Consider the following 72089-nt stretch of genomic DNA (forward strand, 5'->3'; position numbering starts at 1 on the left):
AAAATCACAATGCGATTTTGGTTTCGTGTTGCAATTATATCGTTGCGATTTTCATTTCGCGTTGCGATTTTCATTTCTCTCGTTGCGATAGTCATTTTCGTGTTGCGATTTTCATTTTCATGTTGCGATTTTAAGTTTATAAACTATTCTTCTTCTGCATTACTTCAACCAAAAGACAAAACAAAGACAAATACTAACTTCACAGGGTTAAAGACTAAACAGTTTAGCAGTATTGGCAGCAATCAAATGAATTTAATAAGAAATCTAAGTGAAATGGTTAATCTATTATTGAAATTACTAGTAAACTTATCATCAATTTCAATATGAAAAACCTAAAATAATGCAAAAATTTCAAAATAAAAATAATTAAAAAAACTAACCCTCGGAGGTTGATTTTTCATTTCTGAATGACTGTGAGGGATTTCTGACCGTGAAGGTTGTGAGGGATTTCGCCGGAGATGGGGACGGAAATCTTCGGAGATATGGACGGATTTTGCCGTAGAGAGTGAGAGATGGAGATGAGACTGAGTTGTGATTTTAGGTTTTAGGTTATGAGTTGCGATTACGGGATATACTGTGGACGGTTCAGTTTCCGATATATTAATATATTCGTGTTTGGAGTTTGAAAAAAAATACGCGTTAATACGAATGGCGCTATGTAAATCGCAATGCGAATTAGGAAAATTGTAATGCGATTACGTAAATCGCAATGCGAATACGTAATCGCATTGCGATTTACGTAATCACATTGCGATTTTCCTAATTCGCATTACGATTTACGTAATCGCATTGCGATTTACGTATTTGCATTGCGAATTAGGAAAATCGCAACGCGAATTTGGGAAATCGCAATGCGATAGTCAGAATCGCGTTGCGAATCTGGAAACTGATTTGCGATACCGGAGATCGCGTTGCGAATTATCGATCGCATTACGATTTAGTTGGTCATTTTTACAAATCCAAAAAAAGTTAGTTAAAATCGTATATTATAAGGCATTTTTGGTCACTGGGGTTATTTTCTCAATATTTAATTCAGGTCATCACCATTTTCTTTTAACTATTTCCTCTGAATTCGCAGGGTATTCAAATCTTTCCAGGTAAAATTATTTTGATTGTTTTCAATAAAATAATTGAAACACCTTTATTTCCAATGCAATTATTATTATTTTAGAAATGGGAGCAGCTCTTGAAAGTTAACGTGGATTTTGATTGGTTTTTTATGCTAATTTATAATTTTATGAGGCTCTAAATAATGATGATTTTGGTTTCTTGAATTACCCTTCTCGCTGTTTTCACAGAAAATCAATTTTAGAATTCTTTTTTCATGTAATATAATCTACTTTTGACGATGGTTTTCATATAAAAAAATTTCCCATTTCATAGATTTCTTGACTTATAAATATGAAAAATTATTAATTTGGGTGGTGGATTTCTGAAATATTTCTACCCTTGGTTAATTAATTTCTTGCACAAAATCATTCACTGACTTTGATTCAAAAGGTTTTTGAAATTGCAATTGTATATGAACATGTCATCTTACTGCAGTTTAATTTTGCTTCATTTTTTGGTACGTTTGTTTCCATTGTTATTGAATTCTTACTAGGATACCTATTTCTAGTTAGGGGTCAGTGATGGATCGGTCGGGGCTGTCCGGGACGGTCAAATTTCAAATTTTCATACATTTTAGATATTTTCTTGGGTTTTTATGTTGATAATATATTTTTGTCCTTCAAAATTTTATAAGTTTTCCCCTAGCATAAAAGATTGCATTGGTCTCTGGTTAGGGTTATTGGAGCATGCAATTTATGGTTGTTTTATGCCTGTTTTTAAAGGAGAAAAATATAAAGGAGATTTTATCTAATTTTCTCAGAATGAGTCACATTGATGATTCTAGGCGAAATCAAATAGCAGCTCTTTTGTGAGTTATAAATTTCACAAAAACTTTCAAAGAAGACACCGTACCAAGTGTAATTGAAGAGGTAATAGACATGGTTTCCTTGTCTTCTCTTTTATTTTGTTTATCCGCCTGATTATTTTCTGAAGATTTGCATTTCTTTTTCCTTTCAATTTATCAGGGTCTCTTTTTGGGTTCTATTGCAGCTGCTAATAATGTGGATGCACTTAAACGTTTTAATATCACTCATATCTTAACTGTGGCTTGTTCCCTAAAGCCTGCGCATACGGATGACTTTGTGTATAAAGTTATACCTGGTAGGAATGTTCTTGTAGAAATCAGAGTAATTCTCTGTAATTGCTTATTCTTTTCAATATGACAGATTACATATTTATATACAAAATATCTCTCTAAAGTAGGAAACTCTAAGAAAGGAAAAATAATAATCCTAGGATATGATCCCTTAAAATAAGGGATTTTAGAAATCTATTTACAAAATCATATCTCTATAGGAATGGTAACAAATCATATCTCTATAGGAATGGAAACAACTCATCTCTATAATTCCTACACTCCCCCTCAAGCTGGAGAATATACATTGTATAATCCCAGCTTGAATAGGAATTTATTGAAAACAGGCTTTGGCAAAGCCTTAGTAAGAATGTCTGCAACTTGTTCTTCTGAAGGAATGTATGAAAGTGTCGCTGTCTTTTTGTTAACTTGATCAGCAATAAAATGCCTATCAATCTCAACATGCTTTGTCCGATCATGTTGAACTGGGTTCTTGGCAATTTGAATAGCAGATTGATTATCACACAAAACTTCAAAGTGATCCTCTTGATTAGTGACAAGTTATTTCAGTAGTTTAAGTAGCCAAATTCCTTCACATATTCCCAATGCTAATGCTCTGAATTCAGCTTCAGCACTACTTCTTGAAACGATAGATTGTTTCTTACTTCTCCAAGTTGTAAGGTTTCCCCAAACAAAGGTGCAGTAGCCACTAGTGGATCTCCTTTCAGTAAGGTCTCCGGCCCAACTAGAATCTGTAAAGATCTTAACATTTCTGTCTTGTGTCTTCTTAAACATTAAACCGTGTCCTGGAGTTTTCTTCAAGTACTTGAGAATTCTATTTGTTGCTGCCATATGCTCTTCAGTATGATTGGTTATGTGTTGACTTATCACATTTACAGGAAATGCTATATCTGGCCTTGTCAAGGATAAATAAATTAGTTTCCCAACTAATCTTTGAAATTTCTCTTTGTCTACTAAGGACCCATATTCTTTGTTGAATTTCAAGCTTGCCTCCATTGGTGTATCATTCGGCTTACAACCAAGAAAACCAGTTTCTTTGAGTAAATCAAGTATATATTTTCTTTGGTTGATCACAAGTCCTTCTTTTAACCTTGCCACCTCCATTCCTAGGAAATACCTTAGCTTTCCCAAGTCCTTGGTTTCGAATTCCTTATTTAACAACTTCTTCAAATTGCAAATCTCTTCTTCGTCATCTCCGGTAAGAATTATGCCGTCCACGTACACAATAAGGATAGCTTTCTTATTTGTAGAAGTTACCTTGATGAAAAGAGTATGATCGGCGAGGGACTGCTAGTAGCCGTTTTTTAGGATGACTTTAGTGAACCTCTCGAACCAAGCTATGGGTGATTGTTTTAACCCGTATAGAGACTTGTTGAGCTTGCAAACCTTATTGCTACCTTCAGCAGACTGTAAGCCAGGTGACATTTTCATATAGACTTCTTCTTCTAGCTGGCCATTAAGAAAAGTGTTTTTTACATCAAGTTGGTGTAATTGCCAATCGCAATTTACAGTCAAACTTAGGAGTACTCGAACAGTATTCAGCTTCGCCACAGGTGCAAAGGTTTATGTGAAATCTATCTCATATGTTTGCGTAAAACCTTTGGCCACTAGTCTCGCTTTGTATCGTTGGATGCTACCATTAGAGTTATACTTTACAGCAAAGATCCATTTACAGCCAACAACCTTATTTCCTTGAGGAAGTTCTGTAACAGTCCAAGTAGCATTTTTCTCTAGTGCAGAAATTTCCTCTTCAACAGCCCTTCTCCATTTAGAATCCTTTAGAGCTTCAGTTATGCTTGTGGGAACCTGTTCTTTATCCAAGGTTGCTGTAAATGCTTGAAAAGAAGGCATCAGAGAATTATAACCAGCAAATTTTTCAATAGGATGCTTGGTGCACTGTCTAACCCCTTTTCTAATAGCAATAGGGAAGTCATCTAGAGTAGTGGAAATAGACTTACTGATTTCTTCTTCTATTTTGGCAGCTGGACCCAAATCCAATTCTCGGCAAGAATCAGATTGCAAAACAGCCTCATGAATGTGTTTTCTTTTCCTTGTATAGAAACGGAGTTGTTTGATTGGTGTTGTTTGTGGAAGATTTTGAATGGGAGTAGGTGTATTTTCAGGAAGGGTATTTAAAGTGGGTATGGGTGAAGTAGTGATAGGAACTACAGGTGGATCAATGGGAGTAGTTACAGGTGACAAATCTATAGGTAAAGACAAGGATGATGGCAATTCTGAAGGCTGAGAATGAAAAGTGGGTGGAGATACCTGATATGGCTGAAAATCGCTCCATGTCTCCCCCTGAATTTTAGCCTGAATGAAATAGGGATCCTGCTCATAAAAAGTGATATCCATAGTGGTGAAAAATCTTTTAGAAGGAGGATGATAGCATTTATAACCCTTCTTGAGTGAAGAATACCCAACCAGTACACACTTTAATGATTTAGGATCTAACTTGGACTTATTAGGAGCAATGTTTTGGATAAAAACAGTACAACCAAATATTTTAAGTGGAAGAATGGAGGAGATAGGTTTAAAATGGGGAAAGTATTGCAAAAATATAGATTGAGGTGTTTGAAATTGTAAAACCTTACTAGGAATTCGATTGATTAAATATGTAGCAGTTAATAAGGCTTCCCCCCACAAATATTTTGGAACATTAGTGGTAAATAGAAGAAAACGAGTAACTTCAAGGAGGTGTCTATTTTTTCTTTCGGCAATACCGTTTTGTTGTGGGGTGTCAACACAAGAACTAATCTGAACTATGCCCTTTTCCCTGAAAAACACACCCAAAGACTTAGCAAAAAATTCACTACCATTATCAGATTTAAAGAGATGAATTTTAGACCCAAATTGAGTGAGAACCATGTTATAAAATTGGGTAAAAACACCAGCAATTTCAGATTTATCTTTTAGCAAATAAGTCCAAGTTATCCTACTGTGATCATCAATGAAAGTGATAAACCACTTACAATTATCAACATTCTTCACCCGAGAAGGACCCCAAATATCATTGTGGATCAAAGCAAAAGGGTGAGAAGGATTATATGTAGAAGGAGAATAAGTTGATTTAGTATGTTTGGCAAGAGAGCACACTTTGCAAGAAAAAGAATTTGGCCTTTTATGAATGAATAGAGCAGGAAAAACTTTCGCAAGATAGTGAAAAATAGGATGACCTAAACGATAGTGCCATAACATAACATTATCAACTTTTTTTAAAGCGGTGAAAGATTTCGAGATTTCGGTTTTAGTAGAGGCAGAAAGAGATCATTCTGCAAGCTGGCCTTACCAATCATCTTCTTCGAGTTCAGTGCCTGCAAAGTACAATCAATATCATTAAAAATTGCAGAGCAGTGCAAGTCGGTGGAAAGTTTACTAACGGAAACGAGATTGCAAGCCAGATTTGGTACGAAGAGGACATTTTTAAGTACAATCTGGTCATTGAGAATAACAGTGTCATGTTCTTCTATTTTGCACAAAGAACCATCAGCCGTTTTGACAGCTTTACCAAAGTTTGGAAAAAATTGCAAAACAAATCCTTATTACCAGTCATATGATCCGTAGCACCAGAATCGAGGATCCAATTAGGGGACGACTGGGAGGAGAAAAAAAACTGTAGCATGAGGTTTACCTTCTGGTTCTTTCATGACCAGATTACCTTCTGATTGAGCAGCAGAACCAGAAAAATTTTCTGGATTTGAAGTGATCTCCGGAGTAGGAGAAGAAGTTGTGGACATCGTCTAGGTTGGAAAGAAACCGTAACCTAAGCTGATACCATATAGAAATCAGAGTAATTCTCTGTAATTTCTTATTCTTTTCAATATGACAGATTACATATTTATATATAAAATATCTCTCTAAAGTAGGAAACTCTAAGAAAGAAAAAATAATAATCCCATGATATGATCCCTTAAAATAAGGGATTGTAGAAATCTATTTACAAAATCATATCTCTATAGGAATGGTAACAAATCATATCTCTATAGGAATGATAACAAATCATCTCTATAATTCCTACAGTTCTCCCTTATCAGGTTGTACGACTGAACTAACATATCATAAAGCTGGAACTTTTCATGCTCCGGATTCCTTGGCATTGTAAATTCGTTTGTCTATCGTTATCTAAACGGTGTGCATTTGTGCAGTGTGCTTGATGACACCCAAGTGAAAATCAAGCTATCTCCTAATGCATACTTTAGCTTTGCCAGAATTTTGTTTAAAAACAGAGTGATGTAGGATAAGTAAGCAGAAGAGATCAACTATAAAAATCTGGTAGTAAAATCGAAAATTGAATGAAAATAGTGAGGGGTTGGAGGAAATTGGGGATAACAAAAGAAATAGAGAGAACATTAGAAAGGAATCAACAGAGGAAGAAAATATCACCATAACTCAAATATTCAACATCCAAGACCCCTATAAGTTACAAGATGCCAAATATAAGCCTAAAATCCTCATACTTGGAAAAGAAGTAAGATGATAGTTAACATAAATATTTTAAATGTCGGTAATATATGATTATATACAAAAGTAGTATTCATTGATGAGTTTCTAGCTAAGTCGAAGATTGTTACACTGGCCAAAAAAGAAAAACTAAGATTTTGACTAGTTATCCTTGAGGTTCAATTGTATGCTAATCACTGCATATTTAACTGTCTGCTCTCTATGCTCCATCATCCTGTTAGTTCCCTTCATGTTTTATTAATTTCTACCCGATTTGTTCCTCTTGTTACATAATGATTTTGTATAGTTTTTTATGTGCTTCCTCTGCTGCATTATGATTTCTTCCTTCCATAGAAAGAATAAGTGTTGGTGCTTTAATCTGATATCTATCCTGCTGCTATGTTTTCTTATGCTTATTAATGTTATAACTTTAACCCTTCCGAGCATACAAATTTGGCATTCAGTGACAACTCTTATAATCTTTTTCCGCCATCTTTGAGACAGTCTTGGACAAAGAAGACACAGACATAAGTCAGTATTTTGATGAATGCTTCAATTTCATTGATGAAGCAAGAAGACAAGGTGGTGGTGTATTAGTTCACTGCTTTGTTGGAAAATCAAGAAGGTAATGTTACTACTGATCTTTTGTTCTTTCTGACTTGATTGGTTCCTACAGATATTTTATGTGTTTAGGTGACTTGCATTCAATATCCACACTTCTGTATTGTGTTGCCAACTTGCCATGCTTATATCCACTGTTTTTAAGGTATGCATTTTAGCACAAGAAAATAAAATAAAAAAATACCTCAAATCCTTTTCGGTGAGTCATTTTTGACCAGGCACATGCTTGAGTGCTTGACGTGTCTAAGTGTGCTTTTTAGTGAGGCGACATCCCAGGTTTACATTGCCTTCAGATCTCTGGTTTAAATCATTAATAAAGGATTTAATTTCACTTGAATTTTGTCTCTATAAGGTGGCAATGTGCTGATTAACCTTTTTAAGTATGGTTACTTTGCTCGTGTTGTTGATGCTAGTATGTAGAAGCGAATTGAGAAGCACTGTAACAATTACATTTGGAAATAGAGTTAAATATTCAGGGTTTGTCATAATTTGCTTCAGTTAGCAGCCTGATTATCAAAACTGTATTTTCCAAATAGTGTCTATTCACCTTGCAAGGATCAACAATTTGTGACATAACTTCTTCTCTGCTTTCCAATGCTTAAATAACACATTCTGAAAAGATATTCTTTCAGGCTACACATTGGTCCTTACAATTGCTAGATGCTTAACTTGAAGATTTCTTTTCTCAGATAAGTCATTCTGTGTACTGAAAATTGTTTTGTCATGCAGTGTGACTGTTGTTCTTGCTTATTTAATGAAAAAGCATGGTATGAGCTTATCAGAGGCCTTGGAACATGTGAGGAGCAAACGACCCTTGGCTGCTCCTAATCCTGGCTTCATCCAGCAATTGAAAGAGTTTGAAAAATCTCTACAAGGTGCGTGTTAATATTATTTTTATAGATAAATACAAACACCTTTATATTAACCCCCTTACGCATGCCGACAACGCCTGTATAGCATGCCTTAATGTAGTTGGTTAGAACAACTATATATATATATAGAAAGGGGGGTTTTAGGATCCACGTACACCTAACCTTTCTAGGATTGTTGGATGAGTGGAAATATACGACTGAGATTATTTCCTTTTTTTTTCCATGAATATCTGCTCATTTCCTATTGTTAATCTCAGCCTTCTATTTTCACTCATCTAATGATCCTAAGAAAGGTGTAAAACTAAAAAGTTTTACACGGTGTGAACGGATCCTGTCTCATATATGAGAAATCTTTAAAGGCTGATAATGTAGCTTGTTGACTTGAGAAATCTCCATGCCATTACTTCATGGAGCTGCATTCATAAATGACAATGTTAATATCACCATTTGTTGTTTTCCCAGCACATCATTGTTTTTGCATTGACTGATCGATTTCCTCTGCACAGCCAACAAAGAACAAATGAAAGCTAATGAATGAAGAAAAGCTGCTTCACCTTGTAGAGAATCACTCAGTCAGGCGAAGGTATTGATATGATAAAAAAATAATATATTGATTTGAAGGCTAGCAGCTTGGATATGTCTGCTGCTCCCATTTGCATCAAGAAAGAGTCTCCTTTATAACCATTTTTGTTTCCTTTTTCAAAGTTGGAAATTGGAAATTGGAAAGGGCCTCATTGGTGCTATGTTGTGTAACTTGAGTTTAAAAATTTGGGTTTGAATTTCCCTTTTTATATAAACTTGAATTCTGAAATTTAAGTTTTCAAGTACATAAAAATATCTTAGTCTGCTAAAGCAAATTCACAGGCCACGAGCACCCCAAATGTTTTGAAGGGAAAAAATAATATATGGATTATGAAAATGATGGTAATTACTAATGTACCATAAACAAACTTTTCTTTTTATAAAAATTAAAGCAAATGAAAATATTAATGGAAAGGGAAAAAAAGGGGGGGGGGGCAAACGTAAACTTTTTAGTTTCTTTAATAGGTATGATTTTTAAGACATTTGAGGCATTTTTTATTCTGTTAATCCTTCAATGACTCTACATGATTTACTGAATAAAAAAATTACCAATGATAAAATTTACTGAATAGAATTTAAAATACAAAACTCCTTGCTTTGCACCCTGGAATCAGAGTTGTCTTTACTCGCAGAGAAACTAATATGGTTGCACATCTCATATTTGATTTGTTTCTAATATTTTAAATTATATCTCGAATCTTTGTTATCATAGACGCAATAAATAATTAACCTCATTTATCCTTAAAAGTGTCTTTTATTGTGGAGTGATTTTCATACTTACAAGTTTTGGATGATAATATGGCACAATCATAAATGAAAGGGATTACAAATCAAAATTTAAGGATCAAAATGTGAAAAAATATTGAACTATAAGACTAATGTGAACCACAAAATTATTTAAAGGCATAATTATATTATTGGCCTTCAAACTTTTCAGCAAATGGTTGTTTATAACTTTTAGTAGATTTTTTCTGTTTCTTTTGGCCTTTAAATATTCATTTTTATTATAGTAAACCAACTAATGAGAAAAATAATATAAACATTTATTTTGTTTTATTTTTGGCCAATTTTTTAAACCTTTTTATACTCTTTAAAAATTTAAATACATTTTATCGTTTTAAATAGTTTTATTACTTCAAAATATTTTTTTGAGTTTCTAACGCAAAATAACTAATTGACGTGAATATTGACACAAAATAAAATAGCTTATATCAACCGTCGGGATTTGTTCAAGTGGTAAACAACTTGATATCGCTTAAGCAGGTCTTGAGTTTGAGTTATTGTGTATGCATAAAATCTCCGCTGAGAAACTCATCTACCAAAGCTATGTGTGCGACCTGAGTCGGTCTGGATTAGTCAGGACGAAGCCTTGGGAATTGGGAGGGCAACAAAAAAAGAAGAAGAAGATGATATCAGCTTAATTCGTTGTTATTTTTTTCTTCTTCATATGCTGGTTAAATTTGATCAGAAATTAAAAATTTGAGGGCTAAAAGGGCAATAACAATTAGGGCTAAAATGATTCTTTCTAAAAAAATTGAAGGCCCAAAGGTCATTGGACCATATTTAAATACCAAAATGAACTAGACTGCAAAGTTCAAGGCCTAAACCTAAATTATCCCTCTCGACCCTTTGGATTTTCTAAACTCAGTGTATAAAATAATTCTCCATAACAATAATAATAGAAGAAACACATTGAACAAAGTACATGGCATGTGATGAATCAAATGATCAATACATGAACTGATTAAGAACTGACTGCCAGCTCCACTAAAAACAAGAAAATCTCCTCTCACCTTCTTCACAACATAGATTCATAGCTTCTCTGCTGGTAAGTGCTCCTCTCTCTTCAATCCCATTGCACAATTTCATTGAAAAGGGTAAAAAGCTTTGCTCAAGCAATGCTTTATGTTTCCATAGTTATTGGGTACTTCTCTCGAACAGATACAGTTCATTGCTTCTACAATTTGGTGTAAATACATAGTTTCCTTTCCCTCTGTGTTGTTGTTGTTGAAGAGGAAAAGGAATGGACCAGAGCCATTACTCCCTCCAAAAAGAAATACAGGAGAGTTGCAGGGTAGATGTACATAGATATTTTCATGGAAACAATGTTCTATGCCAAATTGAAGAGGTACCAATTTTGATGATCTTGCTTTGCATCATCATGATTTGGTTTGTTTTTCTGGACTAATTGCTTACCTATGTTTTTAAGGGAGTTTTCCTTGGTTCCTTGGGTGATGCAAACAACAAGAGTGCACTCAAAAGTTCCAATGTGACACATATCTTAACCGTGGCTAACCTATCTGTTCCTTCGTATCCGAACGAGTTCGTTTATAAGATTATCGAAGGTATCACAGATTCTTGTTTTCGAGCATTTAGATTCATAGCATTTAAAATATGAAGAGTTGCAAAGTTCACTGCAATGGAAGTTCTCAACTTACCACATTCCTGCTACTTTTTGATGAAATTTTGAGGCAGTCACGGACAGGGAAGATACAAATCTAATGCGGTACTTCGACGAATGTTTCGGTTTCATCGACGAAGCTAAAAGACTAGGTGGTGGTGTGTTGGTTCACTGCTTTATGGGAATATCTAGAAGGTGTGATGTTCCCCTTTATCATGATCATATTCTTATACAATTGTGCCTTTAGTAACAATGACCCTAAATCGGAATTTGCTGGGAGTATGTTTCGGTAGATGTGGTATTCGGTAATCGTTTTTCTACTATGCCATCTGCTCATAGATTGTGCAGTTCTTAAATTATATAGTAGTTTTGCTGCTATTTGGACTTGTATCTTGTAGCTGAAGAATTCATAATCACGTTGTCGAAACGATTTTTCCCTCAAAAGGTGAAAAAAGGTGAGATTTTAAAAACCACATTAATTCTTAATTGTCTCTTTTTATTTTAAAAACATATGCGATTTAAAAGACCTCTCGTTTCGAAAAAATTTGAATTTCCTTTACGATCGAAAAATACGGTTCGAAGAGTCGCCACCAATATTTGATTAGGATGTGATTGGGCATCAAAAAATGCTGTCATTTTAAATAAAAATTAATTTTAATTAAAATAACAAATTGAGGTATGCGTTACTAAAATCCTAGTTCGGGAGTCGGTTACGTGTGGAGAAGGATTAGCACCCCCACAACGCCCTAAATCGGTACCTAGTCGATTAATTAACGTCTTTGCAATGAACTTTACAAATTCGAATTTATTTTGATTTTTGATCCCATAAAATAAAAATGTAAATTTAAAACATTCAAAAACACTCAAACAAATTAAATTAAAATTACCAAATCATTTTAGAAAGATAAAAAATGTTCGATTATTTACAAATATCGATACCAGATCTTAAAGATATAACAACCTTTTCTCGATATATTTAAATAAACGAACATTTCTTTTTCTCTCGTTCCCAAATTTTAGGTGACGAATCAATTTTTTTGTTTCACTTTCGGGATACACTTTTATTTTAAAATCATTAAAAGCGGACCTTAAATAAGTTATGACTGCCCACTTAAAACAATTTTAAATTAAAAATATATTACCCTTAATCCAATTATGAATATGTCGAGTTATGCAAGTGAGGCTATCATGCATATTATGCAAAATAATGTCATGTAAAAACTAATTAAATAATATCCTATATTCAAATGAACACCTAGGTTTAAAACAAAGTATGGTGATATGGTATATACATGCATACAACGACATTGGCATACATTAGAATAAGACAATGTATACAATAAAACATACTATTAGTAACTCGATTTCATATTCAAAATTACCATGAAGGACTAGAATAAAATACAATTAAACTAAGCATGCAAAATGATACCTAAATTAAAAAAAATATATATTTTACTTTAGGACTAAAATATAACATGCGTAAAAGTACAAGTCAAAAGCATAAACAAGCAGAAACTAAACACATTACCAGTGAGGATGAAATAAATTAGGGTAAAATATGGAGACAAAATCAGAATTATGAAAACAACGATTCAAGGACTAAAATAAATTCGATTAAAACTAAGAGACAATATTAAAATAATAATAAAGCTCGAAAATGCTTGATTTTGGGGACCGAAATGGAATGCGCGCAGAATACCGGGTTTGAAATAGAAACTAGGAAAGCATCAGTTGAAACGACGACGTTTTAACTAATTCTAAAATAAAATCTAACCTAAAGACGACCCTAATATGCCTTTGCCTAATCAACACACGAGCATGGTGAATCGACTTGGCCATCCCAGACTTGAACACTAGTGTTTGCAAGCGGCGCTCAAGGAAATTCTCAATAGTCAAAGCCAAGATGTAATCAAGCTTGTTTTGGCTCTCATCCAAAAGTCCATACCTGTTCGTCCTCCGAAGAAGAGCTTCACCTTCAATAATACGGTTCTCCACCTCTCTTGGAAACACACAACACTACTCTCAGCAACCCTCTCCATCTCTCGGCCAAAGCTTCTAGATCAAGCCCTATGAAGCCGATAACCAACCACCGGGCCTCGGTGGTTATCTCATCTTCCTCTCAACGCTTAAACAATGGTCCCAATGACCCGTAAGACCTCCCTTCCCTTCCTATTTATTTTAGTTTTGTTAAACTAAATCTTGCCTTTTTTCCTTGACAATAGAACCACACAAAGAACAAATAGAATCAACAAGACCCCATTTATGTTCAAGCAGTCTAAGTAAGTCCCAATCCCTCTTTAATTGTAGTTTTAAATAACAATCGCATACAAAAAAATGAAAAAATACGAACTGGGAAATAAAGAACTGAGAGAATTCCTCGAAAAACATGTACTTCTATTGCCTTCTCTATTTTTGAATTGTGAAATTACACCACTGTTCCTTTTCGTATCCTTTTTACACTGTGAAATTGCAAAAGATAATAAAGTTTTCTATTCCTAGTCTCCTCCTTTTGGTTTTTTGTTTGTTTTTTTTGGTCTCTGGCTCCTCTTTCGTTTTTTTGCTCTGTACTACCGTGATGGTGTTTCCCTCTCTGTATATGGTCGTCTCCTTTGTGTTGATTGTGTTGCTCTCTTTTAGCAATGATGATGGTTAATAAACCCCCCACTTACAAAACAGTTTACTAATGCAGTTTTCCTAATTAATTAAAAAACTGACCCGATAACTCTTTTTAGTCTTCTAGGGAGTATTCACGTGGACTTGAGTTGGGCCTTCAATTGCTCAGCTTTGGGTCTGCTCCGATCTGGCCCCAGACAAAACCGAGCATCTACAACTGCCCCTCTTTGCTCATTGTCGTGTAACGAGAATAGGGCAAAGATCAAAAGATGATCGAATTTGTCTGGTCATGAGAACTTCAAAAAAATTAAACCACTCACTGTTACGTCGGGATAAATGAGACTTGAAAAATCTTCAAATGACGAGCCTGCTCCCTATTCCTTCAGGAAGTATAAGACTCGAAAAATCTTCATAAAATGTGTCTGCTCTCTATTCATTCATAGAGTATAAGACTTGAACAATCTTCAATAAAATGAGTCCTCTCTCTATTCCTTCAGAGAGTATAGAACTCGGAAAATCTTCAATAAACAGGTCCGCTCCCTATTTTTTCAGAGAGTATAGGACTCAATCTTTAACAAACGTGTCCTCTCCCTATTCCTTCAGAGAGTATAGAACTCGAGCAATCTTCATAAAACGGGTCCGCTCTCTATTCCTTCAGAGAGTATAGAACTCGAACAATCTTCAACAAACGTGTCCGCTCTCTATTCCTTCAGAGAGTATAGAACTCGAACAATCTTCATGAAACGGGTCCGCTCTCTATTCCTTCAGAGAGTATAGAACTCGAACAATCTTCAACGAACTTGTCCTCTCCCTATTCCTTCAGAGAGTATATGACTCAATCTTTAATAAACGAGTTTACTTCACTACTCTTCCGTGAATGCTTATAGATGATTGGCTTCACTACTCTTCCGTGAAGGCTTAAGTTTGAATTGTTTCAAAGGTCCAACCTGAAAATCAAACATTACCAATCATTAATGTATGTTTGAAAATATTATACTCAAAAATTTAGAATTTGATAAAATTTCTGAAAATCCATCTCCATCGCGAAAACTTGTCTGAAAACCATTGGATACGTGAATCCGCTTTGGTGCTCAGTTTTCGTATAAACATCATTCTTTTCAAAATCTCAAAACCAGTTATGTTCATCTCGATGCTTCAATATCTTCAATCTTCAACTATCCATATGAAACCTGTAAATATTTAAGCCATCATGCAATTATGAATGCCATGATCCTATTCATGCCTAAAATGTATGCAATTATGCAATTTAATGCATTTTCTTCTTCGAAAGAACACCATCTCCTTTGATCTTGATGGAACTCGGTTTCATCTTGGGCATATAAAATATTTGACCAATTCACCCCAGTTAACAATCTCAATTCCGTATCTCTCAGCTTAACATAACCTTGACTCTTTCCTTTCTTAAAACCCGCCAGTGCCCATGACCAACTTCTTGATCAATGACAATCTCTTTAGGTCATCTTTTAATGGCTAAGATTTTCTATGAACTCCAAGGTTTTAGTTTCCCGTAGCCACACAAGCTTACATGTATAAACCATCGCCAGCTTTAGAATACCTGCATTTTCCAAAACCTTTTGCACAATAATACAAAATGATCTCATGTACTTCAAGTTAAGCTATATGTTTTAACTTTTCAAAATAAGATGCTTGCAAAAGGGAAATTAACAAGAAAATACATCCCTTTTATTTATATATGCAGAGAATCTTTTAGGTAACTACATGGCAAACTTTTAACTGAGAAAAGCAAAAGAACAAAAGAGTAGGCGTCTTCAAATATCAATAATGCAAATGCTTTTGAACTGGCACGCCGTTAGAATGTCTCGAGTGTAGCTTCTGTCAAAAAGATCTCCAAAATTGTGATGCTTAAGAGTATGAAGCTACTTCTAAACTCCCAAATCTCTATCATTGGATGCCCTAAACCAGTATTGAATCACATGTGCATTCAATTTCTCTCGGTTATTTCAATCGAGACTCATTAATCTTTGGTCTCATCCCTGATCACCAACTGTCATTGTTATTATCCATATCAGGAGTTCTTTCCACTTCCAAAATTGATTCAGAACCTCCACCATGCACGAATTCTGAATTTCAAACTCAACTCAAGTCGCCCTTTGCGGGTTTTCAACTTGAGACCTCATTTGGTTTCAAGACGTTCTTTGCGGATTTTCATCTTGAACCCTTCTTTTATTTCTTTTTCTTTTTTCTTCTTTTTCATTTTTCATTTTTTATTTTTTATTTTTTATTTTCTCTTTTCATTTTTCTTCTTTTTTCTTTTTTCTTTCACCATTTTTATTATTTTTTTCTCATTTTTCATTTCTTCTTCAAGCGAAATATCTTTTAACAGCGTCAGAATTCACTGGATAGGGTAATTCTGATCCATCCATTTCAGTTAAGACTAGAGCTCCCCCAGAAAAGGCTTTCTTGACAACATAAGGTCCTTCCCAGTTGGGCATCCATTTTCCTCGGAAATCATTCTGAACAGGCAAAATCCTTTTAAGCACCAAATCTCCCTCAAGGAATTCTCGAAGGCGTATTTTCTTGTCATGTGCCCGTATCATACGTTTTTGGTACATCTGACCATGACAAATAGCTTTCAATCTATTTTCTTCAATTAAATTCAATTGGTCGTACCTAGCCTGGACCCATTCTGCCTCATCGAGCTTTACCTATGACAAAATCCGAAGTGAGGGAATTTCCACCTCAATAGGTAAGACAACTTCCATCCCATAAACCAAAGAAAACGGAGTTTGCCCCAGTTGAAGTCCGTACTGAAGTTCGATAAGCAAACAGAGCAAAGGGCAACTTCTCATGCCAATCCTTATAGGTCTCAGTCATTTTCTCTATGAGCCTTTTGATGTTTTTATTGGCCGCCTCTACTGCCCCATTCATCTTTGGGCGATAAGTGGTGGAATTATGATGTTTTATTTTGAACTGTTTACAGACCGAGTCCATCATCTTATTATTTAAATTCAACGCATTATCGGAGATAATCCTCTCTGGTAAACCATATCTACAAATGATCTCATTCTTTAAGAATTTGCATATTGTAGACTGGGTAACATTTGCGTAAGAAGCTGCTTCTACCCACTTGGTGAAGTAATCTATGGCTACCAAAATGCTTTGGGCGAAATTTGTCCAATAACATCCATGCCCCACAGTGAGAATAGCCACGACGATGTCATTACATGCAATGGATGAGGAGGAGTATGTATCTTATCTCCATAAATCTGACATTTGTGACATTTTCGGGCATAATTAATACAGTTTGTTTCCATAGTTGACCAATAATACCCAAGTCTCATAATCTGCCTAGTCATAGCATGCCCATTAGCATGGGTACCACATATTCCCTCATGCACTTCTTCAAGAATCAATTTGGCTTCTTTCGCGTCCACACACCTTAACAAGACCTGATCCAGACTTTTCTTGTATAGAGTCTCACCATCAAGCACATACGCTGATACCATTCTTCTAATGGTTCTCTTATCATTCTCAGTGGCCTGTTCTGGATAACTCTGATACCTTATATATTGCAAGATATCATAATACCAGGGGTTTCCATCTTCTTCCTCTTCAATATTAAAATAATGGGCTGGATACTCATAAGCCTTCATTTCAATGGGCATCATATTTGAATGCTCGCTCATCTTAAATGCCGCTGCCAGTGTGGCTAAGGCATCTGCCATTTGATTCTCTTCTCTGGGGAGGTAATTGAAAGTTACTTCTTCAAATTCTTCAACAAGTTCCATAACCAACTTACGATATTCTACAAGCTTGGGATCTTTTGTCTCCCATTCTCCTCTGAGTTGGTAAATTACCAAAGCTGAATCCCCATACACCTTAAGCATTTTTACTTTGTGTTCAAAAGCAGCTCTAAGACCCAGAACACAAGCTTCATACTCAGCCATATTGTTTGTACAATCAAAATTAAGCCGACTGGTGAAAGGATAATGCTCTCCCTCTGGTGAGACCAAAATTGCCCCGATTCCATGTCCCATGGCATTTGAAGCACCATCGAAGTTCAACTTCCAATATTTACTAGTGGACATAACTGTTTCTTCCACCGAAATAGCCATTAAATCCTCATCTGGGAAATCAAAGCTCAACGACTCATATTCTTCCGAAGCCCTGCTTGCAATGAATTCTGCTATAGCAATTCCTTTAATTGCCGTCTGGTTTACATACAGGATGTCAAATTTGGACAATAGGATCTGCCACCGAGCTAATCTTCCAGATAATGCAGGCACACCCATTAGATATTTCAAGGGATCAAGCTTGGATATAAGCTAAGTAGTATGATACAACATATATTGTCTAAGCCTTCGGGTAGCCCATACCAAAGCGCAGCACAACTTTTCAATGGATGAGTATCTAGTCTCACATTCAGTGAACTTCTTGCTGAGATAATAGATAACCCTTTCTTTCTTCTCAGTTTGGTCACGTTGCCCCAACACACACCCCATTGAATTTTCATAAACTGACAAATACAAAATCAATAGTTTGCCTGGGATTGGTGGCGTCAAGATTGGAGTACTCGAAAAATATCTTTTCACTGCTTCAAAAGCTCTTTGACAATCCTCACTCCATTCCCCTGAGTTATTCTTGCGAAGAAGGCGAATATGGGATCACACTTTTCAGTCAACTGCGAAATAAACCGAGCTATGTAATTCAATATCCCCAAAAATCCTCTGACTTCTTTTTGTGTTCGTAGGGCTGACAAGTCTTGAATAGACTTTACTTTATCTGGGTCTATTTCAATTCCTTTTTATCTTACTACGAATCCCAATAACTTCCCAGATGTTACCCCAAAAGTACATTTATTTGGGTTGAGTTTTAACTGGCATCTTCTTAGTCTGTTAAAGAGTTTTCTCGAATTCCCAATATGTTCTTCCTCTGTCTTGGCTTTGACAATCATATCATCGACATAAACTTATATCTCTTTATGCATCATGTCGTGAAATAACGTCACAATGGCCCTTTGATACGTTGCCCCGGCGTTCTTCAATCCAAACGGCATTACTTTATAACAAAACGTTCCCCACATGGTAACGAACGTCGTTTTTTCCATATCTTCAAGGTTCATCTTAATTTGATTGTAGCCAGAGAAACCATCCATAAAAGAGAACAAAGAATTTCCAGCAGTATTATCCACTAGAGTGTCTATATGTGGCAAGGGAAAATTATCTTTTGGACTAGCTCGGTTGAGATCCCTGTAGTCAACACACATTCGAACTTTCCCATCCTTCTTCGCTACTGGGACAATATTCGCCACCCACTCAGGATATTTAGCCACTTTAAGAAACCCGGCATCAAATTGTTTTTTCACTTCCTCTTTAATCTTGAGCAGCATCTTGGGTCTCATTCTTCTCAGTTTTTGTTGTACCGGTTTACATTCAGGCTTTATTGGCAGTTTGTGAACAACCAATTCTGTATCTAAACCCGGCATATCTTCATATGACCAAGCAAACACATCCTTGTATTCTTGAAGCAATTCTATCAAATCATGTCGACCTCCAACTGACAGAGTGGTACCAATCTTTACTTCTCTCTTATCCTCATCTGTCCCCAAATTCAAAATCTCAGTAGGCTCTTTATGAGGTAGAATCTGCTTATCTTCATTCTCCACCATTTTCAGCAATTTAGAAGATAGTTCACATCTCTCATCATCATCACAATCCTCGATTTCCCCTTGACATATAGGCTTCTCGAAATCAATCTCCGGGTCAGAGTCATTGGCATTCATATTATTGATATCTGAGCTCCTGAAAAAATAATGAAAGAGAAGATATATATATATATATATATATATATACATATGGGAGGATCTTTTCCCATATAAATAAATAGAAAGAAATAAATACATACATATATACAACAAAAAATGAATGAATGAAATGCATGGGAGAATGTTTGCCATTTGGAACTAACATAATGCATTTTTTTATTGAAAGTAAGAAAAAAACAAACAGCTTAACCCTTTACATAAAATCACCTATTGCCCCAGGGTATGAACAACAGGGAGAAAGTTCCAGTGCATTACTCTGTAAAATATTTGTAAACTACAGGCAGTTCTTCCGCGGTCCAATTGTCCAACACGAAGCCCGGCGGTGCAGGATAAATGCCCATAACTCTCATTTCCTCAAATTCATCATCAGTTATAACGTTAATGCCTAAATCTCCCAAGGCATCCTCAACCATCACCTCAGTGTTCATTGAATTTCCTTGAAACATATGTCCCCCAGATATGAAAATGCTGCTCAACGGCAGGAAGATCATGGGTTCCCAGCTAAGGTCTTCACCAGCCAATCTGGCCTTTCTCATTTCCTGACCCTTTCTTAATTCCCCTCAACTTATCCCTCGAAGTTGGCTGATACCCCAAACCAAATCGATCTCTTTTAGTAACAGGGCATATTAGATTCACCGGTCCTTGCAACTATCGACCTAACCCCTTTCCAACTTTCACTCCTCTTCCAAGAGTCAATTTGAGCCCCATCTTGGTACAGTCTGACAATCTAGGCTTCGGTATCTTCCTGCCTTCAGCCACAAATATAGCATTGACAAACTCCAACGATCTGAAAGAACTCTCGACCGCTTGCTCATCCACTTCAATGTACGGAGCAGTAGTAGAAACAGAAGCAATAATGTCCTCTTCAGCATGAATACATACCAACCTTCCATCAATCACAAATTTCAGTCTCTGGTGCAATGTGGACGGAACTGCACCGGCCTGATGAATCCAAGGCCTTCCCAAAAAACAATTGTACGTAGGCATAATGTCCATTACGAGAAATTCCACTTCATAAGTTGATGGACCAATATTCAGAGGAACATCAATCTTGCCCAACAATTCTCTTTTAGTCCCATCGAAAGCTCGAACCACACTTTGACAGGTTCTCATAAGTGTACTATCTAATAAAAGCTTCTTTAGAGTCACAAAGGGCATCACATTCAAAGCTGAACCAATATCAACCAAGACCCGGGACAACACATGCCCTTTACATTTAATTGTAATGTGCAAAGCCTTCTGACTACCAGTCATCCCAGAAGAGATTTCATCCTCAGAAAAAGATAAAAAAATTAGCAGCTTGTACATTGGAAACTAACCGATCTAACTTTTCAATGGGCAACTCTTTCAGAACAAAAGTCTGGTTCAAAACCTTTAACAGAGCATTCCTATGGGCCTCTGAACTCAAAAGTAATAATAAAACAGAAATATGGGCAGGCAACTTGTGTAACTGTTCAACAACATTGTATTCACTGTGTTTTAGAAACTTCAAAAATTCTATCGCTTCACTCTCGGTTACTGGTTCATTGATAACAGGCTTATCTTCTTCTATCTGTACATCAATCTTTTTCCCCTTATAAACTGCAACCTTCTTCTCATGTGGATTAAGAGAATAACACCTACCGCTTCTAGTAAAGCGTCCCACCTCATCTACTTCCTCATTCTCTTTTGTTACATCTCCCATCTGGCAATCATATCTCCAACGCACTTGTTTATTATCCCGATATGGGAAAGGAGATAGAGGTGTAATAACCACTTTCGGGGCTACCTTCTCAGCAACTCGATTATTGGGAGTAATAATTAGGGGACAACTGGCATTGTACACCCCTTTAGACGATCCTTCTGAAGCGCAAACTTCCGCTTCCTCTTCTTCAGCAATCTCTCTAAAGAACTCAATTTCTTTACTGTCCATCATGTCTTGTACCAAATATAGGAAGTCAGGACATTGCTGAATACTGTGTCGTTCACTGTTATGATACTGACATACCTCTCCACTATTAAACTGTTCACCCATCAAACTGGGCTTCAACAATCCTACCTTGACCATCTGGCACCACACCCAGCTCATGGGTGATACCACTTCACTAACATTCCTTACAATTCTATTTCCTTTCTCTTCAGTAATCGCGTTAACTCCTGCCCCTGCATGGCTTGGCAACGGATTCTGAGCTATATTTGGCTGCTCACTGTCACCAAAGTTGATGACATTCCTCGTTCTCAAAGCTTGGACAACTTTCTTAAAAGCAGTACAATTCTCAATGGAATGCCCAGGGTTCCCTGCATGGTACTCACACTGAGCACTAGCATCATACCATTTGGGAAAAGGAGGTTGCATTGGTGTCACGTGATACGGAGAAACCACATGTCGATCATACAAAATCTGAAACAATTCCTTATAAGTCATCGGAATTGGATCAAATTGAGGCCTCTCTCTCCTCTGGTCCCTTGCTCCTTGTCTATTGTCATTTTGTGTTGATGACCCTACTCCTTGAGAACGGGAAACAGTGATGTTATTAGAATCATACTGCCTCACATTACTGACTTCGTTTTCCTTTTTCCTCGTTGGTGGCCTCTTATTAGACTCTCCTCCCTCGAGCTTCCCACTCTTAACAGCCATTTCAATCATTTCTCCCGCCGTAACTACATCAACAAAACTTCGATAAGGATTACCGATAAGATGCGAGAAAAAAGGAGCCTTTAAGGTGTTGACAAAAAGCATATTTGTTTCCTCCTCTTCCAATGGCGGGTGGACTTGCACTGCTACATCTCACCATCTTTGAGCATATTGTCTAAAACTCTCGTTAGACTTCTTTTCCATTCCTTGCAACATCATCCTGTTGGGCCTAACATCTTTTACATGTTTGTATTGCTCAAGAAAGAACTTAGCCAAGTCTTTCCATGATTTAATATTAGCTCTACTCAGCTGGTTATACCACCGGATTATCGAACCAGCTAAGCTTTCCTGAAAGCAGTGTATCAACAATTGATCGTCCCCTATGTATCCGGTCATCTTCCTACAAAACATTGTGATATGCGCAGAGGGACACCTAGTACCATCAAACTTCTCAAAGTCAGGAACTTTGAACTTTGGAGGTAAAACCAAATCCGGAACTAAACTTAATTCCTTTGCGTCGAATCCATAGACACTAGTATCTTCCTTCATGGCTCTGACTTCTCTTTCTAGCTGTTTCCATTTCTCTTCCAGTGGATCGTTTTGGTTTTTCTTGGCTTCTTCATCAAGGTCCGGGACTTGATGATATTGATGTTCTTCCTGATACGAACTATATCCAAGCTGTACGTTAACAGAAGCACCGACTGGATTAATGTGTACCTTCCCGACATGAACAGGGGTCACTTGAACGTTCTGAGATTGTTCTGGGGTTAACCCTGGATGATGAAGTGGGTCCTCAGTTACACCTTCTGGCATAAGGCTTTTCCCATGTTCTGGATTTCTTCCTTCCAATATACTCGCAAACTTGGCAAACATCTCCTTTTGGGCATTCATCATATCTTCTTGCATTTTCTTGATATTATCTTGTAACTCCAACTGAGTCTTCTCAATTTGGGCAAGTTTGTCCTCCATAACTTTCTTCCTGGTTCTGTAGATATGCTTGGGATTTTCCAGTATTACTCTGTCACAGAGTCATTTTGTTATCGCTGATATTTATTAATGAATATGAAATATATGATTATGAATTAATAAAATGCGATGCAAAAATTTAAATGTATTAAAAATGCATATGCAAAATACAGGGTGTTGATCCTGGAACGACTCCTTAGAACAACTCTTTATATTAGAACGACGTTCAATTACAAAGTTGAAACACATCACAAATAAATCTACACCATCTCTCCTATTTGTTGTACATGTGCTAACAACTCCACGATCTTCTGGTTTTCTTCAGCCTCGGGATCCAGTTCTTCAGTCACATCAGCAGCTTCCTCGAATAAAATGACCAAATATTGAGTTATTCTCTACGCGTGTCCTAGGTAACAAGCAATAAGATCTTCTCTTTGCTTAACTCTCGCCTGAGCTCGCTCTCATCAAAAACGCCATTGTATATCCCCCTCATAAGGAACTATCGATAACTCACTTGCTTGCCTCTGAAAATCTTGAACCATGTCTTCAAGCTTACTCACTTGTTTTTTCAAACTCTCAACTTCCCCACGGCTTGAGCTACATTCCCTGTTTCGGTATTGTTGTAATGTAGTCTCTAAACTTGAAATTTTCTCCTTCAACTTCTCATTCTGAGCTTGACTCTTTTGTAGCCGCCGCTCTAAAGAATCCTTTTCTTTCGATAAAATCTTCACTTGGTGCCTACTTTGCTTGAGCTCTTCTTGACTCTCTTCGGCTACTCTTTTGAGGCTCGTCACCTCTTGCCTTAATTCGACAGACTTACTTGAGCTAGAACCTGCCTGAGCTTTTACCATTCGCTGATAAGTTGACCGAAGATCGTCAAAGTCTAGCCGAAGTTGCTTCTCCACTTTTTCAATTCGATCTGCTCTACTCTTATGAATGTCGATCTCCAATCCCTTTTGATACACTTCATCTTCCAGTTTCTGCAAAGTCATTCTCCATTGTCTTCGTTCTGCTTCGAAATCGCGCTTGGCTAACTCTAATGGAGATGGCACCACTCTCAACTGTTCCTCCACCGGCTAAATATTTTCAGGATTCACTATCGGGATGTTGTCGTTTACTCGACCGCTTCTCTACTGCTCGTACTCTTGAGATAACTCGAGATCATAGGTGAACAAATTCACGCGACGAGTTTACTTTCAGGCCTTAGCAACCCCTTTAACTTTACCCTTATACTGATCTCCTTTGAATGCAAAATCCGACCCTACCAAGTCCCATGTGGTTGGAATGAACTACCTCGATCCATACTGTCTGGAAACTAGTAGCGGTGCATACCCAACAGAACCCCATATACCTGGCAAAGGAACCCAATCTCGCTCTCCACATCGGTAAAGTATATCCGAAGAGGTATTCCACGAAGCTCGCCACAAAATATCTCCATCTCTGATATCCTTGAAGATGACCATCCATTTTTCTTCGGTGAAGCCCCCAGGCCATTCTTTAGAAAGAAAATCTTTCAAAGGCGAAAACCCCTCTAGAAACACTCGTCCTGGTGCTCTTTCAACATGTTTGAAATGACTCAGAATCCACACTAGCAGCAAAGGCGCACATCCTATAAAGCGTCCTTCTCCCTCGCACCTACAAGAACTCAAAGACCGGAATGTCTCAACTAGAATAGATGGAACAGGATCCACGTGCTTGTCTAATCTTTCAAACAGGTCAACGACTGATACGTCTACATATCCTAGCACATTTGGAAAAATAACGAGCCCATAAATCCCTAAAGCAAATAAGTCAAGCTTCTTTCTCTTATCAGGGTGATGATCAATTACTTCTTTCAAAGCAGCCCAAGAGATGCACTCACTGTCTCCCTTCTTCTTAATGTTTCTGACTACCCAATCTTCACTCATTCCGGTCATCAATAGTAATTTCTTCTTAAACGAAGGAGTGACTGGCAGCTTGGTATATATTCCATCTATCTGGGACCTCGAAAAACGGACCAAAGCTTGATACTCCTCTATTGTTGGTGTCAGATCCACTCTACCAAATGTGAAACAGCTGTAAGCCGAATTCCAAAACTGTGTCAATGCTCTAAACAGATTTCGGTCAATAGAAACATCCAGAAGATAAGGAATATCATCGTACAACTGATAAAACATCTCCTTATCGGCTATTGTCCATCTTCCCCATATCTCCTTTAGCTCATTTAGATCATTCTGACGCACGTTGATGTGAGTATAACCAAATAACTCTGACACGTAGGCATCACGCTATCCCCATTGGTCAGTTAGGACTGTTCCGACCACCTCAAAACATCTACATTGTCTTCAACCTCTTTCTGAACCGTTCGTTCCATATTATTGGCCTTCTATATGGACATCGATCCCAAATCAACACCATGTAATGGATCGTGCAATGCAAAACAGAAAAGAAACAAGGCAAAGATAACAAAAGATCGGTTAGTAAACATAAAGCAATTAAGTCGGGATAATAATTTATTCAAGAATCCTACCCACACATTCTGGCTACCCAATCATGCTTTATCAGATCCTACCCAACATGATATCTACCCCCATGCCTCGTTATTCACAAAAAGAAATCCTAACCGCATGATATCTAATTCGCATGCTTGTTCGAAAAATAAACCTAACCGCATGATATCTAGTTCACATGCATTTATTCGAAAAAATGAAAATAAATGACTCAAAAAGCTTTTCCTTCTGTACCCTCCTCACGGGATTCTTAAGGTTCGGGTTTGGCTCAACCTAAGTTCGGGCTCTACGTTCACTATATGCCGGGTTAGGATCTAAAGTAATAGGTTCTCGAATTGTCCTTGACGGTGCCCCCTTGGGCTGTCGAACCCTCAATCCTGGCCCATCACAGGCTTTAGGGGATCGAGTTCAATTTCGAGGGAACACACCTCCTTATGTCCATGCGGAGGTGATTACCATCACGAGGACCATAAGGCGTGAGCTCCAGGAGCGATCCACTATCCCATGCGGAGGTGAAAACCACACGAGGGCATAGTCTCTCACTCCTACTTAATTAGGACGGAGCGGGGTTTTAGCTCATGTCATGAAAATGCAATTGTGCAGTGTGTGAGGAAAAACGAAAAAACACAATAAAAACACTCAAAATTTCCTAAATTCACACAATTAATCTGAAATCATTAGCAAACAAATTAGTACAACTATTTAATTGTTAATCGAATTAAATTAAATTAAATTAAAAAAAATCAAAATACAAACAAAACTTATTAAAAACCAAACAAGGGATCAAAAATCAAATTAAAACGAATTTGTAATTTTCAATTGCAAAGACAATTAATTAATCGACTATCGGCCTGACTCTCTAAAAAAAAAGTCCCCAGCAGAGTCGCCAAGCTGTCGAAACGATTTTTCCCTCAAAAGGTGAAAAAAGGCGAGATTTTGAAAACCACATTAATTCTTAATTGTCTCTTTTTATTTTAAAAACATATACGATTTAAAAGACCTCTCGTTTCAAAAATTTTTGAATTTCCTTTACGATCGAAAAATACGGTTCGAAGAGTCGCCATCAATATTTGATTAGGGTGTGATTGGGCACCCAAAAATGCTGTCATTTTAAATAAAAAGTAATTTTAATTAAAACAACAAATTGAGGTCTGCGTTACCAAAATCCGAGTTCAGGAGTCGGTTACGTGTGGGGAAGGATTAGCACCCCCACAACGCCCTAAATCGGTACCTAGTCGATTAATTAACGTCTTTGCAATGAACTTTACAAATTCAAATTTATTTTGATTTTTGATCCCATAAAATAAAAATGTAAATTTAAAACATTCAAAAACACTCAAACAAATTAAATTAAAATTACCAAATCATTTTAGAAAGATAAAGAATGTTCGATTATTTACAAATATCGAGACCAGATATTAAAGATATAACAACCTTTTCTCGATATATTTAAATAAACGAACATTTCTTTTTCTCTCGTTCCCAAATTTTAGGTGACGAATCAATTTTTTGGTTTCACTTTCGGGATACTCTTTTATTTTAAAATCATTAAAAGCGGACCTCAAATCAGTTATGATTGCCCACTTAAAACAATTTTAAATTAAAAATATATTACCCTTAATCCAATTATGAATATGTCGAGTTATGCAAGTGAGGCTATCATGCATATTATGCAAAATAATGTCATGTAAAAACTAATTAAATAATATCCTATATTCAAATGAACACCTAGGTTTAAAATAAAGTATGGTGATATGGTATATACATGCATACAACGACATTGGCATACATTAGAATAAAACAATATATACAATAAAACATACTATTAGTAACTCAATTTCATATTCAAAATTACCATGAAGGACTAGAATAAAATACAATTAAACTAAGCATGCAAAATGATACCTAAATTAAAAAATATATATATTTTACTATAGGACTAAAATATAACATGCGTAAAAGTACAAGTCAAAAGCATAAACAAGCAGAAATTAAACACATTACCAGTGAGGATGAAATTAAATTCTGGTAAAATATGGAGACAAAATCAAAATTATGAAAACAACGATTCAAGGACTAAAATAAATTCGATTAAAACTAAGAGACAATATTAAAATAATAATAAAGCTCGAAAATGCTTGATTTTGGGGACCGAAATGGAATGCGCGCAGAATACCGGGTCAAAAATAGAAACTAGGAAAGTATCAGTTGAAACGACGGCGTTTTAACTAATTCTAAAATAAAATCTAACCTAAAGACGACCCTAATATGCCTTTGCCTAATCAACACACGAGCATGGTGAATCGACTTGGCCATCCCAGACTTGAACACTAGTGTTTGCAAGCGGCGCTCAAGGAAATTCTCAATAGTCAAAGCCAAGATGTAATCAAGCTTGTTTTGGCTCTCATCCAAAAGTCCATACCTGTTCATCCTCCGAAGAAGAGCTTCACCTTCAAAAATACGGTTCTCCACCTCTCTTGGACATACACAACACTACTCTCAGCAACCCTCTCCATCTCTCGGCCAAAGCTTCTAGATCAAGCCCTATGAAGCCGACAACCAACCATCGGGCCTCGGTGGTTATCTCATCTTCCTCTCAACGCTTAAACAATGGTCCTAATGACCCGTAAGACCTCCCTTCCCTTTCTATTTATTTTAGTTTTGTTAAACTAAATCTTGCCTTTTTTCCTTGACAATGGAACCACACAAAGAACAAATAGAATCAACAAGACCCCATTTATGTTCAAGCAGTCTAAGTAAGTCCCAATCCCTCTCTAATTGTAGTTTTAAATAACAATCGCATATAAAAAAATGAAAAAATACGAACTGGGAAATAAAGAACTGAGAGAGAATTCCTCGAAAAACATGTACCTCTATTGCCTTCTCTATTTTTGAATTGTGAAATTACACCACTGTTCCTTTTCGTATCCTTTTTACACTGTGAAATTGCAAAAGATAATAAAGTTTTCTGTTCCTAGTCTCCTCCTTTTGGTTTTTCATTGGTTTTTTTTGGTCTCTGGCTCCTCTTTCGTTTTTTTGCTCTGTTCCACCGTAATGGTGTTTCCCTCTCTGTATATGGTCGTCTCCTTTGTGTTGATTGTGTTGTTCTCTTTTAGCAATGATGATGGTTAATAAACCCCTCACTTACAAAATAGTTTACTAATGCAGTTTTCCTAATTAATTAAAAAATTGACCCGATAACTGCTTTTAGTCTTCTAGGGAGTATTCACGTGGACTTGAGTTAGGCCTTCAATTGCTCAGCTTTGGGTCTGCTCCGATCTGGCCCGGACAAAACCGAGCATCTACACACATTTTTTTAACTAAGTAGATCATGTTCAAATCTTTTGTTTCTCAATGTGTGCAGTGCTACAGTGGCGATTGCTTATCTGATGAAAAAGCTGGCATGAGGTTTTCTCAAGCTTTGGAACACGTAAAGCATAGACGGCCTCAAGTGTCTCCGAATCCGTGCTTCATTTTACAGCTGCAACACTTTGAAAGAATCCTTCGAGGTCGATCCCTTTTTGGCCACTTTCATCGACCATCGAAGTGTATGATTTGCAGTTTTTTGCTTCAGTTATTGATTCTCGGCGAGTTTCACTATACCTTGGGTCGAACTTTCGTCTGTGACAATTTCTTGTAATGCAGGTAAGGAAGACGAAAAGACTCGGCTCGATCGGTCCACGTTACTTTGTCGGTCCATTTTCTCTTTCTTCAACAGAAAGCAGTGAGAAGGGGAAGGAAGAATGAAGAAAGAAAGGGCTGGCTTCTTTTTTTTGGCTTTGTTACGGATCTCGCTTGATTTAAGCTGTTAGTATTATAGTATAAAATGTAATCAAAATGTTCTAGCCAAATGAACATGATCCTATTTATTAATCTATATGGCTTGGTGAATCATAACAAGCCGTACGAGTTCATACATTATTAGTGAATCATAATAAGATTAGGGATGATAAAAGTAACTTTTTAGCCTACCCGAATATAATCCAATTTAACATTTTTTTATTAAAATAAAATAAAAAACTAAACCAAATATATATTTATTTTGATATCGTAAAATTAAAATAATTTGAATTTAATATCATAATTTTAATACATTTGTTTTTGTGGAACGAAGAAATTAATTATAAATGATCATATTTTAATACATAATTTAACATCATATTTTACATGCCATTTCCTTCGGCATCCGTCAAAACGTTTGAAAGATTAATCAAAATAACGATGTTATTCGTTTATTCGAAGCCATATTTGCTAATCGGTCTGCACACTTGTTGTCTTCAGGTCACATGTGTTTCATCTCGCTTACCCAACCTTCTTTTAGTAGTTCTTTACCGTCTTTTACTTGGTAATTTTTTAACGTCTTTTACTAATTCTCTATTTAGAACGTCGACCACCCGTTTCGTATTCATCTCCCCCAATTAATTTCGTCGCACCCAACGACTTTGCATAAACCCTTGTCCGATTTCCCATTTTATGCGAAAGCACTACTTGTTGCTCCGATTTGCATCATGACTGATTATTTCTCCTGCTGATGCGGCTACTTTGCACGGCGTCAGTACTTAAAATATTAATATTATATCTTTTAAACAAGCAGTGTCTTTTAGTTATTTTTATTATTATTATGAGATGATTGTAAGAATAATATTTATTTAAAATTTTACACATCCTACAATTATAACCGTTTGCACCCGAAAAACCCGAAAACTCTAAGAAAAATAATATTCTCTCTTATCACTAAGATCGTTTAATGAGGTCACGATATAGTATAGTTAATTATAGTAAATAAACTTATACACTATCGATGCATCAATTATAAATGGTATTAAATATAAATGCTATTAAGTTCAATTTTGTTTCTAGTATAATAAAGCCAACTTATTACCGTAATAATGAAGAATTTATCTTACAAAAATGGCATAAACAACGACCTGCCAAAAGCCAAAATATTAATTTTTACGACAGGATAAAAGGGAGATTACAGTATTGATTTCATAAAGGCAAAACTAGAATGAATAAAATGAGTAGTACCTAAGGTTCACCCAATGCCAAACGCAGGACAAATATGCACCTAAAATCCACTTCCATTCAACAGCTCAAATTGAGGTTCATATGTACCTTTCAAATTCCATCTGCGTCAAGAATTCAATGAAAGTTGCAGCTGCCGATTTCAAGCCTCTTATTTTAGTGCTTGTTTTCTTGCTTGCACTACTTTACAACAAACAAACATGGACGTGAACCAAATGCGTCTTCGTTTTCAGCTTCGACTATTCAATCAGAACTGGAATCGTAAAAATCGCTCGGGTATGGTGTCATAACCTCAGATTCGAGCAACTGCACCACCCGGTGCATGCTGGGTCTATCCTCTGGGGTTGAACATACACACTGGATGGCAACTGAGAGCAAGGCATCAAGGATTTCTACCTGCATCCCCACACAATTTGGATCTACAATCTCTCGTTGCCTATTCTCTGTGCTCAAGAAATTTAACTGCATAAAGCCGAACAAGCCAGTCAAAACGAGCAACCCGACTCACATATTCTGAATTGAGGAAGCCATCTACATATCCTTTTGAGTTTTGAGAAGGAGAATTCGAACCCAGTCCTTTGAGGGATAAATGCATCTACTAAATGTTTGAGTGCGTGCATTTGTATTTATTTATTGAAAGTGGAAATTGGTAAAAAGAGCAAGCATCAATTTTCTACTTCCTTGAGCAACAAAATGCTTTTTTACTACAGCTGATAGATAATACTAGAGACATTACTCTGTGGACCGAAGTTCTAACAAACAAGCCAAATTAGGTGTTTATAATCATTCCCATTCCGAAAGATGAGAAGCTTTTCCCTCATTATACAAGAATATTTGTCAAATGTACAACGGATCTTGGTCTTGCAAATTTTTGTTGTATCTAGAATAGAAAGAAAGAAGAGCGGATTTTCACCCTTTGCTTCTATTTTCTTATTTCCTTTTTGTTTGTTTATTTTTCTACCCAATCAAACTCGAACAACTGCCACAGACCCACAGCCATGGACACAACAATATTTCAAAACTTGGAGCAGCTATTACGTCTTTGCAGCCTTGCTCAATGGTTAATGTTCCCATCCTTAGATCTATTGCTACAATCCTATTTAATGTGCTACAGCACACTTAACAAGGTTTCAATTCAATCAAAGAAAATAAGACGAGAAACTTTTCCTAATAAAGAAAGGGAAACGTTAAAAAGGGTGTCTGTTGACTGTGGTGAAAACAGTGCATTATGAAAAAAGCATTTCTTAAAATAGAATTAGTGTCTATAGGCATCTGTTAACAGAACCCATTATAAAATAAGGCAAAATGCGAATGACTGGTTTTGAAAATGCATGAGATATATCATGTTAAAATTCCATGTGCCAACAATCAGACCTCCACCAACAACTATTCTCCATACACAGACTGGTCTGTTTTTTTTCCAGATATATACCACTTTACTTCGAGACAAATTTTCTGACGTCATACCCTATACCTTTCTATTTACAGATGTCTAACATTCAGAAAAGAAAAGGAATACTGAAAAAAGTAAAAAGGAAACAGACACGCTTTTCTCTTTTCATTCCTCAGTCCCCCTAAAATTTATGTTTCTTATAAGCAGCTTTATATATTCAGCAAAATCTGAAGAGAAAAAGTGAGACATACCCAGCCAACGATGTTATGGCCCTTTTCAATGAATGATGCATCAGTAGGTCTCTTTCCACTTAACACTTCAAGCAACAAGACTCCAAAACTATAGACATCCGTCTTTTCAGTTGCTCTCCCGCTTACCATGTACTCTGTTAAAGGAAGCTTAAACGGAGTATTTTGTTATTTATCTTTTGCAAAGCTTAAACAAGACCCAAATCACAAGATAAATTGAATCTATAAATAAAATACAACAACTACTACTGCTACTGCTAATAACAATAATAATATATTACTTATAAACAAACAATAAACAACTTTTAAACAGGCTTTCAACGACTTATTAAACATGCTTTAAAAGATTTATAAACGACCTTTCTTTTGAATATAAATGAACTATACACACCTTGTTCAAGTTTGATTAGTTTAGTAAACAAACCTCAAAAGCTTATCAAATGCTCTAGTCCTTTTACAGTCCCATTTAGTGGCTATATGTGATTGTCAAATTAAGTCATCATCATCGGAATGAAACTCAAAATATGCTTGTGCTAAAGCTAAATTTATCTCCCTCATAATTCGAGCTTAAAGGTAGCTACAGGCTCCACAATTATAGACAGTAAGCCATTATTGCAACTGCATACCTGGAGCCAAATAACCAAAAGTTCCCGCAACAATGGTTGTAATATGAGACTCTTCATCCTCCAACAGTTTGGCAAGCCCAAAGTCTGATACTCGAGCCTCCAAATTGCTATCAAGTAAAATGTTGCTGGACTTTATGTCACGGTGTATGATCCTAGGAGAACAATCGTGGTGTAAATAGGCCATTCCTTTTGCTGCTCCCATAATAATGTTCAAGCGTGTTTCCCAGTCCAACTGCTCAGATCGTTCTGTTATACAAACCACAAAACAACAACATCTCCACGAATAAAGAAATTGATCCATGCAACAAATAAGTAGGACTTCCAACCAATGGGCAAAATCAAAGAAAGAGAAATGTTCCAAGTTTAAGATTAGTCAATAAATCCATGAAAAATACCATGTCTTTCACTTTTTTGAATCTTGTGGTTTAGATAAACAAAGGAAAATGTGCAGTTCATGTTTGTGCCAGGAAATGAACTGCTTCTGAGTAAAAATGGTTAAGGGAGCCTCACCATGAAGAGCTTCATCAAGGCTACCACCAGCAAGGAAATCATAGATTAACAGCTTCGATGTGGGTGAATTACAGTATCCTCGCAAGTTTACAAGGTATCGATGTTTTATGCTTCCAAGAATTTCAAGCTCTCTTTCAAAAAAACGATCAAATCCCCCATTCAACTTCACAATTCGTTTCAAAGCAAACACATTTCCATCATCCATTGCAAGTTTGTACACTGTCCCAAATCCCCCAGTACCTATAATGTGTTCCTCGTTCAAAGTTTCTAATTTCTTAATGATGTCTTTAGAAGAGTATGGCAAGTCTCCATGAAACATAACAATTGATGCCCCTGAAGCAACAATGCCATGTCAATAAAGATGTTCAAATGTTGAAGAGTAAACATGAAAACTGAAAACAGCTAAATTTTCCAAAATTGAAGATCAATTTGAAAGAACACCTCCGCTGACGTCCATGGCCAGAGTTCTTCCCTCATTTTTACCAAACTTCTTATATAGGAAGCTACCCCAGAAACACATAAGTGCCACTAAAAGTAGTGCACCTACTGTTGCTGATGCACTAATGAGAAGTCTTCCAGAGTATTTCCTTTTACCGCCTTGATTTTGAGCTGCAAGAAAAAGATTGAAATACTAACCAAAATGACCTCCAAAATAAAACAACAGATTCAGGAATAAAGGTAAGAAACTTGTGAGGAATTCGGATTTGATGGAAAATTTTCTTCATATCCATATTTTTAACAATGAAAAGAGCACCAAACAATTGACTTAAGTGTTCCCAATGTGTACAACTTACCTGAACCAGATCTGGAATTCGTTGTAGTTCCTCCATTGTCATCTTTGCATGCTACGTTGATTTGCTTTCCGCATAAACCACGATTCCCAGTAAAACTGCCAAAAAATGTTAAACTGTTTAACCTAATAATATTACAGCAATCTTCTTTGAATTTCCAGAGGATGAAGATTCTAAATGTGCAGAATAAAGGTATCACATATAACACTTCCTGGAACTCTCCTGGATGACAATTTTGCCAACATAGCATATACTCACTCCTAATAATAGACAATTTATTGAACACAGTTGCAAAATAACTTATACTTACGAGTTTGCAGTATAGATGCTGAAAACACCTTGTGATGGTATAGGGCCAACCAGAAAATTGTTGGACACATTGCTTTAGGAATTCAATATGATCAACAAAGATCAGTTCATATTCAATAAATCTTAAAAGTGAACTCAGTAAATACCCATTTTTAGAAGGTAACAAATATGAAGCAAGTGAACTAACAATGCAATGAGCTTATCTAGCGTCCCAATTGAAGGAGGGATAGATCCACTGAGGGAGTTGCTTGAGATATCCCTGCAGTTTTGAAAAACATCATAAGTCCAGACACTCTTCCCTTTACCTCTTTACCCACATTTACTAGCAAAAGAAACAACTTACAGATACTGAAGCGAAGATAGGTTCTCCAATTCACTTGGAATTAATCCGCTTAAGTAATTACCCTGCAAGTATCTGTAGAAGAGAACATATCACAATACAATAAAATACAAAGGCAGGCAATTTCAAAATAAGTTCTTTAATACCAAATCTAAATAACCTTGAAAGCCATAACTGGCACTACATATTTACAACAAACTAGTTGAACACCACAGTGTCATTCTTTCATAAAATAAATACAAAACTTTGAATATCAAATACATTGGGGAAGTATTTAGGCAACACGAATAAAAAGTAACAGGTAAGGTTTTTTCTGAGTCTTTTCCTTTTCCTCTTCATATAACGAGCGACTAGATTTGCAAAAAACCAAGTTGGATATAATATCAGGAAAAGGAATAAATAGGAGGTTGCTCCCCTAGCCAACCCCAGCCTCCCAAAACATATAACTTGGCCTGGTGATTGGCCAAGTCGTACTACCCACCCAATGAAGTGTAGAGGTCCAAGTTTCACTTCCCCCCTTGGCCTTCGCACAAATACACTAAAATGATTGCTTGAAAGTTATAAAATATCGCATGCATATAGATATAAGAACAATAGGACCAAACAAAGATCCATACAGAATTCTTAATCAAATAAAGGAAAAAGTTATTTTGAGGGTCAAAGTACTGTTTTGCTTGTATCAACATCACAACCAGACGATGAATCACTAAGGGAATGAAAATTTCTATATTTATTAACATTGCATCCTTTAATTCAATCGTTTGCAAGAAAAATCTATAGAACAGACAAGACTTTTCAATCACAAAGAAGCATAAGATCACGGAATCACATTTTGGCAACAATACTTACATTCCTTGCAGCTCTGTACAATTACCAAGCTCTGAAGGAATTGTTCCATAAAAGTTATTGTTAAAAAGCACTCTGGTTCACATAACAATTATAGAAAATATCAGTTAAAAGAAACAATCTTTGAATAGAGTCCACAGATCATGTATCAATGAAGATACAAAACAGGGACGTCCACAATACATACAAATATCTCAAGTGCTCCAGCTTCCCAAGGTCAGGTGATATAGGACCACTCAGTTTATGATTGGTAAGGCTCCTGAAGAGAAAATTAAGGCAAAGAGAATATGTTAAGCTGCACTTATATTTAGACAAAGTTGTTAAAATGGAAGACATATGTGGACATGATCTTCAAAACTCACAAAGTTGTCACTCTCTTGGTTTTACTATCACATTTCACCCCTTTCCATTTGCATGGATCAGGATCCTCTAGTCTCCAATGAGAAAATACACCATCAGAACTAACAATTGCTATACGAAAGCTTAGAAGTGCCTCTCCTGCATATCAAGAAAAGATCATTCACATTCTATAAGCAGAAAGGCTCCTACTAACCGGCTAGCTAGATATTTTAAAACCAGAAAAAAAACTATTTTATCAGGCTCCAGTTTAAAATGCATTAACAAAAAAGGGAAAAAAAAAGAACCATAAAGACTAAAAGTAAACATGACCATCATAATTCTAAAAGGTGGAAACTTTCAATTTCCTAAGTAAGACAAATTAACCAATATATTCCAACCAAATGTGATACATAAGTAAATCATGACATATCCTTTTTAAAATGGTTAGAGGAAAAGAAGATAAAAGGCTATAATTTTCCAATATTACATATATATCACCTACCATCAGGACTGATAGCTCTGCTTCTGTTTATTAGGAAAATAAAGAACAGTATGTGAAGCAGCGATGGCCATTGACATTTCATCAAACATATGCCCATAATGGCACTGAACGACCATAATATAGATGTTAAAAATCATCTGAGACACCAAACTCAATAAACCGCCCTTGTTGTAACATATGATTATCTGATATATATTGCCATTTGGCAGCCGCAAAAGGAAGAAAAAATATGCCTGGCAAGAAATAGAGAAGAAAAATAAGAATTAGAAATAATACAAAATCTGAAATTGAAATATTGTGGTGTAGATCGATTTTCTTGATGCAATGAAAATAGCTACCAAGACTCTTCCTGATTGTGCAAAAGTACATAACAAGAAACTAACCAAAAGTCCTCCTCTAAAAGGGGAAAAACTATTATTATTATTATTATTATTATTATTATTATCTGTTTAAGAAAAAAGAAACTCAAAGCACCCTCTCATATAGAAGCAAAGGAAAACATAGAGCACGACCAAGACTCTTCCTGATTGTGCAAAAGTACATAACAAGAAACTAACCAAAAGTCCCCCTCTAAAAGGGGAAAAACTACTATTATTATTATTATTATTATTATTATTATCTGTTTAAGAAAAAAGAAACTCAAAGCACCCTCTCATATAGAAGCAAAGGAAAACATAGAGCACGAAAGCCTTACACATTAATACACATCAAATAATTGCTAAATCATGAATTCAGAAGTAGGAAAAAAAAGAGAAGAAAAGTTAATTCATGTAGAAACCCATTGCAGGTTTTGATATCTACGATGGATAAGCTAGTCTAAAAGAGATGCTTACACTAGTGTCCTATATTTTGTGGCATGAATCTTCACAATTGAACTAGTCAGCACAAAAAAGTAATTTTATTCAAAAACACAACTTAGAAACAAGCAGCAGATACTTGGAAGAACTAGCAGAATTAGACTTCAGAGCAATTTTAAAGAAAATTGAACCAATTTCATAAACATAATTCTGATAATCAGAGGTTTTGACATTTTGTAACATTGCTTCCGTCATCTAAAATAATAAGAGCTTAGAAGGTTTGTCCACAAGATATATTTTCAAATATCCATCTAAAAATGCGGATACTAAATTGAAACACAATAGAAGCGATTAATCTAAGAATCATCTTCTCCAACCTATACTGCACAGCTCCATTCAAATTCTCTGAAGTTGAAATTAAACTAACAGGCTCAGAAATTTGATAAACCCGAAAAATACCAAAAAAAAAAACCCGAGCGGGAAAAGAAAAAAGAAAAGAAAAGGAAACGCCTAAAACACAGCTGTCGAATTCAATGTAGATAACAACGAAATCGAGATTCCGAGAATCCGCACCTAAACTTAAGCTAAATTATACATTTTAAGCATGCTGAAAGAAATTAAGCTAAAACGAATTAAAGATTCAGCAAACACTAATCAATCTGGAACTTTAACCATTAAAAAAAGCTAATTTTTTAAGCAAAAAAATTGAAAGAAAAAAGAGAGGAGAAATTGAAGAGAAACCTTTGAGGTTGATTCGATCTGCAGCCGGCAATGAACTGTAAAGAAGAAGAAAAAAGGAGAAATGGAAATGATTCAGTGCTACTTTGTTTGTTGTATAGAGAGAGTAATGAGTGCCAGATTTTTTTTTTTTTTAAAGTGTGATTAAATATGTGTGATTGTGTAGAGGAGGGTCTATGATACATAAAGATGGGGTGTAGATGATGACGTTACACATCGTATAAAGGTGGGATGGTTAAAGTGGAGGGCCGCTATTGGAGTTCTGTGTGACAAGAAGGTCTCTCTAAAACTTAAGGGAAAATTTTATAGAATGGCAATAAGACCAGCGCTGTTGTATGGATCAGAATGTTGGGCAACCAAGAAGGATCACGTAAGGAGGATTGAGGCCGCAGAAATGAGAATGCTTCGATGGACATGTGGTAGGACTCTGAGGGATATGACGACAAACTCTGCTATTAGGATGTCCTTGGGGGTGGTGTCTGTTTCCGAAAAATTGAGGGAGGGAAGACTACGGTGGTTTGGGCATGTCCTTAGGCGACTACCGTCGGATGCGGTCAGGAGGGTAGAGTCGATTACAGTCGACGGTGCCAGAAGGAAAGGACGACCAAGGCGAAAGTGGAAAGACTGCTTGAGATCTGATTTGAGGGATTTAGCCCTTACCGAAGACATGACCTCTGATAGGAAAATATGGAGGCTAAAGACTAGGGTAGTCGAGTAGTGTGGGTCACATCTATAGGGTGTATCATCTCTGTCTTCTTTTAATGTTTTTGTAGTATTTTCCATGACTTATACTTTTTATACGTTTCTGTTATTGGTATTTATGAAGGATTAGAACTGGGCTTGCTAACGTTGACTTCTGTGTATCATTCTCTTCATGTTTCCTCTTTTAAATTTAGCCGGATCTTATGTTTCTGTCTATATGCAGAGATTCTTTCGCAGGGATTATTATGCAGGGATTAATTCCCGTTACAGACGCACATATGGTTTTAATGACTGCATATGAATACTGTTTAGCTATGTATTTATGTATTTATTTATACATGCATTGCATTTTATCTAAATTTTTAATTTTTCTGACTGCCGGAGATCTTCCACGGAAGCTACTCTCAACCTGGCGTTGGGGGTAGCCTACTACCCTACCTCCCCCTTACCCCATACATATGAGAATTGGGTTTTGTTGTTGTTGTTGTTGTTTTCCTTCTAAGCAGTCGGGAAAAACCGTGTGCGAGCGAGCGAACGAGAAAGAATTAGATGCTTGGGAACAGTAAGGGGGTTGAGGCAGCCAATGAGATCGAGGGAGTTTCGCACGTGCGAGTGTGACCTTCCGTACGTGCCAACCGACGCTTCCTCCTTCCTAGAATTGACTGTGTGAACCGATATGACTGATGGAGTTAAAAGTGAGTCTTGCTCACTTTCTCGTAATCAAATCGTATTAGAAAGTTCAGTGTTGTGAATTTTTTTCCGTATCTAGTTTTTTTTGTTTAGGTTCAAATATAGGTAAAGTACACAAATATTCTAACGATATAATATCACTCCAATTATTAAAAGTTATAAAATAATCTTTTAACTTAATAAGTTATATTATTGAATCCTTTAATTATTAAAAGTTATAAAATAGTCATTCAATTATTCATTCTATTCCAAATTCATCATTTTTATTAAAAAATAACAATCATTTAAGTTGGACGTTAGTATATTAATTGATATATGATAAAATTTGATCTCATAATTTGAAATAATTATTATATCTCAGTCAACGTATTAACGTCCAGCTCAGATGACTATTAATTTTTTAACAAAATAGAATATTTAGAACATAATGAATAGTCGGATGATCATTTTGTAACTTTTAATAGTCGATAGATTCAACAAAGCATCCTCCTATAGTCAGATGATTATTTTGTAACTTTTAATAGTTTTGAGACTTAACAAATTAGTATCTTATAATCGGGACAATTTGTGTACTTTACTCTTAAATATATCAATGGTATTTATATTTTTTTTTTGTTTTACCCTCTCAATTCCAAGGTTTCTCCCTGACTAATCCGAATCGACCTACGTTACACACCTATTTTTTCTTTAATTCTCGTTTATTTTTATTATTAACTGATAATTTGATAGTTATAAAAATATAAATTAATTTTCTTAGTTCTTCCTTTCATTTTTTTATCAATTCATTAATCTTAAAAATCAATTAAATAATATAATTAATTTAATAATGTTTCAATTATTTATTTTTACATTATTTTAAGAGTTAAATTGATAAAAATTTATAAGCATGAAGAATTAAAAAAAACAAGTTTATCTTTTTTTATAGTTATTAGATCGATATCAGGGGCGGACTTAGGACAAAAATTCAGGGGTTGCACAAAAAAATTCTTATAAATTTTTTTAGGGGTTGCACAATATTAAAGGTGACACTTGTATTAATTAAAAAAAATTAGAAAAAATTAACACTAAGTAGACAATTTTGTTGTATAAACTTTTTTTTTCTATAAGAATTTATCTGAAATATAGGGATTCTACCTAAAAATCACAATATATATATATAAAAATACTAAAATAATATCATTTGATCAATGTTCCTCACAATTTGAGGGGTTGCCCGGGCTACCCCTGGCAACCCCCTGGGTCCGCCCCTGATCGATATATCCCTTAAGCAAAGATCAGGGGTTCGAATCCTGACGTTTGCAAATGGAGCAAATTGAGTTGGGAATGTTGCCCTCGTCTTTACAACATCTGATCTGAATTAGTTCATTAATAAATCAAAAATCGATGGTTATATAAAAATAATAAAAAAGTAAAATATGATCAAATTTTTTAAATAAAAATGATATAATAACAGGCTATTTAAACTTTTACTTTATTTATGATTTGGCACATAACTAAACTCATTTTATTTTGGTTTTTAAACTTGTCTTTGTCACTTTAATATTTTTTTAATATTTACATTATCATTTTGTCTCGAGTTATCCCAAACAAATCATTATCAATAAAATGTATCACATATCACATTCTCAGTAATACTTTTTTTTAATAAATTGATTGAAAATAATATTTCAGATATAAAAAAGGATAAATTGATTGAAAATAATAATTAGATATCAATAAAATGTGTATTTTCAGCTTAGAAGTATTTTTCCCTTGGCTAAGGGAATTTTATCATTGCAATCATTCTAAATCAGCGATATTTCTTCTCATTTATAATTATATTAATTTATTTTTTTAAATTTCATAGTTTACATCAATTTTATCATTTTGTCAATAAAAATTAGCGTTGATCATCACCGTATTGATGTATTAATCTATTGTGTTGATATAATAGTCCATAATACTAATATAATAATCCAAATATAAATAATAATGTGATAAATTAATTTAATAATCTTTTAACGAAATTCAAAAACATAATTAATTTTTATAAAAATATCGTAAGCTTAGTTACTTAATCTTTTAATAAAAATAAGAATTTTTAAATATATTAAAATTATAATATAAAATTATTATTACAAAATATCAAACAACAAATAAAATATTTTTTAAAATTAAAAAATAAATTATAAATATAAAATGATAATAAAAATATAAAATATATATAGTATTAAAAAATGAAACACTTTATTGGAAAATTTTCGATTGTCCATAGTTAACATCAATCTATTATTACTCATTGAATATATTTTTAATAGATTTAATCTTAACTTTTTATCCAAATATCATTAAAAATTATTAAAAAATATTTGTTTTAGATTATTTATTAGATCGGTACCCTTTCGTGCTACATAAGGAAAAAGCACACCCGCCACGTGGAAATCGTTATTTTGTAGGAAGTAGCTTTTGTCTATGTGACAACAATACGAGGACATGTTGAACTAAAATAAAAGGGAAAAAGTTAAAATTGTGAAAAATTATACAAATTTTGCTTAAAAAGTATATATACTTGTGTGTGAAATACATATATTTGCGCGAACACGAGTCATAAAATGAGAACAACAGACATATATTAACATTATCTTTAATCAATCAATCAATATATATTTAAAAGATTATATTTCACATAAAATGTTTCATATATATTTCACATAAAAGATTTAAGAAGTTCATAACTAAATATGTTCATTTTGAGTTGTCAAAACTATTCTATTGACTTTTCCCCAAAGTTTTGATAAATATAATTAAATGATTTTGATATAATAAAAGATTGAAATGAGAATTTTATTATATTTGATTAAAAAAATTTCAATGTGTGTAAAAATAATTTTTCAAGTGTTAAAAATGTCAAAAATAAATTTATAAATGTTTTGAAAAATTACAAAGTCTGAAAATAATTTTGAAAGATGAAACAAGGCTATTTTTTTCATCATTTTTGAGCTTGGTTTCGACCTCTAAGACAATAGTTCAAAATTGTCAATTTTTCATGTATGGTTTGAAAACTTCCTTGCCTGATTTCGAAACCCCTTCTATGGTTTTGAAACTCCTGATGCAATGGTCAATTTTTTAATGAGTTTCGAAATTTCCCTAGGTGGTTTCGAAATCACTGGGCGTGTTTGCATTCTTGCGTGAATTTAATGCTTCAAACGGCTCCAAATTCCCTCCAATAACCATAAACAACTAGAAATCAATAAGGACATATAAAAAGGGTCTTCCAACAATAAAAAAAGACAATAAAGCTATTCTAACAATCAAATATCAAACAGAGTCAAATTTGTATTCAATTCAATCTTTCTGTCATTGAACACTATTGCATTTATTGTAATTCTTATTCCGGTGATCTTGGGTGTGTGTGAGCTTCGATTTACAAACATTTTATTATTGTGAGAATATTCAAAGTTTGCTCATTTGTAATTACTCATTGGGAAGGGTTGAACACTCAAGAATTAGGGTATAAGTCTTAGTATTTTGTAAGGTTACACATTGTCTTAAAAGGTTAGAACAAATTAGTGAATTTGTTGAAATCCTTAGTGTGGAAGCTAAGGTAGTGAATGTAGACTTCATTTAGAAAGTTGAACCACTCTAAAATCCATAGGTCATTTTTCCTTTTTTTTTTTTTTTGCAAAAGCTTCAAACAAGTTTTTATGGCCAATTCACCCCTCCTCTTGGCCACATTCCTTGATCGATTGGCTCAACAAGTTTGAATAGCGTAATATTAATAATAATGGTAAATTACGTACTTAGTCAGCCACTTATTTTCATAGTTATGTTTTGGTCATTCAATTATTTTTTTCTCAAAAATCATTCATAATATTACATTTTGGTCCCCTATTGTTAAAAAATAAACATAGTTGTTGATATGTCAAGTTCTTTTATTTTTTTTTAAAGATGATGTGACATTATATTGTGGTGACACATGAACATCACTGTTAATTTTAAATAGTTGATGACCAAAACGAAATATTAAATATGATTTTAAAAAAATAATTGGATGAACAAAACGGAATCACAAGAATAAATGAGTGACTGAATACACAATTTACACTAATAATAATAATACTAAAAAGAAAAGATATAAGATTTTGGCTTTTTTACCTAAATACCACAAAAAATATTAATTACCAAAATAACATCCATTGTTGATTAATTGCTGATCTAACACCCATTTATATAATGTAGGCAAAGGTATGTTTTGTTGACGTGACAAAAGACACGTTTTACGAGAAACGCATTTTGTTGATCTCGATTGGGTTAGACCAAGATGAAAGAAAAAGAAAAATGTAATCAAAAATATGAAAAAAGTATGTGAATTTTGTTCAAAAAGAATAAATGTGTGCGGTGCATGTCGAGAATATGTAATTATACCATAACGAACATGAGTCGAGTTATACAATGATGATAATGTGTATTAACTTTATGTTTAATCATTTAATAAATTAATACTTAAAATATTATATTTAAATACTAAAAATCCTACGTATCTAAATAATATAGGTTAATACAAGTGTACCGTCGCCATCATTCGGTCCGACTCATGATACGTGCATGGACTGTCGAGCGCCATGCTGGAGGGACCGTTTGACTCATATTGACTGGCTCTTCAACTAATTGCAACAGTTATCGCGTCAAAGCTCCACCCAATATTCATTTTTCCCTCGCTTCCAATGATTCCTCACACATCATCAAGTTAATCACGCTTTCACTCTTCCTGGTCCGACTCCATGAACACCATCTTCACCACTGCTTTCATTCTGTTTGGATTCTTTATCCGCGCCTCTTTCGCTCTCTTGTTCCCCAACACTTGCTATAGTCTCGCCATTGCCATTCCTGCCAAGGATGATGAAATTAGCCCCGCAATATGGCACAATCTTTGATTCATCATCACACTGCCATGCTCAAATAGAGTTACGAAAGATTTCAACTTTGACCATTCTTTAAGCATATTCGGACATTATTTCTTATAGTTTCTTTACTTTGATCTCTTACACCATCGTCCTTAGTCTTACGGTTTGCTGAAAAGAGGGAGGCTACCACAATGCACAGTACAAAAAACATGGTCGTGGCTACAAGCATTAATACGTTGCCATGGTAAATGGATTTGACTCTATCGGTTTTAGATTTAGATTTTACTCGACACTGATGAACTTGAAGCTACCGACAAGGGAGCTTCTTTTATGCAATCATTCCCCGACACCGAACTTGGCCAAACTTTTTGGGATTTGTCCTTCCAATAGGTTAAGGGATGTAAGAACACTCGGATATTTCAATGGTGGGGTGTAAGCATCGGATTAAGAAGAACAAAGGGTGGGAAAATAAAGGGTGATAATTAAAAGGGAAAGGAAAGGAAGGAGGCGAGCAACAACCATTATTGATAGGAAATAATAAAGCTCCAGATAGAAACGAGCCGCCGCTCGAAAAAAACCATGTGGTTTTGTGAGTCTTTGTTTGGGAAGTTGTGTTTTCTACCAAAATACATGTTTGCCATGCCAGTAAAGTGTATCGTGGCTTCGAGAGAAAGGGGTGGCTAGCAAGTTAAATTTGAGTCTAATAATAGAATCGTTAATTGAGGTTTAAGATTGAAGAGAATTTATGAGATTGAACTGGAGAAGAGTTAGGCCTGCAACTTTGTTTAACTTTGTCAATGCATGTGTTTGCTTTAGTCATTGATATTTTGGGTTAAAGATTCAACTTCATTAAATTACAATTATTAACACAAGAAAAAGAAGCATTTCTTGTCCAAACGCAAACACTTGTATCACAACGTTTGCAAACCATCAAACCATCGTCGTTTTTCTTCTTCTTTTTTAATCATCTTGTTGATCTTCAAATTTGCATCGTCAACTTCATTGTTGGCAGTTACTTATTCTTGCAGTGTTTTCAACATGTTTGTTGAGAAGTTAAAAGCTCAATGAATAACGTTTGGTAATTTTCATTAAGATGCCTACAAACTGCATTACAACCAGCTTATATAGAAGTTGTGCCTTCAAGCTTACTCTACCTCTATAACAGATTCATAACAAACTCCAACATTCATAACAGATTCCAACATTCCTTAACAACCATAATAACTTACACACACAATGCCCATATTAGGAGCACATGCACACGTATATTCTAGAATACAATCGTGTATTCCAGAATTCATATTCCAATATTCTCCCAACTTCGTCATCTTTTTCTTTTAACAAGGTAGAACACACATCTTCTCTCGAAATAATTCAAATGCTCCTTTTGTCAGTGGCTTTGTAAGACCATATGCTAATTGATGTATTGCAGGCACATAATTGACTTGAATCTGTTTAGTTGCTACCTTTTCACGCACAAAATGAACATCCATATCAACATGTTTGGATTGTGTATGATAAACAAGATTAGTGCTTAATGCAATAGTGTTGGTGTTGTCACACCATACAACATGCATGTTTCGACATTCAACACCAAGTTCACACAACAATGAACTTATCCAAGTGACTTCTGCAGCAGCATCAACTACACTTCTATACTCAGCCTCCATTGTAGACCTTGATATTGTTTTCTGCTTCCTGGAACACCAAATCACAGGACATGGAACAAGAAAGAGTGCATGACCAGTGACTGACCTCTTATCATCCAAACTGCCACCCCAGTCAGCATCAACAAATGCTACAACTTCCTGTGATACATCATTGCAGAAAAACGTTAGGCCATAGTTTAGTGTACCATCCAAATATCTGAGTATTCTTTTAATAACAGCTAGGTGTAATTCTCATGGGGCATGCATGAACTGTGTTACTTTATTAACACTGAATGCTATATCCAGTCTTGTATGACATACATACAGAAGAACACCAACAATACTTCGATTTTCTTGAGCATCATTTAATAATTCACCCGCTTCCTGAGTCATTTTTGAGGCTCCAATCATTGGTGTAACTGTAGGCGCTGCATTCAACAGACTTGTCTTTTCCAAAAGTTCAAGGATATATTTGCATTGAGACAATATCAAAGCCTTCTTTGTACGCTTAACCTCAATTCCCAAGAAGTAATTCAAGTTTCCTAAGTCCTTCAAGGAAAAATCATGACTTAAAGCATGGACAACACTGTCAATACTAAGAAAAGAGTCACCTGTAATTATAATGTCATATACATACACAAATATGTATATATAACAGCTTGCATCTTTCTTGACAAATAAAGACACATCAGCTCTGGATTCAATAAAACCCAATCGAAATAAACTTGCTTTTAGCTTGTCATGTCAGTTTCTAGGTGCTTGTCTAAGACAATACAGTGCCTTATTAAGCTTGCACACAATAGCACTTCCATCAACACCATATTTCTCAAATCTAGGTGGTTGTTGCATGAAAACATCCTCAACCAACTCACCATTTGATAAATCATTATTTACATCAACATGTCTAATAGACCACTCTCTTGCCACAACAATAGAAAGCATAACATTTAAAATGGCAAACTTGATGATGGGTTGTATGTATCCTTGAAGTCATAACCTGGAACTTGAGAATAACCCTTTGCAACTATTCTGGCCTTATACCTTTGAACAGACCCGTCAGGGTTCTTTTTGATTTGAAATAACCACTTACAGCCAACTACAGCATGATCTTCAGGTAACCTGACAAGAGTCCGCGTGTTATTTGACTAGAGTGCATTAAATTCTGCTTGTACAGCTTCTTTCCACCTTGGTGATTTAAAAGCAGCATAAACATCAGGTGGCACTTCATCAACAAGTGAACTAGCATACACCTTTGGTTTAAACACACCACATTTACTCCTAGTCATCATCGAGTGTGTGTTCATCGATATACTAGAGTCACCACTTGCATTTGGGACACAATCAGTACCAGATTGTGGTAGACTAGTTGTCTCATGTTCAACATCATCATGTGCATTATTCGAAATATCAGCTTCATGTGCACCACTCGAAATATCAGCTATAACTTCTTGTGCTTCAGTCTGACTATTATTTGTTGCTGCCAAACTAGAACTGGAACTATCACTGGAATTGTTGTTAGCCATCGAATTATGGTCAGATTCCTCAGCAGTCACATGTTGAAATTTATTGACATCTGCCACAATCTGTAAGAGCTAGATGAACTAGAAGCATTAGATTCATTAAAAACCTTTTCATGCAACTTTGCAAAAGGAAAATGTAGTTCAACAAAAACCACATGTCTAGTTATATACACTCGACCAGTAGCATCAAGGCATTGGAAGCCTTTATGTTGTGGACTATACCCTAAAAAGTACAGGGTTTAGATCAAAACTCTAACTTGTGCTTCAGATAGGGTCTCAAATGAGGGAAACACAAACATCCAAACACCTTTAGCTTCCCATAATCAGGTTTCTTCTGAAATAACTTCTCATAGGGAGATATTCAATCTAAAACCCTTGTAGGTAGCCTGTTGATTAAATGCACAACTGTACAACAACATAAGCCCGAAACTTGAATGACAAAGAGGCTTGTGCAAGTAGTACAAGTGCAAGTAGTACAAGTGCAAGTTCAATCACATGGCGATGTTTGTGTTCAACTACTCCATTTTGTTCAGAGGTATGTGGACATGTTTGCCAATGAGAGATGCCACAATTAAGTAAATACCTTGACAAACTCCTATACTCTCATCCCCAGTCACTTTGGACTGCTTTTATAGATGAATCGAATTGAGTCTTGACCATTTGCTGAAACATTTTAAAAGAAACAATGGCTTGAGACTTATCATGCAGTAGGTATAGCCAGGAATGTCTTGTGCATGCATCCACAAATGTCACATAATACTTATAGCCATTCGATACAATATGAGAGGGTCCCCACAAATCTGTAAAGACTAGCTGAAATGGACTGTCATACATAGAAGTAGAGTCAGGAAAATGTAACTTATGACTTTTTCCCATATGACATGCAACACAAGTTGACTTATTGTTTCTTGAAGGAAGCTTTACATTCAACTCTTGACACTCTTTAACTAGGCTATCATGCGAGGGATGATCGATGATGCCACAAATCATACACATTTTTTGACAACTGTGATAAATTGATTTCTTCCCTAGCACCACTATCAACTGTAGAATGCACACCAAAAACATATAAGCCACTATCTTCTCGGCCCCGAAGCAAGACTGCACCCGACTTCTCATCATGAACAAAGCATTCATGAGCATAAAACATGAGGAAAACATTGTTATCCCTAGCAAGCTTTGACACCAAGAGTAAATTCTTGGTTATTTGTGGTACATGCAACAAATCGGTTAGCAATAATAGTCGAGAGGATGAATGTAAAGATGCATGGCCAACAGATTCAACCTCTAAAGCAACTCCATTACCAACAAGAAGTTTACCTTCATTGTCAAGATCAACATATTGGCTAATATTCACACCATCAAAGGTAACATGGTATGTAGCACCTGAATCCATAACCCATTGTTCAAAAGAAGAAAATGATTTAGACTGCATTGAAGACTTAGATCTAGTTCTTTTAGCAAAATAGTATTCACATTTAGTAGTCTTGTTGTCATTCGCAGAATAATAAACTGCACTGGAACCATCCTTTGAATATGAGTTTCTATTGGCAATAACACCAGGAAAGTTTTCATCAAAACGATGCCAACATCGATTGACTAGATGTTCATTTTTTCCACATAGCTAACACTGCAGCCTAATCTGACCCCTTCCTCGACCAAAAAACCTTCCACGAGAGTATGACTGTCAAGAGGATGGCCTCGATTCAGACCGATCTTCAAATTCTCCTGAAACTTTCCCTTGAGCCATATGAGCACTCATAGGAAAAGGCTCAATTGGCTCATCAAAACCTGCCAACTGAGTTCAACATCCATCAACATAGTGTACAATGCATCAAGAGTTACTGATTCACACATAGCTGTTAGGACAACTACAAACGACTGATAGTCACAAGGTAAACCTTTAAGGATGCTAGCAACATGCATAGCTTGAGAGACAACACTCACACAAGAGGCCAATGCATCACAAACTTCCTTTACTTTTGTAAGGTAAGTTCGCATTGAATCATCACTTTTCTTGAAGGACTGTAATTTGTAGTCCAAATTAATCACAACAGTAGTACATATGTTAGGAAAGAACTGCAACACCTTAGTCCATACAGCAGACGCCGACTCAACACCTAGGAATTGAGGAAGAAGAGGTGGACTGATTGTTGAAAGTAACCAGGATGCAAGAACACTGCATGTGCTACAAAGTCCTCATACAGCTCATTCGGTACTGCCTCACCTGATCCATCAAGCACCGTCGCCGACGATACTGGCAGAGATCCCAGCAGTAACCGCTCCAATCGGTGATTACGAACTGTTAATAATATTTGTTGCTTTCATAAAAGAAAGTTAGTTTCATCAAGTACAACACTAACTTTCTTGTTAGAGAAGCCTTTAAAGCTTCTCAAATGAACCTCTATTGGTAAGGAATATCTGCCACCGTTCAGCATAACTACCTCCTAAGCAGCGAAAGAACAAAAAGAGCTCCCAAGATCGGTAGCGAAAGATACCACGTTGAGAAGTTAAAAGCTCAATGAATAACATTTGGTAATTTTCATTAAGATGCCTACAAACTGCATTACAACCAACTTATATAGAAGTTGTGCCTTCAAGCTTACTCTACCTCTATAACAGATTCATAACAGACTCCAACATTCATAACAAACTCCAACATTCCTTAGCAACCCATAACAACTCTCTCTCACACACACAATGCCCATATTAGGAGCATTTGCACATGTTGCATATTCTAGAATACAATCGTGTATTCCAGACTTCGTATTCCAATATTTTTATTTAGAGACACAACCATCTCTTCGCTCTCACACGCCAATTTTTTTCATGCATTGTTATCCATCTTCAATAGGTTTTAAAGCTCCATTATTTTGTTCGTTATTTTTTTATATCTCTTGGTTTGTTTGATTAAGTAAAATAGATGCATTCGACTCCCTTTGATTTAACAATACTACAATTTGTTGTTTACTTTGCTCTTGCAGTAACAATCTTAATCTCTCCTGAATCGGTGAAGAGGAAGACAAGATGGTTTTGACCGATAATTTTGACCGATAATTTTGACCATTGGATAGCCAAATCAGTTGACTTAACACTTCACGTCACCATTCCATTATCTTAGTAACATCTATTAATGTCGAATGATCATTTTGTTAAAAATCGATAACGTGTATGACCAAATTATAACTTTTGAAAGTTTAGTAGGAAAAAGAAAACTTATTCAAAATTTAGTGACCATTCTTATAGTTTACCCTTTAAAATCCCGAGAGAAGCGAGTCTATGAGAAGCTGAACAGAAGAACCAAGAGGAAAATGGCGCTTTTCTTCACCGCAAAATCTTCTCTGTTCCTCTCCCAATCCCTCAAAGTCAAGACTTTCTTCTGTCAAAACCCTAAACCTACCTCTCTCTCATTTTCCCTTCCACTTAAACCCCTCAATTCCTCTTCTTTCATTTCCCATTCCAGCTCCCAACCCGACCCCACACCCGAATCCTAGTCCAACCGTGAAAACCTCACCCAGGTTAACATAACCGATGAATGGGGGTGAAAAATCGGAGTTTGGATTGGAATCCGAACCCACCAAGCTCCCGGATTCTGATCCTCCGATGAACGAGGACGAGTGGGAGGAAGAGTATATTAAGATGGGTAACGGTACTGCCGCCGCCGCCGCCGCCCAATGAGGAACTGCCGATGCGGCGGAGAATGAGAGTATGGGTTTTGATGACGGGGTTACGGATTTGAAGAGGTGTTTGGTGAACTCGGTTTAGGGGACCGAGTTGGGGTTTCGAGCGATTCAAGAGGTAAGGGCTGAAATTTTGGAGTTACTCAATCAGTTGGAAGCGGTTAATCCGACTGGAGCTCCTGTTGAGGCTACTGAGCCTCTTGATGGCAACTGGAATTTGCTGTGAGTGTCTTCTTCTTTATTTTACACAATTGTTTTAAAAAATAACTTAAGAATTTGCTTTGTAGATTAAAAATTGGTCTTGATTGAGTTAGAAAGTATTTCATTCATGCATTACCTGGAATGCGAATCCGAAACCGGAACACAATTTGCCACTCCTATAAAATTATAATTCGATTGGGGTAGTTGAGAAATGTTTCTTTATTTAAACCATTATTTGGGTCTGGCCGACTGTCCGCCTGACATCAAAACACACACTTGCCGGACAAGACGACACAAACTTCTTCCGAAGGAGTCGCAAATCCCTGCATTTATTCAAGGCCAGAATTTCTCCCCTTACTAGCATTGACATTAGCTCCGTTACGTGTTTTGAGGCTTAGCATTTAAGGGAACGTTGTTGCTAATTTCATGATCGATTGTAAATAATGCTACTACATGCATGGATGGAGCCCCTGAAAATTTCAAATTCTCTTATAATTTAGGGTTTTTTTGTCTACTCGTAATCTATTTACGCCCTCTAAAATTTTATAATATTGCCTCCAACATAAAATCTTGCTTCCGTTCCTGACTACATGAGTAATCACATGTTTTCATCTCTTGTTTATTTGTTCTGCGCTGTTCTTTCTAGTATATTACACTTGAAACTTGGACTTTGGAAATCTTAAATGTATGAAACATTTGCTCCTAAGGTGCTTATATTCTTTCATGAAACGTCCAGGTTGAATTTAAGGAAGGCACACTGCGATCTTCCCGCAGATGTAGATATTTTTGGTCAGAGAATTAGTTTTTTGCCTGTGCAGCAATTTCTTAACCCACTGCAGGAATTGGCCGCAAACATTTCAGGAACAATTTCTGGTCAGCCACCTCTTAAGATTCCCATTCCTGGGAACCGATCAAGTTCGTGGCTTCTGATTACGTACCTCGATGAAGATCTTTGGATATCAAGGGGAGATGGTGGTCTTCTTGTGCTTGCTAGACAGGGAAGCTCTCTTCTGGAGCAGTAGCCAGAAGCATTATGCATATGGTATGTATGAAGGGGATATATGCACATTGTTGTTGTCGTCTTCCTTGATGGGAAGATGAAATTTTTGCTGTTGATAATTCGAACATCTCAGTGTAGGATAACCTGAAGTAGAAATCGAACCATTTCATGATTGTATCGTATAGCGTAAAATTAGAAATACACTGTTGATGATGTCAATTGGTAATGGCTTTGAGTGGAATCCTGTGTTGGGTTTAATATTTTCTATTGCATGTTACTGTTAAAGTAGAACCATTATAATAGCTTGGAGTCCAAGCCAATTGCATTTGTAGCTCGGATGATTTGATTTCTGTACTCTCTTCCTTATTACCAATGTTCCTTTAACTGAGTTGACAAGGTTTAACTCATGAGAACCTTGAATTCCTGTTTCAAATCTCATTATGTATATGTGAATTCTTGATGTAATATATATAGGCTAGGATGGACCTTAGGGTCAGTAAAATTTAACTCGACTTGAAAAATCAATTTTTTCGACTCGATTCGAATTGACTTCGAATTATATTTTTATAAATTCGACTTGAAAAAAATTTCAAGTTGTGTTATAAAATACAACTCGAATAACTCGATTTTTTTAATAATTAGTGGATTAATTTTTAAGTTTGAGATAATTCCTCGATTCTATATAATATATGTGTATCACGTATAAAAAAATGAAGAAATATTTATGTATTGTATATGGTTATAAAAAAGCCATTTAAATTAGAATTAAATAGTACTATAATATTATAAATATGTACAATTAAATTTAAATAGAAACTTGAAAACTCAACTTAACTCGAATTTTAAAAACTTAACTCGAAAAAATTTCAAATCAAGTTTGGATTGTAGAATAGGACTTGTCAACTCGAATCACTCAAAATTGTTTTATTCGATTCGAATTGACCGAATGCTCACCCCTAATAAACCTAGAGGGGGCGGGTGTGAATTTTGATCTAATATATATAGGCAGGGATGGACCTAGAGGAGGTCAATAGGTGCTGTCGTCTTCCATAAAAATTTCAAATTCTTATATATTTAAATATTTTTATACTTCTTATTGAAATATGTTTTTTTCATTATAAAATTTTATAAGTTCTCTCTTGCTTAAAATTAATATGTTTGTTTCCCTAACATAAAATATTGTATCCATTTCGCATATAAACTTATTAAATAATTGAAGATAAGATTAATATATGTGTCATCGTTATTATCCGACTCATGTTATCATTTATATTAGACATGTGAAGTGTGTGATTCTTATTTCTAAACAAAATTCATATGCTTTCTTTTCTTCATCTTCTATACACTTTTTTTTCGAAACCCATGAACTTCATGCTTTGTAAACTGCATACTCTTATAAACATGGACAAAAACATGCATTCAATTCTTTGTTTTTGTGAGTTAGAGGGTCTCATACTCGAAACATATTTAATCATATGCAGTGGCAGATCTAAAAATTTATAAATGGGGTCTAAAATTTTAATTTTCTTCTTTTAAAATTAATGGGGTGCAAAAAAAATTTCTTCCATTTTTCTTTAAAATATTTACTAAATTTCACTTTTTTTTTTCTAAATAATAAGATGCACTTGACCCCTAGGGGACTTTATGCATATGCCCTGAATATGGGTAAATTATAATATTTTTTATTAAATTATACTATCTCTCATATTTTATTTATTATATTTTTTATTTTTTAATTTATTCTCTGAAATTTTTTACTTTGAATTATTTTTTTATGATGTGACAAATTTATTTTTATTATTATTAGTATTTTATTATTAGTTACAAGGTAATTGGTCTATTGGGTGCATAGGCATCTGAAGTTTAGAAAAACTGAAGTAACAATTACTGAAACTGAAAAATAATGGGAAGATTTGTCCAGGGGAATTGAACCCGACGTGAATCGAACACGCAACCTTCTGATCTGGAGTCAGACGCGCTACCATTGCGCCACGTATACCAGATGCAACTTCGGAGGTAATATTTTTATCTAACCGTAAACAACACTAAATTACCAGTTGAAGCTTAGACAATGTTGAGGTTAGAGAAGGGAAGATAACGATGAAACCAAGTAAGAAGCGTAATACATGTCGGATCCTATGCTAACAAGAAGGTGATGTGATTCCCACATAACAACAATCGGTCATTAAGGGGTATTTTATATTTGGGTAAACTACACAAATGATCCCCCCACTATAATATATTGTTTTGTCGAGTCCCTCAACTATTGAAAGTTACATAATGATCCCCTAACTATAAGACGTTATTTGTTGAGTTCACCGACTATTAAAAGTTATAAAAAAGTCACATGGCTATTCATATATTCCAAACTCGTCTTTTTCCGTTAAAAATTTAGTGACTGTCTCAGTTGGACGTTAATTTGTTCATTGAGATATAATAAAATCTTATTCCAAAACTATCTGAGTTGTATTTTGTGGATCGATTCTCTATTTATATTATATCGTCAATCTAGTGCTTGAAATATTATATTGTCGAGTCATTGCTTAAAAGCAACAATGATGCCAGTAGTCATCATTAAAATATGATTTTATCATATCCAAGTCAACATGTTAATATCTAGCTCAGACGTCCATCATTTTTTAATGGAAAAGGACGAGTTTGGAACATACGAATAGTCGGATGACCATTTTGTAACTTTCAATAATCAGGGGACTCAACAAAGTAGTATCATATAATCAGGGTTGCATTTGACACATTTCAATTATTTGGTCGTTGTTTTCGTTTATTTTTTTTATCAGGGTTGGATTTGACATTGTCATGACTATCAAGATGACACTTATTTGTTGTCGTGTTGATTTTCTCTGCTTTGAACCCTCGAATTGAATTTGGATACGTAGTTTGCATTTCGTAGATAGTTTTTTTTCACGTCGCTTGACTTTGGTTTAAAGTTTATCGGTGGTTTTTTCAAAAGCTTGATATCCTTTTGTGGTTCGTTTACCGATGTGATCAGATCTATTTGTATCTATTTATTATTCGAATTTATTTGATTAGGTTTTTAACATTTTACTTGTATGATCCTTTTGTGATATTAAGTGGATGGTTTTCTTGTGTTAATGATTATAGAAAAATATCTTTATTATGTGTTTAGTTTATGATTATGATTATAAACTTTAATTGTAATTTAAATATTTTCTATTTTTAATAAAATTAACGGTTTGTATAAAAAAATATTTAATATATTATCACATATCATTATTAAATAACGTTTAATTGATTATTTAAATAATTTCTTGCATTTTTTTTTAAATTTTCGTTTAAGTCAATCCAGAAAAATAATTTTAACATAAAATTATTTAAAACATCAATTAAATATTAGTTAACGATGATATTAAAAATGTTAAAAAAAATTAATTCAATTTTTATTAGAATTATTTAATGATATTAATATAAATATTTTATTTTATTAATAATAAAAAGTAAATAATATAATTTATATAAATTAAATATTTATAATATAATCGTTAATATTGAACAATGATATGAATATTGATACAGAGAGCCTCAATGGTTAAAGAAAATATTTTTCTTCATAAAATTTCAAGTTTGAGTAGTTGCGTTTGCAATGTGTAGTTACATTATCAATTATTAAGAAAAAAATATAAACAAATATGATTTTGATTCTTCTCAGCAAATCGACGAATGATCAAGCTAACCTTGTTAGGGCTATTATTGACCAGTTTAGCAGATTCTTAGGTCACAAGGTGAATTCGAACAAAACTAAAATTTTCTTCTCCGCCAATGTGGATGACGATTTCACTGAAAAAGTTTGCTCCAAGTTGGGATGTCAACGCTTCATGGATCTAGGCACGTATTTGGGCATGCCTCTTTTTCATAATAGGGTGACGAAGAGTACGTTTTAGTTTGTCATTGACAAAGTCCGAAACAAGTTGAATAATTGGGTGGCGACTAATTTATCTTTGGCAGGGAGAGTTACACTCGTTAAGGCCACTCTTATGGCTATCTCGAATTACTTCATGCAAACGATGGCCATTCCTAGAGTCTGTGACCAAATTGAGCAGATCTCCCGCCGTTTCAGTTGGGGAGAACAAAGGAGAAGACTAATATGGCCCTCGTCAGTTGGAATAATTGTTGCCAACCTTTCACTCATGGAGGTCTCGGTTTAAGATCGCTCCATTCCCAAAACGAGGCTTTGGCTTTCCTTGTGAAATTAGGTTACAATTTATTAATGCGTCCGGAGGCTCTATGGGTCAAAGTTCTCCGCTCGAATTACAAGATGAAGGAAGCGCCACCCTTAATTATTGATGCTCGAAACTGCTCCTTTATTTGGAGGTCTCTTGTACGTGTTTGGGACTTTATCAGGGAGAACGCTTGCTGGTCCATTGGAGATGGGAGGCAAACGAATTTTTGGCTTGATACTTGGGTTCCAGGAATCGATCAACTTGACCATGTTAGAAAAATTTCAGCCATGCCTGCCTTGAGTAATGTTGTGCGTGACTTTACGAATGGTAATGGAGTATGGAGCACAAATTTGCCGCGTCTTTATTATAATGAGGATATAGTGCAGCATATTATGGCCATTCCAGCCCCTAGCGATGTAAGGGAAAGGACCACCCAACGTGGAGGTGGAATCATAAGTCGGTGGGACACTGCGTGGGGTTATGATGGACCGCAACGGGTGAAGCTATTTCCATGGCTTGTCCTTCGAAACCGACTAATGAAAAATCCGAAAGAATGAGACGGGGTCTATCCACTTCTTCCATTTGCCTGGTGTGTCGAAATGGGGAAGAAACCATTTCCCATGTCCTTCGCGAGTGTCCAACAGCGAAATTGGTTGTTCCAAATAACGCTTTAAACAACTTTTGTTCTTTACCTTTTATTGATTGGATCCATGCTAATCTCTTCACATCTACAGGTTTTGATCGAGAGGCTTACCATTGGAGGCACATGTTTGGAATAATTATTTGGAGATTATGGAAACAACGTAATGCTTTCATTTTTAATGGACAGGTGTGGTCGTCGTTGGTGGAGATTGGTCGTTTAGCGCAGGCGTTGGCTCAAGCACTTAAATCCAGTAAAGAATCTAATCACCACAGCACTGTCAAGAGAAACACGAGACAAAGGTGGTCCCCTCCCAAAACTGGAGTGGCTAAGCTCAACATCGATAGAGCTGCAGATCCACGTACAATGGAGGCTACGGGTGGCGGAGATCTTAGAGATAACAACGGACGATTGATAGTTGGTTTCCATCAGCACATTGGGTGATGTTCAACATTCAAGCTAAGGTCGGGTCGCTTTATGATGGTTTAATGCTAGCATGGACTAGTGGTCTTCAAAATGTGGAGGTAGAGCTCGACAACAAGGAGGACGTAGACATTCTCAACGATGCTCCCTTATGCATGATACTGCCTTGATCCAACGAGTTTGTTCGTTACTCCAGAGACAGTCGGACGTAAAACTTTCTTACGTTAGCCGTGAAGCTAATGAAGTTGCAGATGTAACGGCACACATCAAGAGAAATATGAGACTGGAGTTACCGGTGTTCCAAACCCCGCCTGCAGAAGTTAGGCAACTCCTCACGAGTGAGGAAAAGTTGAGTAGGGCCTTTTCACACTGCTGTGCAGTGCTCTATTGTTAACAAAAGTAAAAAATAAAAAATAAAAATGGGGTCGTTCTTTGTATCAAATTCAAGGGTTAAACCCCCCAAATGTAATTAGGGTAAGTATCGTGCAAATGTCTGAAATTGGGCTTCTACTTCATCGAATCTTCTATTTTCTTTCAAATTTCCGTAATTTTTGAAACCTTAGTTGAATAGAAAAGGAATTACTCGGTCAGCATTTAGCTGTACAAGGAAACAACCATGGGAGTGGAAATCAACCTTTTATGAACATATCATTTGAACCCTATCCTTCAATTAGTAGAAGCATCATGCCTAGTTTTACACACATCCAACATACCATTAACCTCTTCTCAAGAAACATGTCTCATAGGATAAGTTGATGGAAAGTCAGAAACATCTTCTACCATCGACACAAGACCGATATTTTAGAACAAACACACGCGTTACAATGCACGTAGAATATGGTTGCCTAGTCTATAAAAGGTAGAATCAAGTCAATATGCATGTACACACATGAAGTTGTAAAATCTTTTAACAAATAAGCCACAGAAATAGAGCAAAAACAGAGCATGCATTTCTATTTAAGGTCAAGCTTCCAACATTTTTGAAGACAACGCCAGGCCACACGACAACAAGGTTCATATATTCCTACCCAATACTTGCTGCAGAAACCAATTCTTCGGAAGCATAACGGTAAAGCTTCGACTACGACAAGTAACGGTTGAAGCATAAACTGCTAAAAACAGCATTAGAACTCGGACCAAGTGGAAAAGGTATCAAATCTAATACAGTGCGAATTTATTGGAAATAATTATCAAACTTGGAAAACACCAGAGAAGCAGGATGTAAGAACAGGACATATGAAAAACGGTTACGTTAAACCGGCATGGCTTTGCACAAGATTTAAGTTTCAATACATTCCAAGGTACTCGCACCCTTCTCGAAAATATAAGCCTATGCAACAAAGATATCATGAATCCTTATTCGATGCCAGTAGCAGAAAAGATTGCAAGAATAGAGGCTAAAGTGAATCAAAAGCTTTCCACCTAATTCTCAAACAATCATCAACAGTAATCTGAAGTCGATACAATTGAACATCAACACATCACTTGGAATTCGACTTCGAAAAGTTTTATATAACAGGAAATTATAAAAGAAAAGAAACCGACACTTTTCCACCATTTAAAGCGCCCATAGGCCATAGCTTTCCTTTTCAACTTAGCATGCAAAGTTGATCTTTAAGTGGGAAAAAAAAAGGAGGGAAACACAGTTTAAAGCAGATCGTGTTACCAACTTACCATACCCAATATTCAACAACCACATTAATACACCAGTTAATATCAAAACCTAGAAGAGAATATGAACTACTGATTACCGGCAAAATCTAGAGCAAAATATGAACTATTTCCTGAAGTAAAATTTCAGGGTTCACCAAAATGTATTCGTTCTCTCTGATATTTATCAATGTTATACATCAAGTTAGCTAGGTACCTAAACTCAAAAGGGGAACCCATAGCATCATTCTTACAAACATTTTCGGTCAGGGTTAGATGAGGAACTACCTATTTCAGTACCTAAAAGTTCAAAAACAAAACCCTTATGGAGCCATACCAATCAATTCTTTGAACCTAAATCTGATAAAGCTTTTAAAGCAACACATTGATTCAATCAATGCACATAAAAAAGCAAGATGAAATGAACTAAGACTATCATTGGCATACAAGGAAATTAAAATGAAACATTCATTGAAAATATGAAAAAATCCATTGATTGAGCTTGTCAAGGTGAAAACTATAACAATGACTAAGCAAAAGAAACACTTAAAGGCTTCAAAGTACAACTTAAAGTTCCATAAAACGTCAAAGTATGTTGAGAAGTACCTATCTCCAAAGCAACAGCGGACAGAATATACACGATTAATACCGAACACCATGTAATTGTTGTCAAAAGGCTACAACTAATCTCAAAGTACCCAACCTACTTATTTGACCCCTGTATGAGCCGATGTCTAACAGTCGAAAATGTGCAACTTGCTTTGCCTCCATGAGCCAGCACCAGGGTCCCAATCCTTGTTCAATTGCAACAACCCTCCAAGAAAACCAACTCCAAAAACATATCAAGCTACACCTTTTTTTCATCAAATTCCCTACAATTTTATGGTCAAACTTGAATAGAGTTCTCCATCTCCTCCCCATCGCTACAGCATGAATTGGTCACAGTTTTCTTAGTTCTTCCTCACAATTAAGTAACTGCCTTGCATCAGTCCCTGTGATTTTCTTCTGGCTACACTCCTCAACCAAACCCTTCCCCCTTGCTTTCATATTCAGAATACCGCAGAAGAAATCAGTCAAAACCGTTTCATAACCCGGCATTTTCGCATAACCCGGAAAATAGTTAATGTCGATGATAAGATAACGATTCCCAAATCGGGTATCCCTTATCACATCAAAGTTAAACAAATTCAACTTCATGGCCTTTCTCAAACCTTTAGCAATATCTGTCATAAAACTTTGTGGCGGCAATTCAGTATCCTCCAAATGCATCATCTTATAATACTGATCATCATTTTTCTCGTGAGTAGGCAAATTTGAAACTTGAGAAAACCGTAGAGACTCTTCTAAAGTCTTCAATTTTTCTTCGGAAACATCCGGCAATGACTTCCTTTTAACACATTGCACATAGTCCCCAACCACGTAAACCTTGAAAATAACCCCTCCATGGTTAACAAACTCCTGCAATACAATTGGGGGTTTAAGCTTGTTCAAGCCATCGCTGTTGAAAACCAGTGTCATTTTGTGCGATTTAGCGCTCCCATCAGCCACCAATGGCTTCGCGATCACTGGAAACTTAAGCAACTCCCAAGCTTGGTTATCCAATAGGGTTTCTTGATCGTAAATCACAATCTGTTTAGGGATCCCAAATGTTTCGCTTTGATTCTCTATTTTCAGTTCCGAAACCACCTGCAACATCGAAATCCTGTTGTGTAGCCGTCCAATTGCGTCAGGAGAATCGACGATTACGGCATTAGGGTTTTGAGAACGGAAATCTTCGAGCTGGCTCTTCCAATCCTCGCCGTACAACTTGTGAAGCACGCAATCGAACGGCCCTTGATCAACCAAAGGACGCTCCCTGTCGATCTTAACCAGATCCACACCTCGCGATTTTGCCAGATTCACCAGAGATTCCCGAATAAAACTGTCCTCTTTCTTCGGCAATAGTGCGTAGCCAATCTCGAATCTCCTCTCTTCCCCTGCCATTCCTCTGATCTTTTCCCCCACAATTCGATTCTATTTTTATATACAAAAAGGAATTCTCTTCTTCCCACTTGTTTTCTCCGCCGCTTTAATGCTCGATTTCATAAAACGAAACGCTCGTTTCTTTTAATTTTAGATTTTCCCGAGAATCAAACAAAAACGAATTTACCACCAATGATTCATCCAAAAGACTCAAATTTTTGGAATTTTTTAGAATGGGTTTTATTTTTTAAAAATATATTTGATTTAATTTCTGGCAAATTTTCGCTAGAAGCTTTGAAGAAATCGAAAAATAACGAAATGCTATCAGCACGAGGAAGATGTATTTATTTATAACCATGACGACTGGGGTTAGGACGATGATAAAGTAACCAGGGTGACAATTCTAGAGAGACACGTGGCGTGTTCTGGTGATGATATGTGAATTCGTGCTGCACAATTAAGAGAATACGTGAACGGTAGATGTTATAGATAAATGTGACAGCTGGGTGATGACGGGTCAACGTTTGATTGAAATGATGTGGAGGCTTTAGTTTCTCCTATTTTGGGGAAAATCTTGGCAGGAAAGAGAATATGGAATTTGAAATGTGTGGAACTCATTTACTACTTTTAGATTTTTGATTAGGATGAATATATATTTTAAAATATTATTATTTAAATCTTAAAATCTAATTCAACCTGATTGTTATAAATTTGACATGTTAAAATTAGCTTTAAGATTGGGTAAACTACAGAGTTGGTCCCTCTTATTTTTAACTTATTTTGACAATTGATTTTGAAAAAATTATATCATGATCACTTTTAATTTCTATTTGTCTTATTTTGGTGACCGAGTCTTAACTCATGTTAAGTTATGACGTGTTAGCAAATATGGTTAAATTTTACCTTGACCCTCTATTGTTGTGACTGTTCATTATCGATCTCCATTGTTGACGACTCTCGTACCTTTAAATTTATAGTTCACTACTTATTTGACATCATAAATGTGATTATGATATCTGTTTCATTGAAAAATATCACGAGCTTCACAAATCTTGTTTAAAACCCTCATGGTTCATTTAAATATAAACCATAATAATAAATTTAACATTATAGTATTTTAAAAATAAGGACATAAAAAATTTCCATCTATATCATAATACATTTATGTTATAATGATAATAATTTATTTATATAATAATTGATTTTTGATTTTGATAAATTATAGTATACAATTCATCAAACTATACGGATAGGATCGACATGATTACACATATCTTATTCAGTATTCTTTAAAGGATTTTTGATATTTTTAAACAATAAAATAAAAAAGGGTTTTATTTTTCTTTTGTTTAATCGATGAATGTGATGACGGTCTGTAAGGTGTTGGTGTTGATTTATTTATTTTTTTACTGATGAATATGCAAGCATATGTAATATCAATATATCATAATATAAGTTTGTTTTTCTTCCTTTTATTGTATCGTATAATTGTATCTGCATTGAGTTTTAGCTTCTTCATGTATATATAATTGCTTAGATTCAATTATTGTGAGCTAATAGTTGACAGAACTAAAGGATATAAACTCCTTTAAAATATCAATTATTTTAGGTTTAAATGAGTTGAGATTCGATCTGTTTTAAAATTGAGTTTTTATGTCGTATCATCTAAAATTTATTTTATTTCAAAATTATGTTCGAATTAAATTGACGAATTTGAATTAAATTTTATAATTATGAGTTTTATCTTTTAAAATCATATATTTAAATATTATCTAAATTTTATAAAAAATTATTTTGACATCAACAACCGATAAGTGAATTAAATTTAATTAGGAATGGATCAAGGAGAATATTGAGACTGGTGCACCTCTAAAAATTTCTAATTTTCATATAAGTATTTTCTTTTTATTTTCTATTAATGATCTAATTTCGTACCTCCTAAAATTTTATAAATTTAGAGTTCTTAAATTTCTAATATAACTTCTTAAAAGTTCACATTCTTCCTCTGCATAAAATTTTATATTCGTCTCTGAATTCAATGATTAAGAAAATACCTTATTTACTGGTTGATATAAATTATAATATACAATTTAATTTATATAAATTATTTTGATTTTTATATTTTAATTTATTGAAGAGATAATTTACACCTAAAGTACCTTATATAGTACACAAAATATTGGAAAATGAAGGCGAAACTTACATGTAATATACAATTTATGAAAAGTTATATAAATTAAACTATTATTATTATATTATAAAAATATTATGATCTAGATTTAGAATTTTGTTATCCTTATTTTTAAAGAAATAAAACAATAAATTTGTTATTATTATTTATTTTTAAAGGAATTTGAAGAGTTTTAGATCATGTTTGTGGAATTTATGGTATTTTTTTTTGATAAAATATATACTAGATTCATATTCAGGAGGTAAAAATGAGTGTTTTAAATTTTGAGGTCCAAAGACCATCGATGACAACCGTCAATGGTGACGGTGATGGCAATCGACAATATATGACAGTGGACAATGGGAACTTTGATTGGATTTAAGGGTGAAATTGATATTTTATCTAAAGTTGTGATGTTAAATTAGTATTTTATCCAAAGTTTAGGATCATATTAGTATTCTTTCTAAAATTACGCAAGTCAAGCTAAAATTTAACCATCTTTACTAATGTGTCATATCATCAAATTAATGGGAGTTAACGATTCAACAATCAAAATGTAATAAAATGATAATATAAATGATCAAAATATAATTTTTCAAAACCTATTTCCAAAATAATATAAACCAAAAATAAAATGAATCATCAATGTTGTTTTCCCTTTAAAATTTATCAGCACTATTTTTTATGTAATAAATATACACTAATTTATAATTTGATACACCTTTTTTTTTTTGTTGATAAGAAGGTTGGCTGCTAACGCCGGTCAATCTTCTTTTCTAGTCTTGATCGATGTATTTATATTATTTTAGTATGCGTCAACGTAAGATTATTATGGTTATTGATAGGTTGGCAGTCTAGGTAGATTTGATAGTTACACTTTGGATGTTGTTCTGTCGCATATGTGAATTTATCAGAAATATTGTCTATACATTTTAGTTGACTAAAAATCTATATTTAGAGGATGTAGGTTAGTTGGAGACTCTAAAAACCAAAGATTTTCGGGGACGCTCGGAGGCCTGACAGGTGGGAATTTGAATACTGTGATTTTGGACTATATTGCAATGTACTTCAGCTCATGGAAGATCAATGATACACAAGCAAGAATGGTTCAGAAGTGAACTTCAAGTCCTTAGTAAACTAGGATGGCTATAGAATTATCTTTGGGAGAATATTTATCGTCTAATGCTAAGTTTGATGCCAATTATGTGAGATGGTGAGAAATACCATTTGATTAAAGAGATATATGATGAAGTTCATCGTTGCTCTCCGGGTTTCCGAATCGAGTGACTACACCATACCAGTCTTGGTGGTGTATTCGAACTTTCATGATTCCGGTAACCGTTTTCATGTTATTGCTTGCTGGAGCACCTTTAGCAGTCTTGAAAGGTGTAGTTTTCGTTGTGTTCACCGCCACCGCCGGTGCTTCTTCGTGCTATTTTCTGTCGAAATTAGTTGGGCGCCCCACTTGTCATTTCCCTTCGGCCTGACAAGCTGAGCTTCTTCCATGCCCAGGTAGCTCAACGAAGGGCAAGCCTGTTGAACTATATGCTTTTCCTGAGGCTTACTCCAACTTTTCCGAACACATTCGTTAACGTTGAGTCACCTATTGTCGACGTGCCTTTGCGTGTTTTCTTCATTGCAACTTTCATCGGAGTCATCCCCGCTGCATACATATTAGTCGGGATATTTTACTTTGAACTTCCATGTAAAAGTCCCCTGTTATGCTATTCCGATACTCCAATAATGTGTGTTTTCTTGTTTCTTCTGCAAAAAGAATAGCTCTCGGAGAGTTAAATCAATAGGGGATCTTTACGACTTCAACTCGATCGCCACTCTTTTCGTTATCCTCTCATCGGGATCGTCTCCGTCATACAGACACTAATGAGCAAGACCAAATCATAGCATTTTACTAGCTGAACTTGCTTGTACATGAGGAGTCCAAAGGGTTGCCACATTGTGCTACTGCTGCTACTATTTCTCGGATTTACGGAATTCACACCGGATATCAAATGTGGTGGTCGGAGAAGGTATCACTGTACTACCATTTTTTTTTTCTGTTAAGTGCCTATGCGACATTCTTAAAATATAAAAAATTGAACAATACTAAGTAGACAGTCCATTTGCCAAGACTCACCAAGTATATAGTTCCATTGTCATAGTCAGCAGAGGAAATTAAGGGCAAAATAGATCCAAATCCTTCTCACAAGGACTCGCTCAATACCCAAAACTGCTACATTTAAAGCTTGTTTTAAACACTTGTTCATGATCGAAAACCCGAAAAAAAAAAATGGGTCCCGAGCCAATGCTATATGCAATCCATTGTATTCAATGTCAACATATCTTGCACATCCACCCTCATCACCAGCCTACAATCTCCCAGTACCTGTGATGATAACAGTAATCTTCCTCCTTTCCTTCTTATTTGGTTTCTTCACAATTCATTTTTGCGTGTATCCTTGAGAACGTTGTAACTCATAGGCCGATGATGCAAATAAAAGAAATGGTCTCGATCCCGAGCTAGTCCAAGCTTTCCCGACGATCTATTACTCTACGGTCAAGGAGTTTCGTCGCGAGAAGTACGGCCTCGAGTGTGCTATTTGCTTGGGAGATTTTGAAGACGACGACCTACTCCGACTTTTGACGATTTGTTGTCATGTTTTTCACCGAGAATGCGTCGACCTTTGGCTTGAATCAAACAAGACGTGTCCGGTTTGTCGCCGGTAGCTCGACGCGCCGAGGAAATCATTGGAGAAATCTCCAGTGCTTCTTCACAGCAATTCCCTGCACGAGATCAGAGAGAATAATCGGAACCAAAACAGTCCGCTTCGCAATGCCGTTTGCATTGACATTAAAGAAGATAGTAAGGAGGAAGAAGCCGAAGCACAAGGCAACTCTTCGAGTAAAAAGGTAAAACATCATACGAAACGTGAAGGGATCGAAAGGCTTTACAGGTCGAACTCGACGGGGCACTCGATAGTTAGGATTAGAGAAGAAGATAGCAAGTATAGATTGAGATTTCTTGAGCATGTGAAGATAAGAATCGTAAGAGGCCATAAAGCTGCAATAAGTTGTATATCTTTTAGAGATTTTACGAGCCCCTTGAACTACACAAATGCAGCATTAGGTGAAAACTAAATTCCTATTATTAGTAGGATTTGAACCCATAATTTTAAACTTAAAATATTATTTTTAAATTAGTACTAGTCGAGATAAAATTTCGAGATTAAATTAAATATATCATTTATTCAAACGAGCTGTTGAACTTTGTTATCTACTGTACTATATTCGCAATCCCATGTAGCAGCCATGACCATGACTCTCAGGTGACAAACAGTTTCAGCTCCTTAGGACAAGCTGGTAGTGGTGGTGGGGATTTGAGTTGCTTGCTAATGGTGAATCCGAAATGGCGTTTGAAGAGAGGGGAAGGGTCGAAATTGGTGTCTCAAGGAAGGAAGAAGCGGAGGAGAAAGACGACGGTTTGCAAGAACAAAGAAGAGGCCAAGACACGAAGGATGACTTACATTTTTGTCGAGAGCAACGGGCGAAAGCAAATGAATGAGCATCTCGTGTTGGAAATAAAACACTCACACAAACAACTTTTATTGAAACTCAAACAAATATTACAAGAGCACTCTCACTCAAAACAAGAACTACAACTCACTCTTATAAGACTTTGCTTCTTCACTCACTTAGAAGCTCTTAATTTTTTCTTGATGCTTAAAACTAAAATGGGGAGGGGTATTTATACTACTCAAGAACAATCTTACACCACACAAAACCATTACAAATTCAACAAATACCTAACTCTCACCTAACTAAATTGATGTAAGCAATGACATCATTACTTAAACGATGTAAGCAATGACATCTTTACTTAAATGATGTAAGCCATGACATCAATTTAGTTTGGGTTTGGGTTTAGGCTCCCATAATGGATCAAGTTTATGATCCAACACCCCCCTTAAACTTGATCTTGTGACCCCTAATAAGTTCCTTAATCTTATGAAGTCTTCACTTTTTAGTGGCTCGGTAAAAATATCGGCAACTTGATCTTGTGACTTCACGTATTCAACTTCCACATCGTTTCTTGCAACACACTCCCTTATATAGTGGTAGCGAATGTCGATGTGCTTGCTTCGATCATGGAATACTGGATTCTTTGCTAAGGCAATGGCTGACTTGTTGTCCACACAAACCTTGGTAGGCTCTTCTTGTATCAAACCTATCTCCTTCAATAGATTTCTAAGCCAAATTGCATGACAAACGCATGAGGTAGCAGCAACATATTCCGCTTCACAAGTGGACAATGTGACAATCAGTTGTTTCTTTGACATCCATGTGAAAGCAGTATCTCCCATGAAAAATACGAATCCAGTAGTGCTCTTTCAATTATCTATGTCTCCACCCCAATCACTGTCGCTATATCCAACAAGCTTGTAATCATTAGAAACTGAATAGAACAAGCCGAAGCCAATTGTACCTTTCAGATAGCGAAGAATTCTCTTTGCAGCTTTAAAATGGGTGGTTGTTGGAGATTCCATGTAGCGACTAACCAATCCAACTGCGTGAAGAATATCAGGCCTCGTGCAAGTTAGATAGCGTAGACTTCCCACCAAACTTTTGAAGAATGTTGGATCTACACTTTCTCCTTCTTCATGTTTGGACACCTTGATCCCGTATTCTGTCGGTGTGCTTATTTGCTTACAGTTCTCCATCTTGAATTTCTTCAGTATCTCATTTGCATAGCTTTCCTGTGAAATAAAAATTCCATCATTTTGTTGCTTAACTTCAATGCCAAGGTAGTATGCCATGAGTCCCATGTCTGTCATCTCGAATTCCTTCATCATCACATCTTTGAATTCTTTAAACATATTTGGGTTACTTCCGGTGAAGATCAAATCATCCACGTAGAGGCACACGATCAAAATATTTCCATCTTTGATCTTGATATATAGAGCGTGCTCGTAGGGACATTTATTGAAGCCATTCTCTTGGAAGTACTTGTCGATTCGACTATTCCATGCTCTTGGTGCTTGTTTTAGCCCGTAAAGAGCCTTATTCAACTTCAACACCTTGTCTTCGTGCCCTTTGACTTCATAGCCTGATGGTTGCTGAATGTAAACTTCCTCTTCAAGAACTCCATTTAGGAAGGCATACTTTACATCCATCTGTTGTATTGTTTTGAGCTGCCAAAGAAATGATTAGTCTGATAGTCTCCAATCGAGTAACAGGAGAAAATACCTCATCATAGTCAATTCTAGCCTTTTTACTATAGCCTTTAGCAACTAGCCTCGCCTTGTGCCTTTCAATCTCTCCTTTGACGTTTTGCTTTGTTTTGTACACCCATTTGACACCTATCGCCTTATGTCCCTTGGGAAGTGAGGTAAGTTCCCATGTGTCATTCTTCTCGATGGCCTTGATTTCTTCATCCATCACATCTCTCCATTTCTTTTCTTGTACCGCTTCTTGAAAGCTCACTAGTTCACAATCGGCAAACAGACAAAATAATGTAAGATTATCTTGTCGTTCAGTTACCTCATAGAGATCTCTAAGGCTTCTTGTGCGTTGCACAACTCTTTCACTTTGAATCCCACTTGACGATGACGATGGTGATGAGTCTCCTTGAGTGGTTGATGTTGGTGAAGTGGGTGGAGTTGCAAGCTCTTGTTGAGATTCATCTAGCTGTTCCCTCATTGTCTGCTCATCTTCTTCAAACTGAGGAAAGAAATTGAAGTCATCTGTATGAGAGTTAAAATCCCATTCTCCTTCTTCGTTGAAGACCACATCTCGACTAATCACAAACTTCTTATTGTTTGGATTGTACAACTTGTAGCCCTTCGAATTAGCATCATAGCCGATGAAGATAAAACTCTCGCTTTTATCATCAAGCTTCGTTCTTCTCTCGTCTGGTACATGAACATGGGCTATACTTCCAAAGGTTCTCAAATGGGAAATGCCAGGCTTTCTTCCACTCCATGCTCCTTGCGGTGTCTTTCCCCATACACTTCTTTTTGGAGATCGGTTTGTCAAGTAGACTGCACACGCTACTGCCTCCGCCCAAAATTCCTTAGGTAGTTTCTTGCTTTTGAGCATGCTTCGTGCCATGTCGAGGATTGTTCTGTTCTTTCTTTCTGCCACACCATTTTGCTGGGGGGATCTAGGAACTGTCATTGGTCGACGAATTCCATTTGCTTCACAGAACTCTTGAAACTCCCTGGAAGTAAATTCTCCACCTCGATCAGATCTCATGGCTTTGATTTTTCTACCGCTTTCTCTCTCCAATGCTGCTTTGAACTTCTTGAAGACTTCAAAAACTTTAGACTTCTGTTTCAAGAAATATACCCAGGTTTTTCTTGAAAAATCATCAATGAAGAGAAGAAAATAGTTACTGTTACCGAGAGAGCTTGGCTTTATCGGTCCACACACATCGGTATGGATGAGCTCAAGTGGCTTCTTGGCTCTTGTCTCTGACTCCTTTGGAAAGCTTTTCCTGAATTGTTTCCCGACTAGACACCCTTCACAGAGCTGGTCAGGATGGTTGATGCGAGGTAGTCCTTTCACCATTTCCTTCTTAGATAACAGCTCTAGACCTCCTCCAAAATTGAGATGCCCAAATCGAAGATGCCAAAGCCATGATGCATCTTTGTAGCAAGCTTTCAGACACTTTGCAACATCATCTTGTATGTTGATCAAGAACATTCTATTCTTTGACATCGGCACTTTAGCAATGAAGTTATTCTTATCATCTTTTATAGAAATATTATAATTATTCATATGAATTTCATAACCTTTCTCTACTAGTTGCCCTAAACTTAAGATGGTACTTTTCATATTGGGCACATAGTAGACATTTGAAATAAATTGATGTCTCTCATCTTTCAAACGGATAAGTTACCTCTCCCTTTCACTGCTATTGTGGAATCATCTCCAAACGAAACATTTCCGCTTACTGACTCGTCTAGCTCCACAAACATGTCTTTCCTTCCACACATGTGATTGCTTGCACCACTGTCAAGATACCAGGAATTTGCTTGGTCACCATCTGTTTCCTTTCGTGCTAGAAGAAGAGTTTCTTTGCCATCTGTCTTTTCCTCCACATAATTGGCCTTCTCCTCAATTTTGTTGTTGGGAGCTCTACATTCTGAAGCATAATGCCCAAACTTTTGACAATTATAACATCGAATTTGAGATTTGTCATACTTTGAGTTTGGATTGATTCTTCCACGGCCTCGTATTGAGCTTTCTCCTTTCTCATAGTTGTTGTTGGAATTGTTATTGTTGTAATTCCAGCCTCGTCCACGACCTCGACTTCCACCTCGTCCGTGGCCTCTACCTCTGCCTTGGCCACGTTGGTTTCTATCATTGCGTTGACTTTCATGCATATCCTTGAGTTTCATCTTGAGGAGTTGCTCAGTAAACTCATGCTTCTTCTTATGCTTCTCTTCGTATTCTTGCAATGATCATTGGAGTTGCTCGATCCTCATTTCTTCTAAGTCTTTAGTTTCTTCAATCGTCACGATGATGTGCTCAAATTTGGGATCCAACGAACGGAGTATCTTCTCTATTATCCTCACATCTTCTAACTTTTCACCATTTCTTTTTAATTGATTAGAAACAACTACTACTCTTGAGAAATAATCTGAAATAGACTCAGATGCTTTCATGTGTAAGGATTCAAATTCACCTCTTAATGTTTGGAGACAAACCTTCTTCACTTACTCGGATCCTTTGTAAGAGGTTTGCAGCTTCTCCCATGCTTCCTTGCTAGAGCTTGCACTTGAAATCTTTTCAAAACCATCATCATCTAATGCTTGGTAGATGAGGTAGAGAGCCTTATTGTCTCTTTTTCTTGAATCCTTCAAAGTTGTCTTTTGATCTGGTGTAAGAGTAGCAAAAACAACATCATCCACAATCTCATTATAGCCTTTCTCTATGATATCCCACACATCTTGTGATCCAAGAAGTGCCTTCATTTTGATACTCCAATTGTCGTAGTTGTTGTTGTTGAGTGTCGGAACTTGGAATGGTGCTATACCATTTGCCATATCTCTCAATATAATGAGATTTTGTAAAATCCGATTGCACGGATGAATCCGGAACGCCGAAAAAAACTTTGGAGGGACTTGGACAACTCGATCATGGGCTCCAACTCGGCTGACTCGGCTCAGCTCGGTGAGTCAACTCGATTTTCTGGTAGCAGTCTTCCGGCGGTGTGTCAGAACTCAGATTGAGAAAATTCTGGCGGCGTCGGATTCCTCTCGTCGAGACCTTCGATCTTTCCAACTCTCTCTGATGCCACTTTGTTGGAAATAAAACACTCACACAAACAACTTTTATTGAAACTCAAACAAATATTACAAGAGCACTCTCACTCAAAACAAGAACTACAACTCACTCTTATAAGACTTTGCTTCTTCACTCACTTAGAAGCTCTTAATTTTTTCTTGATGCTTAAAACTAAAATGGGGAGGGGTATTTATACTACTCAAGAACAATCTTACACCACACAAAACCATTACAAATTCAACAAATACCTAACTCTCACCTAACTAAATTGATGTAAGCAATGACATCATTACTTAAATGATGTAAGCAATGACATCTTTACTTAAATGATGTAAGCAATGACATTAATTTAGTTTG

General features: G+C 35.7%; 2 protein-coding genes, 1 non-coding gene and 4 pseudogenes across 3 annotated transcripts; 4 read left to right on the top strand and 3 right to left on the bottom strand.

The window, feature by feature from the left end:
• Positions 1–1459: 1459 nt before the first annotated feature.
• On the top strand, positions 1460–8807 carry LOC120191895 (annotated as a pseudogene).
• Positions 8808–10431: 1624 nt separating this feature from the next.
• Positions 10432–29360, top strand: LOC120191756 (annotated as a pseudogene).
• A 1091-nt stretch (positions 29361–30451) lies between these two features.
• Positions 30452–38199, bottom strand: LOC120192105 (LRR receptor-like serine/threonine-protein kinase FEI 1). The gene is made up of 14 exons (XM_039194952.1): positions 38081–38199; positions 36543–36775; positions 36064–36199; positions 35889–35960; positions 35705–35776; positions 34859–34930; positions 34703–34774; positions 34517–34588; positions 34210–34304; positions 33857–34024; positions 33416–33748; positions 32906–33151; positions 32283–32416; positions 30452–31100 (listed from the first exon to the last, which is right to left on the bottom strand). Exons 2-14 carry the CDS (start codon positions 36637–36639, stop codon positions 30882–30884), a joined length of 1788 nt encoding a protein of 595 aa, XP_039050883.1. The 5' UTR covers positions 36640–36775; positions 38081–38199; the 3' UTR covers positions 30452–30881.
• Positions 38200–50791: 12592 nt separating this feature from the next.
• LOC120191897 lies at positions 50792–52587 on the top strand (annotated as a pseudogene).
• A 1742-nt stretch (positions 52588–54329) lies between these two features.
• On the bottom strand, positions 54330–54401 carry TRNAW-CCA. Its single transcript has one exon. It is a non-coding gene; the product is annotated as a tRNA-Trp (tRNA).
• A 5363-nt stretch (positions 54402–59764) lies between these two features.
• LOC120191666 (inositol-tetrakisphosphate 1-kinase 1-like) lies at positions 59765–61506 on the bottom strand. The gene has a single exon (XM_039194574.1). It carries the CDS (start codon positions 61295–61297, stop codon positions 60254–60256), a length of 1044 nt encoding a protein of 347 aa, XP_039050505.1. The 5' UTR covers positions 61298–61506; the 3' UTR covers positions 59765–60253.
• Positions 61507–65731: 4225 nt separating this feature from the next.
• LOC120191829 lies at positions 65732–66581 on the top strand (annotated as a pseudogene).
• The last annotated feature ends 5508 nt before the right edge of the window (positions 66582–72089 follow it).

Source organism: Hibiscus syriacus, unplaced genomic scaffold, assembly GCF_006381635.1.
Source record: "Hibiscus syriacus cultivar Baekdansim isolate YM2019G1 unplaced genomic scaffold, ASM638163v2 tig00116971_pilon, whole genome shotgun sequence".
Taxonomy (NCBI): domain Eukaryota; kingdom Viridiplantae; phylum Streptophyta; class Magnoliopsida; order Malvales; family Malvaceae; genus Hibiscus; species Hibiscus syriacus.

Bases quoted from the DNA above. Each gene is read 5' to 3' on its own strand.
- LOC120191666 (XM_039194574.1), bottom strand. From the start codon at position 61,297: ATGGCAGGGGAAGAGAGGAGATTCGAGATTGGCTACGCACTATTGCCG.
- LOC120192105 (XM_039194952.1), bottom strand. From the start codon at position 36,639: ATGGGCATATGTTTGATGAAATGTCAATGGCCATCGCTGCTTCACATA. The intron at 36,200-36,542 runs GTAGGTGATATA...CTTGATATGCAG, and splicing joins CAGAGCTATCAGTCCTGATG to GAGAGGCACTTCTAAGCTTT. The intron at 31,101-32,282 runs GTATGTCTCACT...GGCTTTATGCAG, and splicing joins GCCATAACATCGTTGGCTGG to TTAAATTTCTTGAGCACAGA.